We start from the raw sequence: 72,089 nt of genomic DNA, 5'->3' as shown, positions 1-72,089 counted from the left end.
GCATGGTGGCTCACACCTGTAATCCCAGCACTTTGGGAGGCTGAGGCAAGTGGATTGCCTGAGCTCAGGAGTTCAAGACCAGCCTGTGCAACAAGGTGAAACCCCATCTCTACTAAAATAGAAAAAAATTAGCTGGGTGTGGCAATGTGTGCCTGTATTTCCAGCTACTCGAGAGACTGAGGCAGGAGAATCACTTGAACCTGAGAGGCAGAGGTTGTAGTGAGCTGAGATCGTGTTACTGCACTACAGGCTGGGCGACAGAGGGAGACTCCATCTTAAAAAGGAAAAAAAAATGTGTGTATATATATATATACACACGTGTATATATATGTGTGTGTGTGTGTGTGTGTGTGTATAGTGAGAGAGAGAGAGAGAGAGAGAGAGAGAAAGGTTTCCCTACACCACCTAAAATGATCTTCCATGATGGCACATAATCTCTATATTGCAAAACACTACATTAGTTCTGTTTTGCTGGTATATCATTCTGTCCTTCTGATAGACTTCACTGCTATTCATCTTGTGGGTCCTAGGAAGGATGCCCTGACCTTAAGTTTAAGTTAGATCCTTCCTTCCTTGGGATCTTTGAGCATTTCGTGCTTTTCTTCATCTCAGCACTCAATACATAAAACTGCAATTGTTTACTTATTTTCTTTATCCCTAAACAAGCATTTATTGAACTCCTATATGTGCCAGCCTCTATGTGAGAATGTAGTGATAGAAAAGTAATTTTTTTTTCTTTGAGAAGCTCATAGACTAGTGTTGCTTCTGCTTTGGCAATGGGAACCCAGAGAAAGACTTCCAATCTAGTTAGGGACATGGACAGATTGGGGACTGTGTCAGGAAAGGATTTCAGGCAGAGGTAACTCTGAGCTGAGTTATAGAGAATAATAGGTTAGTAAACATCTATTTAACACGAAAGAAGGCAGTAAAGGAGAAGCAGAGCGACAAAAATGATGAGAAACATATAGAAAATAAACAACAAAATGGCAAACATAAATCCAATCACATCAATTGTTATATTAAATACTCCAATTAGAAGGCAGAGATTGTAAGACTAGATGAAAACATCCCAGGATCTGACCATTGGTGTCTACAAAAGAACCACTTTAGAGTCAAAACACAAGTAGGTTGAAAGTAAAAAAAATTAAAAAAGATATATTATCAAACAGTGTCCAAGCTGCAGTGTCTCTACTAACAGGCTGGAGTGGCTATAGAAACATTAGACAAAATAGACTTTAAAACAAAATGAATGTTACTAGAGACAAAGAGAGATATTTAATAGCGATAAAGGTTCAATTTATCAGGAAGCTATAAAAATGATAAACATACATGCAACTAACAACAGAGCTCTAAAACCAAAAGGATTAAAAGGTGCAACAGAAAACTTGACAGTAATAATTGAAGATTTCAGTACCTACTCACAATAACTAATAGAAAATATAATAGGCAAAAAATCAGGAAGGACATGGAAGAATTAAAATAACACTACCAACTAACTCAACTAACATGACTTAACTGACTTCTGTAGAACACTCCACCCAACAATAGTAAAATGTACACATTTGTTTGTTTTTTTTAAGAGACAGGTTTTCACTCTGTCACCCAGGTTAGAGTGCAGTGGCATAATGACAACTCACTGTAACCTTGGATGCCTGGGCTCAAGTGATCCTCCTGTTTCAGTCTCCCTGAGTAGCTAGGACTACAGCTGTATGCCATGATGCCTGGCTAATTTTTAATGTGTGTGTGTGTGTGTGTGTGTGTGTGTGTGTAGATATGGTCTTGCTGTGTTATCTTGCTGTGTTGTGTTGCTGGTCTTGGACTCCACGCCTCAAGAGATCCTCCTGCCTAGGCCTCCCAAAGGGCTGGGATTATAGTTATGTCAGTCTGCCCAGCCCCAAAATACACGTTCAAGTGTATATTAAATATTCTTTATGTGTTAGGCCATAAAACAAGTCTCAGTAAATTTAAATAAATTGAAATAATACAAAGTATGTTTTCTGACCATAGAAGAATTACATTAGAAATCAACAACAGAGGAAAACTTGAGAAACCAGTCCTTACTGGGGTTTGCAGCCCAAATTCACCCTCTCTGGGTAGTTCAACAACATTTTAAGCCAATAAATTAATTTTAAATGGGTATGAGTTGATAGAACTTTTAGAAGACTATTATAAGGAAATGCAAATTATTTCTGAAATAACTCACCTTTAACTCAGGCCTCAAAGAATTCCCACTGATAAAGTTCCAAGAAATATGAGCTGATGTTAATAGTCACAAAGCCATCCCCCAACACACACACACACACACACACAAAACAAGGCATCTTGAGTGAGAACCAGTAAGAAGAAATAACAGACTGTGAGATTAGATATTGAAGTTATCAGAGCCAGGATACACAGCAGTTGTTTCTATATTTAAATAAATAAATGAATTGAAAATGAGGAAAGCGTAAGAACAATAAATGTGACTAATTAGATATGAATAAAAAACAAAACAATTTCTATGAATGAACAATAATTGAAATTAAAAACTCAATAAATTTTAATAGCATATTATACACAACTGAAGAAAGAATCAATTTACTAGAAGATAGACTTACAGAAATTACTCAGGGTATACCAATTAGAGATAAAGAGATGGAAAAAAGGAAGCAAGATTAACTTGTATGGGGTTTAAATGAGAAACTGAACATGTCAGTTTGCAATTTCAGCTGGAGAGAGGAGAGAACAGGGTAGAGGTTGAAAAAATAATGTTTGAGAATTATCCTACATTGATGAAAGACACACATCTGCAAATGTGGAAGTTCTGGTGAATCTCAGGCAGGATAAAATAAAATAAAAAACACACCTAGGCAAAGCCTGATAGAATTACAGAATGCCAAAGACAGAAGATTATAAGAGCACAGAGAAAAAAGGTAATTTACAAAGAAACAGCAATACACCAACAGCTGATTTCTTAATAGCTACAATGGAACATAGAAAACAGTAGAATAATATCTTCAAAGTGCTATGAAAAAATAACTGATAATTTAAATATCTCTTAAGAATGAGGAGAAAAGAAAGGACTTTTTTGGATAGGCAAAAACTGAGAAAATTGACCACCAACTAACACTCAGTGAAGTAATCATGAAGATTGTATTTTAGGCAGAACAAAAATAATTCCAGATGGAAGGTTTGAGATGCAAGAAGAAATGATGATAAGGAAAGCAGTAAATATATGGGTAAATCAAAACAAACCTTAATAACATAGAACAGGAAAAATGATATCTTGTGGAGTTTTAAAGAATATAATTAAAGTACACAAGCATAATAGAATGTAAGATCAGAAGGGAGTGAAGGGAATAAAAACGTTCCAAGATCTTAGATTCTGAAATACTAAGTGCGCTAAATAAACATATTAGAATTTCTAGGATGAGCTAGAAATACAGGCCATAACTTCTCATGCAGTAGATAGACATATATGGGATGAAAAAAATATCAATTAAAAAGTAAAATAATGAAAAGGAGCAAAGGAAACATATAAGATACACATAGCACAGAATTTAATGATAGAGATAAACCCAAATATATCTGCAAGTGCTATGAAGACAAACATTATCATACTTATTTAAAAAAATCAATGAACATGATATTCATAATGACCTCAAACACAGGACATGAAAAAGACAAAAATGCACACAATTATATTCTTGGCAAATACTACACAGAAGAATTTGGCAAAACTGTTGCAATATTAGGTAAAAATTAGTTTAAGAAAACGCTTTTGCTAGAGATAAAAGAGATTCACTATGTAATGAAATAAGTTTCCATTCCCAGGAAGATATAACTAATTAACCTTGTATCTATCAAATTACATAGCCACAATGTATATGAGGCAAAGATTGACAGAACTGGAAAAATAAATAGATAATTCCGGTATCACAGGAGATTTTTAACACTTTTCTCTCAATAATTGATAGTGTAAATACCCAAATAATCAGTAAGGATAAGTAAGATTTGGAAAATACAATTATTAAGCTTGAGCTAAAGATACATCTAGGGCATTTTACCCAACAATTGCAGAAAACAGCAGTTTTTCATTCATATTCATACAAGGAGCATATGAAAACTGACATACATTAGGCCACAAAACAAAACAAACATTCAGATATTTGGTATCATAAAACTATGTTTGCTGACTTCAATGAGAATAGCCAAGAAATTGTTAACAACAATTTAACTAAAAACCTCATATGTTTGAAAAACAAACCTTCGATTCTATACAACTCATGCGTCCAAGAAGAAATATTTAGGAGAAAATGATATAAAAATATTTCATTTGAAAACATTATATGCATCAAAATGGTTACTTGGAAGTAAACTATAGACTGAAGTGTTTGTATTAGAAAAAGATAAAGGCCAAACAATTAGCTAAGACTCTGACTGAAGAAGTGAGAAAAAGAACAATAGAGTCAACTAGAGAAGGAAGAGCACAAAATAATAATGATATAAACAGAAATTGATGACATTAAAAATAAAAAATAGCAAACATCAACAAATCCAAAAGCTGGTTCTTTGAAAATTTTAACAAAATGGAGAAACCTGTGGAATGGGCGATCGAGAAAGTAAAAAGTGTTTAAAATAAATGTTAAAAATGTATTTAGGGATAAAATGTGTAGCTTACATTAAAAAGATAAAAAGAGGACATTATGAACAACTTATGCCAATGTATGTGAAAACGTATATTAAATAGATACATGTATTTAAAACAATCAATTGGTGGTGTACTGAAGGGAGGGTGAGAGCATCCCACCCCAGGGGGAGGAGACTTCCTTACTGACGTTGTTTAGAATGGCTAGAACATGCTGTTAATCAACAGCAGACACACCTTTTGTCAACTTTACTGAAGATTTTAAATTCTCTACAGGTAATACACCTCTTACTCCCTGCAACTGGGGAGGACTGATCTTATCTCCTCTCCACCTCCCACCTTAGCACTTTACGGCAAAGAAAATAAATGAATACCAGCTGTATACAACAATATGCACTCACTAGCTATGTTACTTCATCTGACTCATTTAATTTTAGAGGCTTCAGTTTTATCACATGCAATACAAAGGAGAATTGTAACCACCTGAGGATTTCAACAATTTAACCATCTGGGTCTCTTTCCTCTGCAAAATGGGAATAAGGGGCTCTGGCTTCCCTTCAGTGGTATCGGGTAAAGATTTAAAAACTGTCTTTCTAAATGCAAATAAGTTACAATAGCAAGAACCAAACAACAACAACAAAAAACCCCTGATTTGTAGCATTTGCAAATTTTCATGGTGTAAATACTTCCAAAAATGGTAGCCAGTTTTAAGCTACCGACATGAAGTCGCTTGCCTACAGCATTGGGATGAGGTGTGCACAATCAGCTTTCATGAGCTGGTCCGAGCCAACTCCAGTACATCACTGTCACCCTCTTTATGTAGTTATCAGGAACTAGCATGGCTGCCAGCAGCTGTCACCTCAAATGATGTCATAAGGATAGCAAAGTTTGACCCCTAAGTCAGACAAAATTAAGTTTGAAGTACAGCTCTACCTCTTACTAATTATAATCCTAGTTAAGTCATTTTGCTTTTTATGCTGTAGTTGCCTTACCAAGAAAATGAAAATAGTAATAGTACTTACAACCCAAAGTCCATTTCTTCAGTCATTCAACAATGTTACTTGAGCAAGATGATGTGACAGGCACAGTGCTAGGCATATTGGGAGGATTACATTGAAGTGCTTAGCTTCAATGTCAGGTGTCTTAACTTCTCTTTACTAAGAGATTTCTCCTATATTTAGTCTTTGGCTTATGCTGCAACCTTTCCATGTGTGATGTCATCTACTCCACTGCATGGTCTGAATCTGCTCACACTTGGGTAACTTCCTAATTATAATCTCCCAGGGCACTTCTCCTCTGAGCCCCAGATCCTCATATCCATCACTTACTGGCCACCTCCCTTGAGGCACACTCCACATGCCCCCAAATGAACTCATTATCCCTTTCCATCCACTCCATCTGCTCCTCCTCCTAGGTTTCTTCCTTTGCTCAGAGAATGAGGCCACCAATTCTCCAAGTGCCAGAAACTCTTCCTTAAAACCTTCCATGGTATAGTGTTTCCTTCCATATTAAAAGGAGCTCCTTCCACTGCTGTGCTCAGATGGGAATGCTAGACTGCATCCAACCACAATTTCAAGAACTTACCTTTATAGTTCTTGTCACAATCAATATTTTTTAATTAAATGAGTAAACTAATGGTGAGAATTTCATGCACCATAATGGGATTTGAGGGAAGCTATTTTGGGGTATAGAGAGAGCTATTGATCTCTCTGAAATCACATCACTCAGACAATAGTACATTTTATCATTCATAAACTGAGAGCTGGGGCTTAACAGACAATAGAATTGGCTGAAAATTGATTGATTGATTGTTTCATTATTTCACCCAACATGCACATTTTGAAATACCTGCTAATATGGTTTGGCTCTGTGTCCCCACCCAAATCTCATCTCAAATTGTAATCCCCCTTTGTTGAAGGAGGGAAGCGATTGGATTATGAAGTTGGGTCCTCCACTATCACAAGATAGTGAGTGAATTCTTATGAGATCTGTTTTATAAATGGTAGCTTTTTCCTGCACGTTCACACTCTTTCCTGCTGTCTTGTGAAGATGTGTCTGCTTTCCCTTTCTGCCATGATTGTAAGTTCCTTGAGGGCTCCCCAGCTATGTGGAATTGTGAGTCAATTAAATTTCTTTTCTTTGTAAATTATGCAGTCTTGGGCAGTTCTTTATAGGAGTGTGAGAATGGACTCACACATCCGCTCATGTGCCAGATGCTTTTCTGGGTTCTGAGGATATGGAGATGAACAGAATACAAATCCATGGATCTCATCAAGTGGAGGGGAAGACATGTGAAACGTAATGAAATGTGCACCCTGAGGAAGGGTTGTAGGAAGTGCTCTGTGCACAAAGAGGAGAGAGTGACAACTTCTGCCTCTGAGAATCAGGACAAATGGTACAGAGGTGGTAATATTTGTTTGGGAACTTTTATAATGTGGAAGAGTTTGCTAGTTGAAGACAAGAGTGAGGGTGAAGGAGAAAAAGGAAGTCCTAGGCAGAGGAAACAGCACATGTACAATAAGGAGGTGGGAAATGTTCTCTCATGACATATACAAGTGTGTGCATCAAGAATGAGGCCAGTGTGGTCCATGAGGACCAAGGGCTATGTATGTCCAGTTTAGGGGTTCTCAGGGTCAGCATGCATCAGAATCATGTGGACATCATCTAAAGAGGAGGACTCCTGGATCCACTTGGGCCTGAGGACTCACAATCACTGGGGTGGCACCTGAGTATCGCTATGCAGAAATTCTCCAGAGGTGATTCTAGTGCAGACTCAAGCCTGAAGGTTAGCAAAATTCAGTGCACTGTCCATGGTCATACAGAAAGTGGCAGGAATGAATGTCCCACTCAGGTCCCTGGGGTGATTATTAGGAATCCTGAGGTCCAGGGGCTATTGGTCTCAGCTGCCTTTGTGAGCACTGAAGCTGCCTGCTGGACTCCACAAACTGTCACAAATCCTGATTTTCTTTGAAAGGCAGCGATTTCTGTTGTCTGCCTCCAGGAAGGGCTGCAGCTGATTCCGGAGACTGGCATCCTCCCAGCCTCATTGAGTCCTTAGATAATGACAAATCCCTTTCATTTTCTCCCCATTATTTCATTGTAAATGAGAAAGTAATAAAGCAAGGCTGCGACTGGACTAATGAAATCAGCAATTTCTAATCCCATCGATCTAGGGAAAGAGAATTGTGGAGGGTGGAGAAAGAGGCTTTTGATTCAGAATAAGGCAAATGCATTTCTGTCACAAGGTGGGGGTTGAGGACTGAGAAGGAAACAGCTCTGGACCTGGGATCTGAACTCTGTGGCAGGAGAGGCACTGCATGCCTGGGGTGGAAGGCAACCCTACTCTACCGGGGGCAGAGATGGAGCACCAGATTAAAAGCACATTGTTTTCTTCTCAGGACAAAAGGCATGCCAAGAGAGGAGAGGCTGTTGAAGTGGAGAATCTTAGTCTTTGTTGCTGGGGGATGAACATTGCGGGGTGGATAATCAGCACCAAAGGTGGCAGAAATACACAAATAAATCCATAAATTTTTAAAAAGAGACCTGTAGGAAGCCAGCAGGTGTGATTTTCATGGGCTGACTAAGCAGCACTGGCCAGGTTGAGTTTAGAAATATCTTTTCTGTGGTTTTTCTGTGGAAGGTCATTTTTCTCAGTCATGTGGACTTGCCCAGTTCCTCCCAGCTGTGGTCTCCTGATTCACCTCCCTGGCCACTCCATTCTGAACTGCTTGCAATCCATTGAAGGTGCCAGAGAGCTCCATACCTGCTTGATTTTATTCACGCTACACTACCTGCCTGGGAGGCTCTTCCCCACCCTTTCCTCTGGAGGGTCTCAAAGTGTCAACTGTGTGCCCTTTACCTTAGAACAACTTAGGAATTTTGCTGAAAGTGCAGAACTCAGACCTTAGCACATTCCTGCTGAATCACTTTCTGGGGGCTGGAGCTCAAGGATCTGGATTTTGGCAAATATGATGGGTGATTCTTAGTAGTAATACTATGGTGTGAGAACTGCTGGCTGCCTTGTTCTTTCTGTGTGGGAACACCTATTCATCTTTCTCTTCACTGCTTTAGTGTGTAGAAATAAACAGGGCTCCCTGTTGCTTTAGGCTTAGAAATGGTCAAAAACATTTTTATTTGATTCAAGCTTGTTGTAAACTTCTGCAGAAAGAAGACAATGAATTGTAATGTCCACCTCGAAAACTAACAGATTTTATAGTGGTTGGAGAACAAACATCTAGAGAGAAAGAAAAAAAAGTTTATTTTAAACTGGGCAATTTTGACTTCAGCTGTGCCTGAAATGAGTAACAGTAAGTAGAATTTATGAACTATCATTGTATCTTACCTTAGCCATATTTTACGACTTTCCAAAGCAAGCTAAAGCATATCTTACAAACTTTGACAACCACACAAACATAAAAATTTACAACTTAGGTGAGTAAAGGCTGACTCTGTAATAAAATAATTTGACTGTAAAAGAATGCTTGCCTTTTAGTGGACATTAGTCATGTTGTCTGATTGGCAACCTTTTGATGTTTGGGCGGAAATTCTTGCTTTATGAGTTTCACATCTTCAACACAGAATGAGCAAATTTGATTTTGCAGCCTCCCTTGCAGCTCAAACCCAGACCATTTATACTTTTAACAAGTTCCACTGATCATTAGCCCCTGCACAAGATGGGATTTGAAAGTGAGAACTAGAAATCCGACTCTCCACTGGCCCATTTTGCTGCAAATGGTCATGGCAGAAGCACCAGCTTTGGGAGGGTCCCGGGTGCTCATCAAGTTTCTGGTTCAGAAGTTCCTTTTGCTGAGGGCCTTTGGTTCCTAGTGTTGAAGCTGGGCTACAGCTAAAAGGCAGTGAGAGTGGGAGCCGTGGTTTCCCTAGTGGCCATTCAGGATGTTCCTGAAAGCTTAAGTTCAAAACTGGTTCATCAGCTCTCCTTGCAAGTTTCTGAGCTACTCTTCTGTCTACCCCACTTTCTCTCGTATCATCCTTAGTACAATGATCAAAATCAGGAAATTCATATTGATACAATTCTATCACCCAAATCTATAGACATTTATCAAATTCTGATAAAAATCAAAATTGTCCTATAAAGCAAAAACAAACAAGCAAACAAATAAAAAAACCAAACAAACAAAAAACCAAAAACCAAAAGACAAAAATAAAAACCACAAAGCAAACAACCATTATTTTCTGTTTCAGGATCCAATCCAGGATTACATATGATATTTTATTGTCATAAATCTTTAGTCTCCTTCAATCCAAATAATTCCTCAGTATTTATTTTTCTATAACGGCCTTTACATTGGTTCAGAGTGCAAACAGGCATTTTATTTTGTAAAAGTTTCCTCAGTTTGGGTTTGTCTGTTATTTCCTCATGATTTAAGTCATATCATATATTTTTGGCTGGAATACCACAGAAGTGATACTATCTTCTTCTTAGTCTATTGTATTGGGAGGCACACGGTGTTGACCAGCCTCATTACTCCTGGTGTTTCTTTGATCACTTGATTAAGGTGGTGTCAGCCAGGTCCACTTTCTCTACTGTAAAGTTACCAATTCTCCTTTTGTAATTATTATGCATCCAAAATTCTTTCAGTAACTTATTTACTGCTTTATCAGTCAGAGTTGGCTTCTGTTGCTTGCAACTAAGAACTCTGACAGTGATATCTCTTTATAATAAAAGAGAAGGGAAAACTACAGAGGACATTTCTGCTTAGGATCGACATCAGAACATGGTTAAATCCTACTTGAGACCTTCATTTCAGCTCAGTGAATCAGTGTTTACGGCAGAAGCTTTGGTTGGTTATTTTCTTATTGGCATAGCCTAAAATATTTTATAGTGCCTCTGAATAACAGAGCACTTTTAATCCAGGTGATTTGCCTCAGGTTCCTATTAAATGAAAGCTGATTCTCTTCTTAGAGGAAGACTCACACTTCTGATGAATCTCATACTTTCTCAAGGAAGGAACTTATCTAATCCTATAACCACAAACATCACCTATTCTAAGAATCTTTCCTGACTGCTTCCTGGGGATAAACACCTTCTCTGAGGTCCTATTCTGCCCCGTGCAGATGTAACACCCAAAAGCCCTTGGACCTCTCTGAGTAGACTGCCACCTTTGAGGGCAGGAATTTACCTTTTCCATGTCGGCATGCTTAGCACTCAATGCAGAACGTCCCTAGAATAAGTGCTCTGTGGATTTTTGTTGAATCAAAGAATCTATGTAAGAAGATATGACTGTGGCAAGTTTGGTGTAGCCCATAGGGCACGTCCTTGCAAAATATTTAAAAGACTAGGTTTACTCAGCTCTGGTGGTTCCCCTCTCTTCATATTCCCTTGCACAGTGAATTCTGTGGCCCTTTGGAACTATTATGGGGATTTAAGCAAAAAAAAAAAAAAAAAAAAAAAATGGCATGACTGTGTCTGGGTTTGGACAACATTTCTTTGGCTACATTGGAGGATAAATGGGAAGGCCAAGACTATGGGCAGGTAGACTTGGCAAGTGATTCTGCAGTGGTCCAGGCATGAGATGCAGAAGGGTGGATAGAAGCAGGAAATAATTTATAATGTAATAAAAATGCTATGACTTATCAGTGGCCTACTCTGAGCCAGGCTGTTGCATATGCTGTTTTTGTTTTTCATCGTGGCCCTGAACATTGTGTTTGACAGCCCTATTTCCTTGTGAGGAAGGAAAAGCTGGTAGATTTGTCTAAAAACACAGCTATTGAGGGTAGAGCCGGTGATGAATTCAGAGACATCTGGCCCCAAAGCCCATGCACCTTCCTGTGGATCTCATACCTGAACCCAATGCTGATCTGATGGCCTCTGAAGACTGCCCCGCTCTTGATGTGGCAGTGACAGAAGAGACATAGCTTTGCCGTGCCAGTGCTGAGCCACCTGGAAGGACAAGTGTGATGTTGCAATTTCAATGTGTGGCTGCTGCTCAAGGTGAGGAGAGAAAGACACAAGGCCTGCGGTGTTGGTTACTGCATGGGACTGCAGCTCAGGCTGTGGATTTCTGCTTCCCATCTGCCCTGGTCTAGGGTAGGTTTTGCAAATGTAGCCCGTCGGAAGTAAAGCAGTTGCTGCAAATTCAGATGTCCCGGATGAGCTGGGAAAGAACCATAAGGGTCATCTGTAGAGCAGGGTTTAAAATAGACATTCTGTAAGGTTTCTGCTACTTGTAATTCCACGATTCTACAATTCTACAAATTATCTCCAAGTTTTTCTCCTTTCCCTTGGTGTTGCTTCTTTTTCCAATGTTAATTAATATTTCAGGAAACCTTGGTGTTTGAAGCTTAACCTTGTAATTTTGACTATTTGGGAGAGTCCCCGAACATTCATGTGATATGATAATTTGTAACTTTATTGAGGCAAAGTTTGAATTTCAAGGGCTGTAAGACCAACTAAAAGCAAGCACTCAGCTGGTGAGTGAGCCTCAGGCGGGCCCATCGCCACTCGCCGCAGCCGTGTGGCATCTACATGCTATCACGTAATAATTAAGAAGAGCTGCTACCATTCTCAGGTGTGAATTCCGGGCCAGACACGGTGTTACGCTCCACATGCATTGTCTCACTTACTCCTCACAAACACCTGGCAGAATGGTAAGTGTCTCATTTTGCAGAGAAATGAAAGCTTGCAGGAGCCAGGTAATTTTCCCATAGTGTTACAGCCATCAGGTGGCACAGCCTTCACCATTGTTTCTTTTCAGGCTTAGGAAGGTTCATGGTTGAGGCGACTTCCATTAGGATGTCATAGAATTCCTATATTAAATCAATATTGAGTGGGCACCTACCACGTGCCAGGCACTGTTCTATGGACAGCATTATTACAGCAGCGAACAAAAAAGGACAAACAACCCTATTCTCACAGATCTTTCATTCAAGTGGGTGGAGCGGGCAATAAGCTATGTAAACAATAGACATATTCTGTGTTGGATGGTGACTGGGGAGGAAAATACAGCAGGGAAGGGGTATGGTGGAGGGCAGGGCTGGTTGGGGTTGGTGGCTCAGTTTTAAATAAGGGGGACGTGCAGGGATCCCCACAGAGAGGGTGACACATATGTGGCTCAGAGGGCCACAAGGAGAGCACGTGAGGGCGAGTAGGCCAATTAATTCTACTCACCTCTGCCTCCTCTTGGAGGGTGTGGGAGGTCACTGGAAAGTTTGCAGCAGACAATACCTTGCTGTGACCTGTGTTTGGAAAGAATTACTGTGGCATGTGAAAAATTGATGAAAGTGGGGGAAAGACAGGAGGAAATGAGGAGTCCAGGTTGGAAGCTCTTGCAGGCATCCATGCGAGAGCTGATGGTGGCCTGGGCCAGTGGATGTACTTTGAAGGCAAAGCCAACAGAATTCCCTGTCTGATTGGATGTGGAGTGCAATGTTGAATTTATTTCAGTGACAGAATTTATTTAAATAGATTTTAAAACATCCTGCATGGTTTCCCAAAAGGGACACCGGAGGTCTAACTGGGATTCTTAAATATTTTGATGATATGTTATAGCATTTGGAGAAAAAAAACAAATTCTCACCACAAATGTGGGGACTAGCCAAGGTCTTGGCTTGCAATCCTCACAGATGTCTACAGTGTATGTGACTATTACCTGATTCTGGGCTTGGGTAGGGATGGAGATCAAGAAAATGCTGCTGGGGATCTAACAATCAGAAGCAGCAGCTCATCTTGGAAGAGGTGAGGAGCCAGAAACCAACTGGGAACAAGCTGTGGTAGTGACAGAAGTTTTCTGTGCTGGGTAAACCAGGAACCCGTTGTTCCAAGAAGGAGGTGCCTGTGGAAGGGGCGGGGGTGCGGTCTTGGCAGTACAGACCTGCAGATGTCTTTAAGTTTCAGAGTAGCAGATTTAAGAAGGGGAGTATGGCTCAGAACCATAAGGGCAGGACTGGGGAGCCCAGACTGTCTACTCTCTGTTCTGCTAACCAAGCTGGTGAGAAGGAAACTTCTCTGAATGGGTACTATGGTCAGTAATTTGCTTAGGCTGGCCAGCACACAGAGATTAGTGTCCACAGGAAGTGTGGTTCTTCTTGAGTGTCTGCAATAGCATTTCCAAGATGGACGATCACTTAGATTCATTTGGGGTCATTTGAGGAATGTGCCCTAGACTTAAGAGTTCAAAATCCTGATTTTGAACTACTCTTCTGCCACATTCTAGCTTTGTGACCTTGGACAAATCACATAACCTCTTCATACCTCTGCGTTTTAAAAAATTATACTTTAAGTTCTGGGGTACATGTGCAGAATGTGCAGGTTTGTTGCACAGGTATACACGTGCCATGGTGGTTTTCTGCACCTGTCAACCCACCATCTACATTAGATATTTCTCCTAATGCTGTCCCTTCCCTAGCCCCCCAACCCACAACAGGCCCTGGTATGTGATGTTTCCCTCCTTGTGTCCATGTGTTCTCATTGTTCAACTCCCACTTATGAATGAGAACATGTGGTGTTTGGTTTTCTGTTCTTATGTTAGTTTGCCCAGAATGATGGTTTCCAGCTTCATCCATGTCCCTGCAAAGGACATGAACTCATCCTTTTTCATGGCTGTATAATATTCCGTGCACACCTCTGCTTTTTTATCTCTACAATAGGGTAGTAGAATATATCGCTGATCACCTATATTGTATGCCCCATTTCTGTAGGGGGATTACCCTTGTGAACCCATGATTTGTTTTGACCAGTGAAATGTGTCCAAAAGTGACATCTGACACTTCTAGGGGAAAGCTTTAAAGAGTCAGTGCATGGCTTGCCATGTTTCTCTTTCCTAGTCTCTGTGCCTGTGGAAGAATGGATCTAGACAGAGTCTCCATCAGCCTGTGTCCCTGAGGAATTATGATGTGCAGAAGTCCCTGCAGTATGAGTGAGAAATAAACTGTTTCACTTTAAACCTTTAAATATTTCTGGGTTGTTTGTTACCACAGCATAACCTAGCCTATCCTGACTGATACAATGGAAATGATAATCTCATCATATATATAGCATAGGATTGTTCTGAGAATTGAATAATTATTCCCTTGTTCTGGAACTATTTTCTTCACCACTCTAGGCTCTTGTTCACTCTTAAGGTATCAGCCATCCTGAGAAAGGTTTTTCTGGCCCTCAATGAGTTAGTTCCCTCTGCTGTTAGAGCTTCCTTTGTATTCTTCATCTCACCTATAACCCCTTCTTGTATAATCTGTGACATCACTCTTCTTTGACCTCTAAGAAGGTGAGCCCTTGCCTGTTTTGTTCATATTGACCCCCATGACCTTGTACAGAACCTGGCCCAAAAACCTGGCATGGGGACAGCAGCCTCCTTTTTCTCTTGTCACCACCACAGCTTCCTTTATATTTCCTCTACCCCCACAGGGGCTCCATATTTGGAAATATTTCTGTCTACCAAACAAACTGCATTTATTATAAAGCAGTACATTTGACCGTTCGTTATTACTCAAAGTCACATGTAGCTGCCGATAAGAGCTTCTGATCAGCAGGAGATAATCACCATGGCCACATCAATGATTATAATTCCAGCCCCAAGCAAAGCAAACAGATGTTTGCATTTGTACAGCTTTACAGGGCCTTTAGCTAACAGTTGCTTCAACCAAAAGGACATTTAATGTTTATGTAACTAGAAGTCCCCAGGGAGGCATTTTCGGGGTTGGTTAGGAAGCTCCACCACGTCTTTGAGGATTTTGGCAGCTTCTGTCTTTCCCTGCTGCCATCTTTGATTTCTCTCATGCCTGTTGCCTCCTGGTATTTCCAGGATGTCTGCAGCTGCTCCAGGAAGCCTGAGTGCATTGTCAGGGTGAAGGGGCAGAGCCAGGAATCTCTCATCTCCTGTCTGTTGCTTTCACCAGGAAATCAAAAGCTTTCCCAGAAACCCCTCCTCAGACTTTGCTATAGGTTTCTTTAGGCAAAACTGGATTCTGAGGCCACCCCTAGCTGTATGGGATTCTCAGGAAGTGGCTGGAAAAGGGCCTGGGAGTCCTCCTGAGCCATCCCCTCGGCCTGACTTATGGCATCCTGGACAAAGCACGGGCCCATGGGCAAGGAACAAAGTCAGGAGAGTGGTTTCTGGGTGGCAATGAATAGCGTCTGCAGCACCTGCTGCGGGAATGAGGCCTTGTTATGTCTTCCTTATTCATTTAGTCAAACCCACTCAGTTACCAGGGAAGGAGAGCAATGCCCAAGGATGAGGAAATCTTCAAGGGCTCATCTTGATTGAGGGGCAGATAGAGGTTAGGTTATCAGTCCTCAAGATCTCTTCATTCTTTTAAAGAAATAATTGAAAGAAGCTCATCATTCTGGCAAGTTGCTCAGCACAAGCAGAGAGGCTAACCCTGCGGGCCATGTGGGGAGAAGAGCACAAGGTAGGTAGTCTGAGTTCCGGTCCCGCTTCTGCTTCTATCTAGCTGTGCGTTGTTGGGCAACTATGTAATGCACTTTAGGCTTGAATTTGTTTCATTAGCCATGTTATTTAATTTGATTTTACAGATGAGGAAATTGAGAGCTGGAGATGTAAAGTGACATCCCAGGGTCACACGGCTAGTGAGTGGTGGGGCAAAGACTTGAACGCAGACCTTCTGACTTCCTGTTTGGTCCTGACCTTGATAGATGTGTCTGGGAGAGCCTCAAGTACTCCCTGAGTAAGGGGTCAGGGCTTGACATCCTCCCCACTGTTTAGGACATAATTCACTGTGTTAGGAGGAGTTGTTGATCAGTTTCATTTGTTTAAAAATGGACTTACAAAACTTGGCTCTCAACTTGTGTTTATAAAGTGGCTCTTTGGTGAATAGATCTAGATGTTATTAATTATTGCAAAATGCTGTGCTTATGTATCATGGCACCACCCACCGCTGCAGGGATGGAATGGTAGGAACAGAGTCTTTTTGATCTTTAGTGACAACAAAGAATGTCAATCCTGTGGCAATACGTCCTTCACCCATCTAGACATCTCTCTCCTGGGGAGATTTCTTTTGTTAAATATAGATTCCAGGACTGCATCCCTTGGAAAGCCCAGACAGGGCCTAGAAAATTGTACCTTTACAGAGTTTTTTATTGGAAATTCTGATAATCAGCCTAATATTTCAATCACTGTGTAGACAGAATGCAATTTCTCAAAGCAGCCCTTGAACACCTTTGAATTGTTGTTTATGTGCTTTGCTGTCAGACAAAATGTGTGTTAGTACCAGGTGGAAGGATGTAACACAGTGATGACCAGATGGTTCAAACTTCTGAACTTCTCAGAAGCATCATTAACCACGGAGGTGATTTACTTTTGCCTTAAATATATGTAATTAAAAATATAGATAGAATTCCTCCTTAAGAGAACTAAAGGTAAACTTTGAGTATCATTATCATTCCATTCAAATCGAGAATGCTATCAAAACAACTTTTAAATAAATGCTGACCTGAACTCATGAAATGTTATCAGTGATCATCTTGGATCATTGTTAAAGAGGTAAGAGGTATTGGGCAGTGCCTGAGACATTTTTTGGTTATTTACAATTAGGCAGGCATTGGCGGGGGGTGGGGTACAAGTATCTGGAGGGTAGAGATCAGGGATGCTGCTACATATCCTACAAAGGACAGGACATTCCTTTAAGTTTGGCATATGGGGGTGTGTGTGTGTGTGTGTGTGTGTGTGTGTGTGTGTGATGCTGGTCATGCCATCTATGGCTCTAGGACAATCTTGTGGGAATTTATGTGTGAAACTTTCTGCTCTCTTTGGGCTCTGTCTGGAAAGAATTTTGGTCTCTGTCTGGAAAGACTTGTGGTCTCTACTTCTCCTTCATTCCTATGTGGCCATTAGAAGCACTAGGTGTATAGTCATCTGTCTCTTTTTTGGGTTCCTAGAGCTGTCGAGACCCCCTGCGACTGTTGTAATTGTACAGGTGTGGCCTGTGGACTGCTCTTTCCCAAGGTGAATGACTAGCTCTGTTTACCACTCTTCTTTCTTACTTGGTTAAGAGACCTCACTCTTACCTCCTCTTCTCTGGCCTGTGTCATAGCACCTGCTTGCAGTCTCTTCTCAATCAGAGGTTACTAGAAAACACTTTCTTCTGTTTTTGAAAGGCTTAGGAAAAAACCCACAAATTGGAAAATTTCAACCAAACATAGGAGGTGTTGAAGGCATAGGCACCTATAAGTGCACATTGCAGAAGTTGATGGCAGAGGCTTGCATGGAAGTCAGGCATCTTGGGTTAGAGCTCACTGTTCACCATCAATTTGCTGAGTGGCCTTGGGTGACTTACTTCCCCTCTCTGGTCCTAACTTTACCCTGGATGGCTGAGAAGAGTTCTCAGGTCCCCTCCTGTTCTGACATTGAAAACTCTGAAGTTGGCACAAGTTTCTCTCCTACAAAGACCCACAGAAAGACCAGAAAGGATACATCCTGTGAGCCACAGCCCGCACTAGTGTTTTCTTCCTAAGTATTAAGAGGAATGTTCAAGCTTCTCATTCTGGCAGAATCCTATGCCCACGCCGATGGATGTCAATTCTGGCATTTATTAGAATGCCGGTAAATCTTGAAAACAATAAATATCTCATTGCTTTGCAGATGATGTGTCTTTAAGTGCTACTTCAAAATGCCCGTCTTTGCTGTGCTTGATTTATAACACAGACTCATTTTAATCTTGCAATCTTTCATTTTTTGTAAGCACTTTCTTGGACCCTAATCAGATTTCTATAAATTCCCTAGAGCAACTGGCAATGAGGCCAAAGAGATATCCCAGGGATGGTGCCACCCCACATCCCGACAGGTGTGACATCTGATTTTCTGACCTGTGATTTTTCAGTATATTGCAGATAAAAAGATATAGACTTTAATATCAGACAGGCCTAGATCAATGTTCCACATAGCATCTCTGTCATGGGCTAGCTGGATCATCTTAGATAAACTAACTTAACCTCTCTGAGCCTTAGTCCCCTCACCGGTGCAATGGGGAATGATGGTTTCTTTGCAGATCTAAGGTAAAGAGGAAATGAATTGACAGATGTAAAGCATCTATTCTGATGCCTGGAATAGAGGCAATGCCCAGGAAGTGGTGAACTAGGAAACTGATGATTACTCTGAAGAAAGAATTCAGAGCTCCTTCTCAGAAAGCCCTGAAGGCTAATGTCAGGGGTTGTAAATCAACACCTCTTCTGTTTTAATACTGAATTAACAACCAGGCAGGAGGAAAAATGGAACATTTAAATATTTAAACCAAACATTTAATTTTTAAACATGAACATTCTTTTTATAACTTCTACTGCTCTTCAAGGCCTGTGGAAAATTCCTTGAGCCTCTGCTGTCAGCCCTCCTTCATGGTTCATGCTAAAGAACGTTGCTAACCTTGGATGTCTCCGAACTTGACAGGGGATAATACATTTGTTTTATTCAGAAGAAGTCACATTTGTGTCCTAATAAAGAGATTACTAACAAGTTTATTTAAAGAAAGGAGAATAAATATCTGTATAATAATAACAAAATTAAGTCTGATGAAACTGAAGAAAATTATATTTCATGTGACGCTCTTGATTCCTGCTTTCTGCTGGAAACTGTTCTTAGCTTTTAGGTTATTAATTTTAAATTGCATAAAAAACCCTGGAAGGTTTCATTTATCGTCATCTTTCTGTCCATAAGCAAACTGAGTTTAGATGAGACTATAAAGCAACACAGGGTCGTGTGTTTTGGATGACGGACATGGATGCTTGGCCCAGCATTAATATGCTTTTCTTCTTGCAAGAACCTCTGATTTTTGCTTGGAGATCCAGTCTCCTTTCCCTCCTTGTTGTTGTTTGTGGAACGAAATGCCAGTACTGTTTTTGTGTGTTCTAAATCCTATGACCTAGAACAGTGGCCGCAGTGAGTGGTTCGGGGACAAACATGTGATTGCATCAGAGCCAAGAGGTGCATAAGATGTTGCTGGGAGGTTGGAAGAGGGCATTGAGGCTGCTCTTGGTCATCTTACCACCAAGGAGGGTCTGCTGAGGAGGAAGCTGGTAGGAGTTGGAAGAAAGAAATGGCTAGTCTGGTTGAATCACTGAGATCATCACTTCCCTTTAAGAAAAGGAATTCCTTTCCTCTCCTCTTCATGACTTGGTTTTTTTTTTTTTTTTTTTTTTTTTTTTTTTTGGTATTACTTTCACCTAATTAATTAATTAAATAATCTTCTCTGGAGCACCAATTATATTTTGAGTGCCCTGTAAGAGCCATGTATATCTAATCTGCTGCAGGTCTCACTAATCTCTGACTACAAAACACCAAGGTACTTTCTGTTTATAACCAAATTACTGCATGAGCTCATCCTTCCGCATCTGGCTGATGTCTAAGCCAAGTATCCACTGGATGTTGCCTGTTTTTGGGGGCACAGTGCTCCCCTGGCCTTGATAAAGGAGGTCACATCTCTATTCCCTCGTATACCTCCTCCAAGTGTGGCACACACAGTTCCATTGCAGTTGCAGGCAATGTCCTTGGAGTCTAGAGGCCTCAACCCCATCTCATGGTCTCTTATGCAGTTGCTGTCTCCCCATTTGGCTCTGGCTTGCCCTGTAAGATGGCGGAAAGCATCCCCTAATCCTCCAGCCAACCTCTTCTCAGGACCTCCAGGGATCTCTGAGTCTCTGGGCCAGCCCAATGACTCCTGGGCCTCTGAGAGGCCTGAAGGTTTTTTCTGGAAGAACAATGGGTGGGGCACCTACCTAAACTTGCAAATCTATGAAGATCCTTCCAGAACAAGGGGAGGAGTTTGTCCTATAGACAACTCCCCAGCCTAGAAGGCAGAAATCACTTTGAAATTTTAAAATGGCCATCTTGATAGCTTCAAAACAAAATCCAGAAGAAAAGCCAAACCAAACCAAACAGCAACAGACATAACTGCAATAACGACCGGACAGCAATTCCAGTCCAGTTCCCACGGGCACCTTTGGATGGACACACGCAGGGCTTTAGGGATGGGACTTCCTTTGCTCACAATTCCTTCCCTCTTACAGTCTGTCCCTCAATGCAGACTTCCACAGCCAAGCACAGAGCTGCTTTCTGTGAGAATGTGATTTTTTTAAATAGTGGGCAATACTCCATTTCCTGTTTTCAATCTTAGTTTATTGCAGAAAACCTTTCATCTTTGCATCCGCCAGTGAGTTTTGGCATCTCTCTCCTGGGCTTTAGCATATTGGACCTTAGTTTTCTGCCTGGCTTTTCTCGTCTACTCATCCCTGAGTGTCTTGAGGCAGGGACCCACCTTGCTGGTCTCGGGGGTCCTCCTCGGGGCTGAACAGGATGTTCTGCCATATTAGCTATTCTGGGTTTAGAAGGAAGAGTCCTGGGTTTCTGTTCCAGCCCTTCAGTGTTTGAGCTGTGTGGCTATGGGCAAATCACTCACCTCTGGGAACTCTTATTTCCTCAGCTGTAAAACTAGGATAACATCACTTAGTAGAATGCGAAATAGTTACTATTGTTCATACTTCTCTACATTTGTAGTCTTTGAAAAGTGACTTTGCAATTTTTTCCTTCAATGTTGGTGTGTGTGTCCCTACCCCTAGAGTGGGATCAGGCTTTTCAACTTGCTTTTGTTGATGGAAGTGACAGTGTGCCAGTTTGGAGCCTGAAACTCAAGAAGCCTTGCAAGTTTCTTCTCTAGCCATCTTGGACCCTTGCTTCCCGCATGAGATTAAGCCCATGCCATGCTGCTGGAGGGTGAGAGTCCACATGGAGCAGAGGTGAGCTATCCCCAGTGGAGCTGCCTTTGGCCAGCTAGCCCCCAGCTGACTTTGCAGACCACATATTAATGAGTGAATCCAATAAGAACAGAAGGCCTCTCAGCTAAGCCCAGTCTAAACTGCTAACCTGCAGAACCATGAGCTAAATAAATCATGGTTTTAAGCCATTAAGCTTTGGAATGGTTTGTTATGCAGCAAAAACAAACGAATATATTCACTCACTTCTCAGATGATTGTGTGCACTAAGTGAGATAATGTGTGTGAGTGCTTGGTAAACTTTGTAAACTTCACTGTCTCTCTTGCCTCACTCTCAAAGACCCCCCCTTACGTCAGTGGAATCATAGCCCCTCCTTCCTTAATGCTGGAGACAGAGGGAGACCTGGCCACAGAAGCAGAATGACGTCATCACCTATTCCCTCTGATGCTTGGACTCAACTTCTCCATCTAATGAAATTTCAGACCTTCTGCCAACCACAGACTAGTAGTTTCTCAACCCTTAATATTTGCCTTGTTGGACTGATTTCCTTAGTAGAATGAAAAAACTTCCAAAAAGACAGCCCAGAGAGTTTTGTTCAAGTTTCCAAGTTCCAACTAGCCAGTTGTGGACCCTTGGACTAGCTCTCCAAGGCTCAGTTTCCTCATATGCAGAAACGGGTCCAAGCTTCTTACCAATCCCTCACAGAAGTGTCCTGGGAATCATGTGATAATCATATATGTGAAAGCACTTTTTAACTAGAAAGCCCTATAAAAATTCACAGTATTAATTGTTCATTCTACAAACATTTACTGAGTGCTGCTGTCTCCAGGCACTGTCCTAGAAGCTTGGAGTACATCTGAGAATGTAGCAGACAGCGACCCCTGGCCTTATGTGCTCACACTATCATTATTTGGGCTTTCCCAGCCCTGCTGTGACCTTAGGTCTCAATGTGACTTTCACCGGGATTTACCTTTGTCTTAGCATGGGTTTCTTAGGAAGACAGCCTGAGGCAAAACACATGTGCTAAGGTTTTATTGGTGAGTAAGATCTCAGAGAAGAAAGACTGGAGGTAAAAGGGAAACTGAGGCAGGGATAGAAGGAAAACACATATAAGGTGAGGCACTGAGCTGCCCACAGCTTCACAAGAAACCCAGCCATTTGCTGGGTCATGCAGGACATCTTTGAGAGGGTCACATAGAAACATTGCATCTTGGAAGAGTCCATTCAGAGAAGAAAGGGAATAAAATTCTTGCTTTTTCCTGTTTCCCATCTCTAAATGGTCACAGGTCACCCAGTAGGAGTTAATTCTCCGGCACTGCTGAGTTTTGTTACCTGATCCTCTGGAAAGCAAGGCCCATCACAGCAGTGGTAATGGTGATTGGGTGTGAGCCAAGCATTCCCAGCCAGCCTGCAGCCTAATGGACATAGCTGGGTGAGCTGGAGAGTACGAAAGGGGCTGTCAGATGACTTGCACCTTAGTGTTGACAAAGCCCTGCATATGAGGCAAGAGGCTGGTGGTACGAGGCATGAGGCGGGGCACTATTGGGTCAAGCCACATGACATGGGGGGCCATGGTGGCAGAGGGTCTGGCTGGTTAAGCCAGGGGAGGGGTTGACAACAGGACTGCTGCTGTTATCACAGCACACAGCCTCTCTCTATGGAAATAGAGGAGCACACAGCCTCTCTCTATGGAAATCTTCTCCCCTTTGATACCAAGAATATACGGGTGCCAGGTGACCTTCCTTGAGGCAAAGCATGGCTGAGCCAATTGGGGAAGGGGCATGAAGAGGATCTGGTAAGCCGTTAAGGACTCTTTTGAACAGAAAGCAAAGTTTGGTGTAGCAGGAGGAATGGCTGCAAGCTAGAAGTCCTGGGTCCTACTCTTCTATTAGCTTGCTTTGTAACCTTGCACACATTCCTGAACTCTGTGCCCCGATTTCCCATGTGTGAAATGAGAGTGGTGTCCAGGCAGAGCCCTTTGCAGCTCTTCTGTGCTGGAGCCCTAGGGCTTTATGCAGATGAAAAATCATCCTTTCTTAGCTCCTGCCTGTGTCCCTTGTTCTGCGTGTACAGGGATTAAAGCAGACCAAAGGAGAGGCAGGCTCACTAGGAGGGAGTCACAGAGGGTAATGAATAGCCAAGGTCACGGACAACTTCACTCCTTCCGGCATTGTTACAGTCCAAGTTAAATATAGCCATCCAAGACTTCCACCCAACCCTGACCAACTGCAACTATGTGACACATCCTGCGGTGGAAGAAACAGCCGCCAATCACCAGCAATCATGAGCAGTGACTCTGTGAAGAAAGCTGAGGGCAAAATTTCACTGGTGTCAACATTCTCAGCCAGCATCTGTAATGACTCAGAAATGCCCGGAGCCCTGCTGACTGTATGTTGGAATGAGACTATTATTTATCAGACTACTGGGTCCTTTACCTTTTGAACTTTCTGATGGGTCAAGTCTGCTAAAACATGACTCCAGAAGCATTTTGAGCAAGTAATTATTTTTTCCAAAAGAGCTAATATCATTGATTAATAACTATTCTGTATTCACTCTGTGTCGGGCACATATTTTTATGTGCATCTCTCCTTTCACCTTCACAGCAACTATACAAAGTGGGTCTTGATTTGTCCTCACTGTAGAGATGAGGAGCCTGAGATTCATAAAGGTTAAATAATGTGCCCAGGGTCACCCAGCAACAAAGTGAAGAACTCAGGATACAGAATCCAAGCTTCTAACCATCTTCTCATCACCAACACTCTAAATATGGAACTACTGATCATAGGATAATCAGTAGGGTGATCATAGAGCTTGTCATCCAAACCAGTACACTCTTGGGAATAAAAGGGGAAGCTATTATTACCCCAGTGTAACAGGAGTAAACCAGAACTGCCCCTGGTAAGCAGGGACATCTGGTCACCCTAGAACCTAGGTAGAGGGAGTCAAGTAAAAGCTGGAGTCAGTCTTGGTGATCTTATTCCTCCTTCTTATACCCCATTTGGGATTAGTGTCAGGCATTCAAGACCTATCTCTTACTGAAACCATTGTAACTGACATAAATGTGAAGATCATCGTAAACTGTAAAGCACTACAGATTCAGTTAATACATGCAAATTCCCATAGATTAAAATTGGTTATTTGTTTGGCATGGTGACAGCACTTTACTGTGTTATTTCATCTTTGCAACAGCCCTGAGGCCACACCTTATTAAATTCGGCCGATAAAGAAACTGGGGCCAAGCCAAGTTAAAGTGGACCGAGGGGGAGAACAGCATGGTTTGAGACAGATGGTTTTCTCTGCAAACATCTAGTGTATGTTGTCTGCACACCTTGCTTATTAGAGGGGACAGTTGTGCTTAAGCAGGATCCCTGGAAGAGAGATGGTGGTTCTACCTCCTCACCGCATCCTGGATCTCAGTTGCATAGAGTGCTACATCCCTGACATGTCAGTGGTGCAGACATTAAATGATAAGCCTTCCTACTGATGTGCTGGTGATCATTCCGTGTCTTACCTGGGAAACCTCATGCTGGGACTCTGAAGGTCACCTGTGAGGGTTTTGAATGCTGTAATATAGCAGGGAGACTTTAGGGAAAGGGTGGGGAGCTACTGCAGTGTCCTTCAAACATTCCACATGTGGGAGGCAGCACTGGCACTAGGTTTTAGAAAAAGTGAGAGGCTCTGAGTTGGGGGAGCTGGCTGCTCTAATGTTAGAGCTGGTTCCAGCTCTAATGGGCTCTGTGGTCTTGCAATCATGTTCCTTCCCTGGGCCTCAGGAACATGAAGCCCTACCTTCACGCAGCATTTGGGCAAGAGCTATAAATATGTTCATAGCCTTTGACTCCAGAATTCCTTTTCTGATAATTCACCCCAAAGAGCTAATTCGAAGTGCAGAAGTGGTTTCCTGCAGAGAGAGGAGGAGGAGGTCAACAGTGTCAAGGAGTGCAGAGGGCCCAGAGATCTGGGTGAAAGGGTCCTGTTGCAGCAGAAACAAAATGGGCCCAGGGGCTGGACTGACATGGTTTTGACTTTCACTCTGTCCTTGATAATACCCGTGAGACGATGGGCAGGTTGCTTCACCTCCGTGGGACTATTTTCTATACATATAAAAAGGAGATAATAATGCCTTTTTCCTAGGGTTGTTGAAAGTGGGATTATTGATTGATTAATACCGATCTTCACCAAGTATTTGAGGTATTTTATTAAAATTTATATAATAAAACAGAGAAAACAAAAAGTAGTGAGATAAGGTTGAATGAAAAAAAGATGTAAATACGCAAGCCTAGGGATTCCAAAGAGTCATGAGATTTGGGTCATGACATGGGTCGTTCTCTGTCTGTTATTCAGTGTGAATGAGGAAGCATCATCCATGGCATGAGTCCTTTCATCCTTAATTCTGAGGGGCACATAACACATAAGAAGGTCCCGGTATAGAACTGGTGTCCACTGATACGTTTTCTTCCCTTCCCCCTACCTGGCTTATAAATATCTTGTGACCACTGGCTCATTTGTAGTAGACTAGGTTTTTGTGGCTTACAGCTAGAGAGGACACACAGTGAGACAGGGAGCCTTGGGAGGGTCCCCGTGGTCTGTTTTTGGCCTGTTTTCTTAGCTGAGCCAATGAGGGTGCCCCACAGAGAAGCCAGCCTCACCTCCCACCAAGATGAAGATTAGGATGTGGGGCTGTATTTGTTTTTGCATGTTGCAGTTCCCATTGACAGAGCCCTCACTCTGTGTCAGGCACTAAACTGAACAAGCATCCTTGCTCACCTTTCTTACACCAACCCTTTGAAAGAGACAATTTTATCACTCTCATTATGTAAGTAGAAAATGGAGGCTCAAAGAGCTTAAATAACACACTAAGGTTTCGCTGACCTGGACTTCTTGTCCAGGATTCTCCGGTCTGTGGACCTTATACTTAACATTTCAGTTGCACTGTCTGCCTCCTTTATGTGTTAATTTGATGAAGGTGGGAAAGTGAGTTTTATGGACAGCATCTCTTTTGAGTTTCTAACCTACCCTCTAGAGAGAAAAGAACCACGTGTGCATAACACATTTTACCAGTGACCTAAGAGTAATCTCTCCATTCATACTACAAATGATTATTGTCATCTTTATTCAACCTGTGAGAATATAGCAGCAAATAAAACAGATCAAATTCCTGCTCTTTAAGAAACCTGGATTGTGTTGAACACACTTACGGATTACAGGAAAAGACATTCTTGTCCATTGCTACTTAGGAAACATCCATAGCTCTTGCTTTCTTTGCACCACTACCTCCATTCTCACTCTGGCTGTGGGAATAATATGAGTTATCTCCTGTTGAGCACCTACTGTGTCTCAGGATATCTAGTAGGGGCTTTCATGCTATCTCGCTTAAAATACCACAATGATCCTGCAAGAAAGATAAACCTTTCTTGACCTTTTTAAAGGGAAAACTAAGGCACAGAGAGGTTGGGTACTTGCCTCAGGTCACACAGAGGTGACTGGAGAGCTTTGGCTGGAATTTATAGATCTGGCTCAATCTAAGGACCATGCCTTCTCTGTTATACCATGGTACCTTCATCCAGACTGGTCTGAGCACTGCTGAAGTTGGGTAAGTACCTTTCTTCTTGGGACTTCAATCTTCCCTTCTATGAAATAGTGGAACTTGACAATGATTTACCAGGTGCTTCTAAGTTAGCTGTTCTCTGATGGTGAGTCTTTGAGAAGGACAAAGATGGGAGCTCCAAGAGATGCCTGAAGCTTCAGAAAAGGGTTGTCTGGTTAGAGAAGTGGAAAAACCTGGTTCTTTTAAAGCCAACCTGGGCCACCTACTCCCAGAAAGTGGAGGAAGTTATAACCCTCACCACGAAGAGGCCTAAGGTCCACAGAATGCATGAGGTTTTCACCTTTCTGTTCAGATCATCCCACATTTGGAGTTCAGTCAGCTACCTGAAACAACAGGTAGAGAGGGAACAGCCATCACCCAGGTAACCACAAAGCCAGCTTTATTGGAACTGACTCGTGGATCCTATTAAAATTACTCAACTTTTGGGTTTGTTGTGACCTACTATGAACCATGCATCTAATTAAAACTAATTAGGGAGGTGACTGCATGTTTGAAGAACTAAACATGGAAAGTAGCAAAATCAAGCTGCTTCCACCTCTTCAGCAGCCTTGAAAATGCCTTGGAGAATGAGAGGGGAGAGGGAAAATTTTCCATCCATGTGCAGCTTCAGGGCATTTGCATAAAAATGTTTTTATTGATTTTATCAAATCTGTTTTGTTTTCCTTGAGGTACTAAAATAGTACTCCAAAAAAGGGCTCCAATTTCGACATGAGTCAGGTCTGGAACTGAATCCTGTCTCTGTCATCACCAGCTGTGTGTGACAATAGTAGTTAAGGTGACACTAGCTGCTATGTAGCAGGTTGATTGCAAAGATGATCCCAATTCTCAGCCTCTCTCAATGTGATCTGGCTGCTTCTCCAGTGAAGAGAATGGACTACTATTTCTTCACTCCATGAATTCGGTTGGCCTTGTGACGTGGTCTGGTGAATAAAATGTGGCAGGAGTGACACTGGTCAATTCCAAACCTAGCCATCAAGAGGCCATGAGTGCTCTTGCCACTGCCATGAGAACCAACCTGAGTTAACCTGCTGGAGTATGAGAGACCACATGTAGTGAAGTAACCCTCAGCCAAGCCGTTCTAGACCAGCTATCCCTCTGCCAACCTAGCAGTTGACCTCAGATGAATGAGCCCAGCTGAAGTCAAATAATGCCAAGCCAGGATAAGCAAAACTGCCCATATGACCCATTGATTTCTGAGCTATAATCAATGGTGGTTGTTTTAAGCCACAGTCCTAGTCATTCCAGGCTTCTTTAACAAGAAACTATAGACTGGTGGCTTAAACAATAGGGATTATTATTTTCTTATAGTTTTAGAAGCTAGAAGTTTTAGAAGTCCAAGATCAGGATGTCAGCAGTGTTAAGTTCTGGTGACAGCTCTCTTCCTGGTTTGCTTCCTTCTTGCTGTATCCTCAGGTGGTGGAGAACAGAAACAGAAAGCAAACTCTGGTGTCCCTTCCCATAAGGGCATTAATCTCATAATGAGGACTCTACTCTCATAACCTAATTATCTCCCAAAGACCTCACCTCCAAATAGCACTATATTGGGGATTAGGGTTTCAACATATAAACTGAAGGGAGGGACATAAACATTTCATTTGTAGAAGCCATTAAGTCTAGAAGTTGTTTTCATAGAAATAGCTAACTGATAATATACTATTGTAAATAAACTTCCAAATCATAGTGGTTTAACACAGTGAACACTTAACATTTTTCTCACGTGACATTCAATTAGTAGAACTCCCTGCAGCATGTAGATAGTCAGAAGCTGAAGCTGGGGGATTTCATTGTTTCCCTGAGCACTCAGAGAAGAAGATGGCAGGGTACAAAGAGTGGATGACTGATGAGCGTTTCATTGGGTAGCACCTGCGTGTGCTCTGCCCACATCTTTTATTGCCTAAGTCACGTTACAATCATATTACCTAAGTTTTACAATGCAGGTATATAATAGCATTGTTTCCATTTTATAGATAAGGATACTGAGGCAAAGAGAGCTTAAAATGATTAACTGAAGGTCCACAGCCACCTGCTGGAACATTAATTGGCCTTGTTCCAAAGTTTTGCATCATTATGCCTCTCTAAACATATCTTGGCTGGGTTTTAGACCTCACCCAGTGTATCTCAAAGAAAGAAAGGAGAAAAGTACATATTCCTGTCTTCTCCTATAAACAGGTAAGGAGCAGTTGTCTGAATTCTGTTCATAGGACCTGAGAACTTTGAATCTGTAATGCTTTCTACAGATTAATAATTAACACGTGTAGAAATTAACATGTCTACAAGTAATGTGTAGGAAGATGTTAGTTTATTAATCACTGCTCATTCTTAATGAAGTTATTAAGGTGAACTAAGTGACCATCTGAGCTTCTGATAAGGTATAATGCTAGACTCCAACGTGAGACTTCTTAGAGCCACAGTTTCCAATTTCATCAGGTGCAATTCAATTTTCTTCCCTTGGGCAGAAAAAATAATACTGGAGCCCACAGCTGGCTTGGCATGGAGCTGGAATTTACCCCTAGGTCTGCCTGGCTCTAAGCCTTTGGTCTTCTAACTCTATTGCACTGGACTTTTGTCAGCCTGCACCTTGAGAAATGACTGCCCCGGGGCATCAAAGTCATCTTGGTTTGCTTTCTTAACACTGTCTTCCTGAGAAATGGATGGGTGGTGGGAAAGGCATTTCAGAAAAGTTGCCATTGGTTTGCAGAATAATGTTGGCAATGACTTGTAAAATGATCTAGCAGTTGAAGGAATCTGGGTCACCTTAGTAATAGAGAAGGGGCTAGGTGATTTGCTGCAAGGTTCTTATAATTCCCAAATGTTTAATGAATTCAAGTATCTAGCCAGGGAAGGGCAAACAGCCAGTTCTGTTTCTCTCTTACCCTTGTTTCTTAGATTGCTTCTTCCTGAACGTTCCACCAGAAGACAATCACTTCTACCACAGTTAGTTGTTGCTGGAGGTGAGAGTGGGTGGAATAAACTAGAAAGTTTCTCTACACATGTTGTCCTAAATTTAGTCGCATCTGTAGCTCTTATTCCTCATTAAGGGCTCTCCAACAACATTCCTGAGAGGGAGGAAGGTTGCAGGGACTCATTGTTCCATTTTGCAGTTATCTGTAACTGCAAAAATCTGTATCTGAGAAAGCAGTGCTCAGGCTTCAGGTGGCTTTATAATCTTTCCTTCAAACAGGAATACCTTTAAAAGTGAAAAGGAGTATTGTTACGGATTATGTTAGGACAAGTATAAACTAGGACTGTCCTGGACAAGGCAGGAATTAGGATCACCCTATTCACTATGGGTTTACATGGGGCTGTAACTGTAATACCCTCTTGAGAAACAAGGGCATACCTCATTTAAAATCAGCTCTGCTGGGATGGGTTGGAAAATACTCTGGATTTGGAGTCAGACCGAATGCCTACTTAGGTACTTGGCAAGTCACTTATCACCAGTGAGTTTTGCTTTCTTTATCTATAAAATGGTCTATGTATTTATCCCCACATTAAAATATATTCTCAAGATTAAGTGACAGGAGCTGAGAAAAGATTGTGTAAGTGTAGTTTCTCTCCAAATATTGTGTCCCACCCTGAAGCCCTCTTCCACAAGTTTTATTGCTCTTTTTACTTTTCTAAATTCCTTTGGCATTTTCCATAATGATATGGTTTGGCCATGTCCCTACCCAAATTTCCTCTTGAATTATAACTCTCAAAATTCCCACATGCCATGGGAAGGACCCAGTTGGAGGTAATTAAATCACAGGGGCAAGTCTTTCTCATGCTAGTGAATAAGTCTCGTGAGATCTGATGGTTTTATAAAGAGGAGTTCCCCTGCACAAGCTCTCTTTGCCTGTCACCATCCATGTAAGATGTGACTTGCTCCTTCTTGCCTTCTGTCATGATTGTGAGGCCTCCCCAGCCATGTGGAACTGTAATTCCATTAAACCTCTTTTTCTTCCCAGTCTTGAGTATTTCTTTATCAGTAGCGTGAAAATGAACTAATATAGTAAATTGGTACCAGGAATGCAGTGCTAACGGAAAGATACACAAACATGTGGAAGCTATTTTGGAAATGGGTAACAGGTAGAGATTGGAACAGTTTGGAGGGCTCAGAAGAAGACAGGGAAATGTGGGAAAGTTTGGAACTTTCTAGATACTTGTTGAATGGCTTTGACCAAAATGCTGATAATGATATGGACAATGAAATCCAGGCTGAGGTGGTCTCAGATGCAGATGAGAAACTTGTTGGGAACTGGAGCAAAGGTGACTCCTGTTACGTTTTAGCAAAGAGACTGGTAACATTTTGCCCCTGCCCTAGCAATTTGTGGAACTTTGAACTTGAGAGAGATGATTTAGGGTATCTGATGGACGAAATTTCTAAATGGCAAAGCATTCAAGAGGTGACTGTTAAAGGCATTCAGTTTTATAAGGGAAACAGAGCATACAAGTTCAGCAAATGTGCAGCCTGGCAATGCAATAGAGAAGAAAATCCCATTTTCTGAGAAGAAATTCAAGCCAGCTGCAGAAATTTACATAAGTGAGGAGGAGCTGAATGTTAATCACCAAGACAATAGGAAAAATGTCTCCAGGGCATGTCAGAGACCTTTGTGGAAGCCCCTTCCATCTCAGGCCTGGAGGCCTAGGAGGAAAAAATGGTTTTGTGGGCCAAGTCCAGGGTCCTTCTGCTGTGTGCAGTCAAGGGATTTGGCATACTGTGTCTCAGTCACTCCAGCCATGGCTGAAAAGGGCCAATGTAGAGCTCAGGCTGTGGCTTCAAAGGGTGCAAGACCCAAGCCCTGGCAGCTTCCACATGGTGTTGAGCCTGTGAGCCCACAAAATCAAGAGTTGAGGTTTGGAAACCTCTGCCTAGGATTTCAGAGGATGTATGGAAATGCCTGGATGCTCAGGCAGAAGTTTGTTGTAAGGGTGGGTCCCTCTTGGAGAACCTCTGCTAGGGTACTGCAAAAGGGAAATGTGGGGTCAGAGCCCCCACACAGAGTTCCTACTGGGGCACTGCCTAGTGAAGCTATGAGAAGAGGGCCACCGTCTTCCAAACCCCCAAATAGTAGATCCACCAGCAGCTTGCACTGTGCGCCTGGAAAAGCCATAGACACACAATGCCAGCCTGTGAAAGCAGCCAGGAGGTAGGCTGTACCCTGCAAAGCCACAGGCACAGAGCTGCCCAAGACCATGGGAACCCACCTCTTGCATCAGTGTGACCTGGATGTGAGACATGGAGTCAAAGGAGATCATTTTGGAGCTTTAAGATTTGACTGCCTGGCTAGATTTCAGACTTGAATGGACCCTCTAGGTCCTTTGTTTTAGTCAATTTATCTCATTTGGAAAGGCTGTATTTACTCAATACCTGTACCCTCATTGTATCTAAAAAGTAGCTAGCATGCTTTTGATTTTACAGGCTTGTAGGTGGAAGGGACTTGTCTTGTCTTAGATGAGACTTTGTACTGTGGACTTTTAAGTTAATGCTGAAATGAGTTAAGACTTTTGGGGACTGTTGGGAAGGCATGATTGGTTTTGAAATGTGAAGACATGAGATTTGGAGGGACCAGGGACAGAATCATATGGTTTGGCTGTGTCCCCACCCAAATCTCATCTTAAATGGTAATTCCAACAATTCCCATGTGTCGTGGGAGGGACCTGGTGGGAGGTAATTGAATTATAAGGATGGGTCTTTCCCATGCTGTTCTCATGATAGTGAACAAGTCTCATGAGATCTGATGTTTTTATAGAGAGGAGTTCCCCTGGACAAGCTCTCTTTGCCTGCTACCATCCATGTAAGATGTGACATGTTCCTACTTGCCTTCTGCCATGACTGTGAGGCCTCCCCAGCCATGTGGAACTATAAGTCCATTAAACCTCTTTTCTTTCCAGTCTCAGGTATGTCTTTATCAGCAGTGTGAAAATGGACTAATATACATCTGGAACACAGAGTCAAGGACTTGAATACACACTGTCTCATACCCATCTCTGCTTAACTTTCATAGTTTTGGCTTTAATAATAACCTTGCACATGTGATAATTCTCCTCTAAAATGTATATAGCATTTTAAGCCCTATTATTCTAATTAATACTCCCTGATACTTAACAGCTCTGTGGCTTTCAAGAAGTTACTTAATCTCTCTGTGCCTCAGTTTCCTTATGAGGGGGATAACCATAGTACCTACCTCATTGGGTTTTTGTGGAAATTAAACAAATCAATGCAGGTAATTCTTCACAGTTAGCATAGCCCCTATCATGTGGTTCTACCTCTACCAACCCTAGATCTGGTGGTTGCTGTTAAAGTAGATTTCTCGTCCAGAAGATGTGTATCTCATGGCTTCCAGAATCCCTCTGCAAGGTACCAGGTATCTCTTTAGGTTTCCAATTTGAGAAGGACCATTGCATGCCATGTCTCCGCACTATCTAAGCCCTGAGTTATTGTCTTCCATTCACCCAGGGGAGAAGGTCATTTTGTACCTGGTAATATGCCACTAGCACCAACTGGCAAAGTCTTTTCCGGAGCTGCCAGTTTTGAGAAGCATCACATTTTCAAATCAGGAAAGCTGAGTTAATGAAGAATGTGACATTGGAGGGCCAAGTGGGACCTCTCAGGGATGATCTGGTCACCAGTAGTTGGGGGTGTGTATAATTATTTGGGCACCGAGTCTCAGCAGAGGCAACCCATTTGGCTGGTTAATTACCCTTGAAACAGTAGGGAGGTCAGAGGATGGCGTGGTTGACAAAGTCCATTGAGCCTTCTGGATAGAGGCCAATTCCAATCCACTCTGACCTCCTATTTCTCCTCTGGAGGTGGCCGTGGTTGCTTAGGGTGTGGGTACCCTGCATCCAGAGCAGGCACCCCGATTCCTCAGAGGTGGCTGGTTCAGGGAGTCAGAAGCCCAGGTGCTAAGCCTTCCTTTTCCATTACCTTCATGTGTGACCTTGAGAAAAGCCAGTTCTGTCTCTGTGCCCCAGTCGTCTTCTTTGAAAACGAAAAGTTCATCTAAGATGATGCTGGGAAGGGCCTTCCTGTGCCAACACTCTTTGACTATTAATTTGGAGAAGCAGAAGCAGCACATTATCAATCATAGGTTTAGGAATTATCTCTTAAAAATCTGCCAAGAAATCAAATTGACCATATGTTAAACATGACTGAAGCCAGGTGATGGGTAAAAGGGGGTTAATCATGCTATTTGCTTTACTTTTATATGTGTTTGAAATTTACTATGATAAAGTTTTAATAATCTGCTGAAATCTTTTAAATTTAATGACAAGAAAGATCGGATCTAATTCATTTATGTACCAGAATTTCTGATGCATCAGCTATGGTATTATGTGGTATAATTCAAGGAACATCTGCTCAATAAAAAACTATCTCTACTATTCACTTTCATATAGCCTGGGAGGCTCCCAACATCTACTTCTTTAAGAAGGGGTGTAGTATTGTGGGAAAAGTATTGATCTTTCTTTTTTTTTCAAGATAAACTTGAATACTGAGCTTTAGTTTTTTTGTTTTGTTTGTTTTTGGTTTTTAATTTTTAAAATCTGTAAAATGGGCCAGGTGTGGCGGCTCATGCTTGCAATACCAGCACTTTGGGAGGCCGTGGTGGGCGGATCACCTGAGGTCAGGAGTTCAAGACCAGCCTGGCCAACATGGCAAAACCCTATCTTTACTAAAAATTCAAAAAACAAGTTAGCCAGGCATGGTGGTGGGTGCCTGTAATCCCAGCTACTCAGGAGGCTGAGGCAAGAGAATTGCTTGAACCCGGAAGATGGAGGTTGCAGTGAGCCAAGATCATGCTATTGCACTCCAACCCAGGTGACAGAATGAGACTGTCTCAAAAAAAAAAAAAAAAAAATCTGTAAAATGATAATTGTAGTGATCTAGTGGGTTTTGGTGAGGATAAGGGATAGTATACAAAAAAAAAAAAAAAAAAAAAGAAAATGGTAGCACTCATTATCACATCTTGGAAATTCATAATGTGGATTCTTTAAATTACAAACCATTCAGAGAAAGGCCCAGCCTTGTAGCTGAACTTGAATGCAATTAACAAGCTGTAAAGCAGTAACTCTTAGTGGAGATTCATGTCCCTGATTTCTGGGGGTGGAAGGCAAAGGGAGTCAGACACGGGGCTGGAAATAGAGGCAGGAGATGGGTGCAGGGATGTGAGGAGCTGCTAAGACGTTTCCCCACATGGCTGCACTGCCCCATATACCCTCACTACAAACATCTATTTCCACATTGAACCTGGGTGCCTCTGTTCCTTTCAGGAGCTTTAAAGCAGTATTATATTGTTAAAAGAGCATGGATTTTGGTATTGAAGAGATTTGGGTTCAAATCCCAGAGCTGTCACTTCTTAGTTCTGTGAGCTTGATCAAAGTCACTTCACCCCTTTGAGACTCATTTCTAAAATATGGGAGATAATGTATTATTGAGTGCATTAAATGAGAAAATGTCATATTATCTGATTCATGGTAGGTGCTCAGTAAATGTCTGTACCCTTCTCCTTATGTATTACAGGCAGCTCTGATGGTTCAAGCGCTCTCCCTTTGGCCTCATGTAGCTTGTACCCATTAAACCATAATACTTCTGTCTAAATGCGTTCAGAACGTATGCCATTCTTCTTACCCACGATATCTCTTTAGAAATTTGAAAACAATGCTTACATTTTGCTAACCTATTTCTTCCAACATCCCCTCACTTTGAGTCTTCACTTTTCAAGGTAAAATCTCATCAAATTTAATCCAATTCCCATGTGTCTAACTGTGGTAGATTATAAAACTGAGCACAAACTCTTCCGCTCTCTGTATCTTCAAATTTACGTAACTTTTTAAGCTCCTCCCATCAAGAACTGGGAATTTTCTCTACCCTTAGAATCTGGAGCAGCCATGGGATGTGTTTGGCCAATGGGACAGCAGCAACCCTTAGACTTGAGAAACATCTACTCTCTTAGCACTCTTACTACGTACATGTGAACAATCCTGTGCTCACAATGGGCCCCAGGAAGCTAGGATGAGCTAGTGTAGCCAAACCCCTGGACATGATAGTCCAGCCAAGACCAGAAAAACCAGGACCCTGACCCAAACCACTGACCTACAGAAGAGTCAGCTAAGTAAGTAGTTGTTGACTTAAATCATTAAGTTTTGGGGTCATTTATTTTGCAGAAAATCTGATACCTCAGACTTCCAGAACATTCATTCTCCTCTGTTTAATTATATATATCCATTCTGCCCCCATTTTTTTTTTGGAATAACATTTTTGAACTATCCATTTCTTGAAACTTTCTAAATTACTGGGTGCTTGGCACAAGAGGCTTGTTCTGTCTGTTCTTGACTTCTTCCTACTAAATTCAAACCATATGGTATACAAGTACAGATGAATGTCCAAAAAGTCTTTAGAGCCTCTTTGGAAACTTAAAAAAATCCCACCCAAGAGTTTTGCAATGAAATCGTGCTTGGCCAAGGAGAAAGAAGCTTGAACAGCTTGAGTTCTGTTCAGTTCTTCCTGCAAGTGGTAAATGATTCTATACTTAGGAAAATTTCTTCTCTAGGTTTGAATTAACAAGGTGGCCTCTGCATGACATCCAATTCTAGAGGTCTGAATAGAATTTTGGAGCTCAAAGAAGCCTCAGATTTTTCTTTGGCTCAACATTATTTTTTAACACTTGGAGAAACTAAGGTTATGGCAGTAGGCTAAGGAAAGTAACACTGGAGTGGAGAACCCTAGGTTCCCTGCAAAGGCTAGTACTTACAGTGGTTATATTTGAGTTTCTATGGACATAGCCTTTGTGATCCAGGTATGTACGCAAAGGCCTGGGTATGAAGGCACGGAGGGAAGGAATATGGAGTTGTTGGCATCCTACTGACAATTCACACCACTGCTGGGCCCAACCATGAGCCCTTTGAGAGAAGGAAAGTAGTTCATTTCTCATTACATCTTCTAGCCTAGCATGGTGCTTTGCACAGTATAGACATTCAGAGTGTTGAATGAAGCCATGGGCTATAGGGCCAGCTCTCAGGGTTAGAACCTTGGACAAGTCTTAGCAATCCTTGGAACAGCAGTTCCTTTCCATTCTTTCTGCCGTAGGCCCTTTATAAGGCAGGTGCACACTTATTCCAAATACAGTTATCCCTTAAATGTAGAGATGCATAAGACCTAACTTTTGCCACGAAGGAGTGTCTACCAGGGAAGACAGATGCATAAACGGATGATTAAAAGGGACACTTGATAGAAGTGTTGCACCTGAATCTTTGCAAGAATCTTTCTCTTAGTGAAACTAGGAGTGGACAGTTGTTCAACCTCACTCTTTTCACTCTTTGCTATATGTAGCTGCTCTCATTCTGTCACTGGGATATCAGTGAGGTCTGGGATTTTGGACCTGACAGAATCCTCCACAGGCTGGAAGCCATGAAAAGGAGAATGGAAGAACTCAAAGGCAATCATAAAAGCCATTATTGTTCTTTAATCCCCATTCCCATGCTGGGTTATAACATTATTCATGAATTTATTTAAATAAGCACTGGTTTTTGAGAAAAACAACTCTGAATTTGAACCCTTACTTTGGTACCCACCCACCATCTTAGTTTTCTGAGCCTTCATTCTGGACTCCGAAGGCACTATTGGTTGTCTTTTATCAGTTCTTTAAACATGTGGCCAATGAACCACTATCTATTTGTTTTAAAAATCCAGATTCCTGGGCAATATCCTAGAACTAATTAAAAAAACAACAATAGTGTTCCTCAGAATACATTGAAACTTAAGAACTACATCTCGTTGTGGTCATGGTTTTATTAGTTAAAGGAGATGGCTGGGTGTGGTGGCTCATGCCTATAATCCCAGCAGTTTGGGAGGCTGAAGCAGGCAGATTGCCTGAGGTTAGGAGTTTGAGACCAGCCTGGCCAACATGGTGAAACCCTGTGTCTACTAAATTATACAAAAATTAGCTAAAAATACAAAAATTAGCTAGGCATGGTGGTGGGTGCCTGTAATCCCAGCTACTCGGGAGGCTGAGGCAGGAGAATCGCTTGAACTTGGGAAGTGGAGGTTGCAGTGAGCTGAGACCATGCCACTGTACTCCAGCCTGGGGCCACTTGTACTCCAGCCTGGGTGACAGAGTGAGACTCTGTCTTAAAAACAGGAGAAAGGATAGTCAGGAAGGGTTAGGCAAGAGTATTTATAAAGTGGAAGGCATCAGGAAGAGGGGGAAAAGCTAAGGAAAGACCCACTGATAATATCATGTTAAACCGTGGTGGGGTAGAGATACATCACCAAGTTAGGAGCATGACAGGGACATGGAGATATTTCTGCTTTAGAAATAGCACAAGGACTGGAAGGATGTGTGGTGGAGAATGCTAATGCACATCCAACACTTAGGAGCTGCTCTACATTCCCAGCTTTCTGGGAAAGCAGGTTGGAACCATATTATGGAGTTCTGGTGAAACAGAGGGTGGGCAGAGAATTGTAAGCTATTTCTAAGTCTTTTCTTACTAAGATCTTTCATTTCTTTCTTCCCCTTCTGTGAAGAGCTTGGAGGCCACATGCTTCAAAGAGTACAGACAAAAGGTGGAAGAAGCTAGCCAGACTCACATCACATGGTGGCATAAATAAGAATACTTCTTTCTTGTACCAAGTCCCTGAGATTCTGGGATTTATCTATTACTGCAACACAGCCTCTCCTATCCTGACTATCTTAGGGAACAAGACTAGAGACAGAAAGACCAGTTAAGAAGCCAATGTACTCGAAATGCTAGTGCCAATAAGAACTTGCACTATGATAGAGACAGTGGAGAGTAGAAAGAAGAAACAAATTTCCAGAACTTTGTGGGAGTAGCATAGCCAGTTTCCTAATCTCTTGAGCAACTTGCTGGGATTAATAGAATAGCCCCTGACCTATGCCCTTGCTTCCACCTGTCTTATCTTTAACACAACAGTAAGAAATATTTGGTTAAAATGCAGGTCATATTATGCCATTCTTGTGTACAAAACTCATCCAGTGCTGACAGACTTTGAAGTAGAAGCTGAGAGAGTCCTATGAGGCCAACACGATCTATCCTCTTGTTTTCCTTTTGATGCAATCTCCCATCGCTGCCCCTCTCCCGCTGACTGCTCTTTGTTCCGCTGATCTCCATGTTGTTCTTGAACACGCTGGCATCCTCATGCCTCAGGGCCTTATGCACATCCTGTTCCCTCTACCCGAAGTGCTGCACCTTCAGGCATCTGTACAACTGGCTCCTTCACTTTCTTTAAGTCATTGTTCAAATGTATTTCCAGTGAGTCCTTTCCTGAGTGTTCTATTTAAAATTACATCCCACTTCCCTCCAACACTCCTGACTTATCTGAATTGCTTTACTTTTATCCATACTTTCAACACTTTCCAAAATATTATATATTTTACTTGATATTTTGCTTAATGTTTGTCTCCATTTACCGGAAGGCAAGGTCCAGCAGGACAAGAATTTTTGTCTTTTTTTTTTTTTTTTGTACATTGCTGTATTCCTAACACCTGCAATAGTGCCTGGCACATAGCAGGCACTCAATAACTACTTTTTGAAAAAATATTGAGTAAATGAATAAACTAAACCTGAAGAATATTAAGGGCATTTAAGCATGGGTAGGAGAACTACACTTTTAAAACAGCATGTGCAGTGGGTAGGACTGAGAGTAGGACTGGGAAAGCCTCAAAGAGATTCTGTTTGACAGTTTGTGCCATGAACACAACTTTTTTTCTTGGCCATTTTGAGCTAAGTAACCAAGAGATTGAATCTGTTAACTCCCTTAAAATTCATTTATCTTTTCCTTACCCTAGCAGTTGCAGAAAGAACTTCACTAGTTGGTGATGGTATTGAGGCCATCTCTCCAGGGTGCCCTGAAAGTGATACGGCAGAATGTACTTAAACTCATGTCTATAATGGTGCATAACATAAAGCAGGTGGTCAATTTACCTCCATTTCCTTCTCCACATTTTCTTCATCATTTCTTCCTCTCCATCCACCTTTTCTTTGTCCTTCCTCTTTGCTTATTTCAGCCACTCAACAGAGAATGGATTGACTACTACACTTACTCCCAGGTTAAGAATGGAGGCTGTGAAACAGGGAAGCAAGAAAGGAGGGAAAAAGAGAAGAAAAGGCAGGAGAGGTTTCGTGAGCATTGCTTATGGTTAACAACTGTTTGAGTATTATGTCACTGGGTTTAGCCAAGTGTTAGACCATCTAGTCATGGTTAAAAAGATTCTGATTCCAGGCTTTAGAAAGATGATTGTATATTCTCCAATCACTGTGACACTCAGCCTGCATGGGTTGTTGAGAAACACCACTGCAGCATTCATTGAATTATCTCAGTCCTGATGAATTCTGCCATCTCCATCCCAGATTCAATTTGGATGTTGCAAATGCAGAAAAGATGATGAATGTGGGGATGAATCTAATTTCATTAGCCGAAGCCTTTATATTCCACATTTCCAATAAATATCAAGGTAGGTATGATGAAAATGCATGTAGCTGGTGGCATTTTTCCAGCCTTGTGTTTCCAGTGTCTTACACAGAAACAACAACAGGAAGTTACTAGATTTAGCTCAAGAGCTTTGCATTTGAGTCCTGGCTCCATCAGTTACTGATTGGCTGACTTTGTGGAATGAGCCTTAGTGTTTTCATCTATAAAATGGGAGCTAGATCAGTCCTCAGAAGATCCAGTAAGAGAAAATGTACAAAGTGCATGGCACTTTGCTTCTGTTATAAGTACATTTTCGGTGCCACAAAGAAATAGCACTCAAGCATAATTTAATTTTCTCAGCAAAGCGATTTTTACTTCTATAGAAGGGTGTGACTGGTGAATGGAGTAATGGCGAGAGCACACCTGATCAAGGGAGAAGAGGTTTTTATTCCTGACACAGGTAGCCCCTACTGGCTAGCGTTGGACCGCACAGTCTAAGCTAATTCGGATTGGCTGTTTTAAAGAGAGCAGGGGTACAAGCCAGAGTTACTGGGTGAGTAGTTTGGTGGGAAGGACAGTTAGGAACAGGTAACTAAAGGTGATTAAAGTTTCGTTTTCCAGGAGTGGGGCTGGACTGTTCTGGGCTGTTGCATTTTTTTAAATCAGATTCCACTGTGGCTCTTTGGATCAGTCAGAATGGACTATGCCTCAGTGGCTTACAACAACCAAAGTTTATCTCACACTCATGCTTCGTGTTCGTGATGGTTTGGTTGTCTCTATTCAATGTCATCTTCAATCCAGAATCCAGACTGATGGGGCAGGTTCTCTCATAACATGGCTTGTCTCGTGGAAGAAAGAAAGGGGGCACAGTAAGCTACATAACGGCTCTCAAAGTTTCTTCCTGAAAATGACATATGCTACTTCTACCCACATTTCGTTAGCCAATAAGTCACAAGACCACTCCTGAGTTAATCAAGGTAGGTCTGTATAATTCTCCCATAGGGTGAAGAATTTACTAAAAATTTAGTAAAGACTAGCAAAATACAGTGTTGTTATTTTCCTCAAATTCAATCATTTGTGCCCCACCCTTACAATTTTACTGTACTTATGTGCCAGCTGACTTATCATTATTTGTAATTTTTCTTTAAAACACAGTATTATTACTTAAAGAAGTCACCGTAAAAGTAAAAACTGGGAATAACAAAACAATAGTATTTGATTCTCCCTGGAGTACATGTGATGTTTTGTTACATGCATAGAATGTGTAATGATCACATTAGGGTGTTTAGGGTATCCATTACCCTGAGCACTTATTATTTATGTTTCTTGGGAACATTTCAAGTCTTCTCTTTTAGCTTCTTTTGAAATATACAATACACTGTCGTTAACTATATTCACCCTACTCCTCTATTGAACATTACAGCTGATTTCTTCTACCTAACTTTACCTTTTTGCCCACTAGCCAACCTCTCTTCATTCCCCCCTCACCCTCACACCCTTTCCAGCCTTCTGCTAGCATTCTACTCTCTACCTCCCTGAAATCTACTTTTTATGCTCCCACATATAAGTGGGAACATGAAATATTTGTCTTTCTGTGCCTGGCTTATTTCACCTATCAAATATTACAGGTCAATAAAAAAATGACAAAAAGTCAAGTGTCATGTAACCAATTCTCATGAAACATAAGTGTGTATGGAAAAAAAACTACATTTTTTTAGATTTTGTTTTTAAAAGCTCTGAACCTAAGGCAAATTTTCTCTCTCTCTCTCTCTCTCTCTCTCTCTCTCTCAGTCTGTCTCTCTCTCAGAAAGGAAAATTGGCAAGTTTTAATAAGATGTTACTGCTACATGACATGAGACTGAGCCTTTATTCTCAAAGTAATCAAAGTGTTTGGAAAAACATGAAAAAATGAATGACTTTCATACTTTATAATTCAGATATTTAATGCCCTATCTGTGCATTCTAGCCAGGCGCGGTGGCTCAAGCCTGTAATCCCAGCACTTTGGGAGGCCGAGACGGGCGGATCACAAGGTCAGGAGATCGAGACCATCCTGGCTAACACGGTGAAACCCCATTTCTACTAAAAAAAAATACAAAAAACTAGCCGGGCGAGGTGGCGGGCGCCTGTAGTCCCAGCTACTCGGGAGGCTGAGGCAGGAGAATGGCGTAAACCTGGGAGGCGGAGCTTGCAGTGAGCTGAGATCCGGACACTGCACTCCAGCCTGGGTGACAGAGAGAGACTCCGTCTCAAAAAAAAAAAAAAAAAAAAAAAGAATGATTCTTCATGTAGCATTTAAAATCTAAAACCACGTGTGTCCACTTAGGACAAATCCCACAGAATTAGGAACACTCTACCATGGGCACAATGGAATGGCCTAGATCCTGACTTGTTCATGTTTATCTCACATAGTACCTGGCACGTGTATGTTCCATAAGTGTTTATTGAATGAAGCAATGACTATTTACCTGGTACAATTCTTGCGAATAAAAGATGCACAAAAATATATGTTTGTTAAATAAATAAATGAGAAGTCTCAGAATCCTTATAGTCCTTTCTGCTTCTGCCCAAAGTTCAGGCCCCCCTGATATCCCCTTTTACTTCTTCCTGCCTGGCCCAGCAGTTCCAGTGCTGAGATGGGCTGAGAGCGCCACTAGCTCTCAAGGCATTGAGCTGTTGCAGCCTGCCCTAAGGACAGTAATTGTTGATGTCTGGAGGTAACACCTCCATGACATCAAGCCAGGGGCACCCGGTTGATTTATGCAGCCTCCCTTCTCAAAGTTTCAGAATACATGGGTTGATAATCCTGTATTTTCAACCCTAAGCCTGTATCTTTTCACCCATTCCCCTGCCCCTAGTTAGATTGGTTTCTCATGTTGCTCAGGCCGGGGGAGAAGGCAGCAAGGCAGTGGGGTGAGAGTGCCAGGAGGATGCTGAGTGGTCGCTTGTCAGAAAGCCTCATGAGGGGCATTGCTGTCATGGATTTGACTCCAAGAGCTTCTACAGGTTCTTGAACAGGAATTTCCGAGCATAATATAAGAAACTTGCAATGATGGACGACATGAGCCAAACACAGACAAACACACACCTGTATATATCAAACCAAATACCCAAACACTCATTTACAAAGAGGGTCATTTCTTTTCAGTGAGAAATACGAATGTCCTCTGCCTGTAAGCTTGTGGCTTTTTACATTCTGGGATGTGCCCTCCTCATCTAAAAGCCCTTGCAGATTCTTCCCTAGATGGGCCCCATCAGCCGTACACAGGTGCAACGGAACTGAGAATGAAGAGTTCTTGGTTCTTGTTAATTCTTAGAATTCCATTGCTTTAAAGCCCACTTGCCCAAGCTCATATAGTTCAGGCCTCTCTGGTGACAAAACTGGTCTTATCCCCAGTAGATGGTATCTCTGTCTGGACCAGCTGAAGAGAGCCTTCTTTCCCATTTTCCATGCGGAAGTAAGATGCTCAAACATTGCTGACCAAAATCCCTTCAATCCATGTTTCCTCCCGGGCCTGATAGATACATTGTCTCTTTCAATTATGTATTTGGTTATTTTGCTTAACTCTTGGAGGATGTCTCCGCTGAAGCATTTTTGCTTTCAAGTACAAGAAGATCCAGCTCACACTGGGAATTTGTTGACATTTAGCTGAAAAGCAGGAAGGCAGGGCTTCTGTCCGAGAGGCTTGTTCCATAGCTAGTGATGCCAACAAGTCCCTGTTCTCAATCTATGTCTCTACTCTGCCTCTGATGGTCTTTACCTCATCCTGATGTTGACTTTTTTTGGTGGCCCCAAGCTGTCTGCCCCCACCTCCTAGGGCTCTCCCATTCTTCCTTATTTATATCCAGCAGAAAACCTGGACTGTCATTTTCCAGAATTCCAAGGAAAAGTTGTGTAGTCAAATTGGGCTGGATTATATCAAATGCCCATCTTATCATTCAGGGGAATGGAGTGTTCTGATTGGCTTAGTGAAACCTGCATCTTCCATACCTGGAGCTGGGGTCAGCTTCATAGGAGCTGTCATGAAAGGGTAGGGGGAAACTACTGAAGAGATGCTGAAGATGCTAAAAGTATTTCCTCATCTCTAAGTACCTGGTCAGGGTAGGGAGGGGAGGACTCACTGCCTTTTGTCTCCATTGTCCGTCCCCTTTTTTCCTTCCCCATCTGTCTGAAGTAAAGGACTGACAGCGAGGCCCAGGCCATACACTTTAAGGGACGTTGGCTGTAGTAACTACATCAATAGATTCATCTGTGCTTTGACTTAAAGTTGCCTTTGGCCAGTAGGGAGTTCAGGGAGGAAACACAGGGAAGGAGAGGAGTGGGGTTGGGGAATTTTCTCTCTTGGTACCCTCTCTGTCAGCAGCCCTTGCTTACCAAAGACCCCAGCTCCTGTTGGGGGGCATTCTCCATGCAGCTACTATCTGTGGATTCTGGTAACTTCTCCCTTCACCCCTTTGCTTCTTTGGATGTGAGGGTGATAACTGCTCTCTGTTTTTGCCAGCCCATGGGTTCTGCACTATTTCCTGTTGGTTTGCTTCCTGCACATGGTTCCAGGATTACACTGTCACACATCCAGCGTGCATGTGCCACTGTTTCTCGGCATGACTGATGCCCTCCTGATGTAGTCAGGGTTATTTTGTGGCAGGTTAAAAAATGTGCCATCCTTCGCCTACATTCTCTTTGTCTTGGGGTCTTGCTTTCTTATCAGTCTATCATCCTTTCATTGTGATCTTAACAACGCTGTAGACTACAACATTGCAGTCTTAACAACAGGGTACTTGACACAGCTAGAAGGCCACTACGTGTAGAGAATATGCTAGTCACCTTGCGATAATGACTGGAACATGTGCAGTTATTCACGGCTGACTTCTAATGGTCAGCTAAGGTCTGTGGAATGAGTGGGTTGACTGAGCTAGAGGATCACTGGCCAGATGGGCAGAGAAAACACACATTTTGATATTTTAAGCATTGAAACAGGGCTAAAGCTTATGCTGAGAGGAAAAGCTAGTCAGCTCCAGTCAAGGATGGAGCCTCCAGTTTCCAGCCTCAAGGGGCCTCCTGTTTTAACTGCAAAATGCACCATTTAAAAGAGCAAGACTTCCTGGCAGTTCCTTGTGGGGGTGGTAGGACTGGGGGAGGAAGGACAGGATGATGCCTGGGAAACTGTCAAACTCACTCAGCCTCCATCCCATGGAGCCCCATGGGCCCAAGCCCTAGCTCTGGGAGAGATGCCATTTCTCCCTTTGATGCTGGGTCCCTTGTCACCAGAGCTCATTATCTGCTCAGTGTGAGTCACCCATGTCCTGCTCAGCGGCCCCCACACCCTGGAGCTGGAGGAGGCTCTGTGAGCCTTCCCAGCGGGAGGACTGGGAACAGGAAAGCCCTAGGCCTAAGCCTCCTGGGATCCAGGAGGAATGTTGGCTTTCTTTTTTTCTGCTTTGTAGAGACGTGTGGAACAAGGGAAGGGAGAGGAAGGAGTGAGAGAGTGGGAGGAAGAGAAGCTGCCTGTCAGTCCCTGGGCTCCTGCCTCTGGAATGTTCGAGTTGCAGAGTGTCAGAGCAGCAAGGGACCTGGGAGATCACATGGCCCCTGATTCACAGAGGAGAAAATCTGGCCCTATTCAGACCCTGTCCACATTACATTAATTACAGCCACAACCTTACCCTCCACTCTACGCCTGTGTTAGAATCTTGCTGGGCTAATCTCCTGGGTCTGTCCAGACCCCCCAGCTTGTCACCCCTGTTCCTGTTCGTTCCCCACCTCGTCATGGTTGCCTCCTAACTGCATTCCCCACCCACTGTCCCCTCCAGCCCACACATCTCACTGCAGTCAAAGCACTCTAACATCAGATTCCTACTTGCCAACTGTTTTCTTGCTCTTATACCTGCCTAAGGTAAGTATTGGTCCTCATGTCTGAGCCTCTAGACTGGGATCTCCCAGAGGAAAAGCTTTGTTCCATTCATCTCTATTTCCCAGTAGCTGGCATGGGTTAAAGCAGTGGTTTTCAACTTGGGGCAATTGTGCACCCAGGAGACACTAAGCTGTGTCTGGAGACATCTTTGCTGCCAGAACGTTGGGGGCGATGCTGACATCTAGTGGGTAGAGGTCAGGGATGCTGCTAAACATCCTAGGATACCCAGGACTGCCCCTACAAAAAAGAGTTAGCACCATCTCCTTGGTGCTGTTCTTGTGATAGTGAGTGAGTGAGTTATCATGAGATCTGGTTGTTTAAAACTGTGTAGCATATCTCCCCACCTCTGTCTCTCCTCCTCCTGCTCCAGCCATGTGAAGTGCTAGCTTCCCCTTCACCTTCCACCATGATTGTACATGATTGACTCCTCCTTAGAAGCTGAGCTGATGCCCTCTTCATGTTTCTTGTATAGCCTGTGGAACCATGAGCCAATTAAACCCGTTTTCTTTGTGAATTACCCAGTCTCATGTATTTCTTTATAGCAACACAAGAACGGCCTAACACGCTGAGGTTTTCTCACTGTTTGAAGTCTCAGGAGTAAATTTAGAAAGATCCTTGAAGTTGGTTAGAAGATCTGTGGACAGATTTGTCTCTGCCACTCTTTGGGTGGCTTTGACCAAATCACTTGAACTTCATGTCATTTTCCTTATTGGTTAAGTGGAGATCATGTCAAAGTTGTGGTGAGGCATTCAGGAGATAAGGCATGTGAAACTCTTACAATCTCTACAGCTCTATTCCCAGGCGTGGGGTTGGCATGATGGGTTGATCTTTGTATTCAATAGTGATTCCTGGTTATGCTAAATGAAATAAGCCCGACATAAATGAATACACATTGAGGCCAGGTGCAGTGGCTCACACCTGCAATCTCAGCACTTTGGGAGGTCAAGGCAGGCAGATCACTTGAGGCTAGGAGTTCGAGACCAGCCTGGTCAACATGGTGAAACTCTGTCGCTACTTAAAATACAAAAATTAGCTGAGCACGGTGGTACACACATGTAGTCCCAGCTACTCAGGAGGCTGAGGCAGGGTAATTGTTTGAACTCGAGAGACAGAGGTTGTAGTGAGCCCAGGTCGTGCCACTGTACTCCAGCCTGGGCCACAGAGCAATATTCCATCTTGGAAAAAAAAAAAAAAAAAAGGATTTAAAAGAATACACATTGGATACATACGATTCCACTTATATAAGGCTCCTAGAGTAGTTGATCTAGTTTGGATATTTGTCCCCACCCAAATCTCATGTTGAATTGTAATCTCTAATGCTGGAGGTAGAGCCTGGTGGGGGGTGTTTGGGCCATGGGGACTGCTCCCTCATGGCTTGGTGCTCTTTGTAATAGTGAGTTCTCGTGATATCTGATTATTTAAAAGTGTTTGGCAGCTCCCCCTCCCCACTCTCTCTCAGTCTTGCTTTTGCCACATGATGTGCCTATTCCCCATTTGCCTTTTGCCATGATTAAAATCTCCCTGAGGCTTCACCAGAAGCCAAGCAAATGCCAGCACCATGCTTCCTGTAAAGTCTGCAGAACCGTAAGCCAATGAAACCTCTTTTCTTTATAAATTACGGAATCTCGGATATGCCTTTATAGCAATGAAAGAACAACCGAATACAATAGTCAAATTCATAGTGACAGAAAATAGAATTGTGGTTACCAGGTGATGGAGGTAGGGGAAATGGGAAATGAGTGTTTAAAGGGAACAGAACTTCAGTCTGAGAAGATGCAAATGCTATGGAAATGTGTGCTGATGATAGTTGCAAAACATTGTGAAAGTACTTGATGCCACCAAATTGTATACTTAGAAATGGTTAAAATAGTTAAATTTTATGTTACATACACATTACTACAATAAAAACTAAATTAAAAAACTGAATTTTGGTTTTTCAAAAGGATTTGTGTATTTGGTCTTATAAAATAGACTTGTTAATTCAACTTTTCATTTTAAAAATTAGGGTGTAAAAACGAAGAAACCAAATGACTGGTCTAAGGACATACATGCTAGGTGGGACCATAATGAGAACAGTACCCTGGTTATGAATTCCAGCTTGCTGCTTTTCCCCTTGTCCCATGTGGAACCTCCTTAGAGAGTGGGGGCCTATCTCCAGAGAAGCTGCCTGTGAAGGTGCTGGGACACCCTTTCCACTAAACAGGAACCAAGAACAAAGAAGAGAAATACGAAGACCCGAAACCAAGTCAATATGGGCATCAATGTACTTGCTGCACTAGTAAGATTCATTTGTTTTGTTTCATGTGGCTGCACCTGCCCAAGGATGTTTGGATCAGATGAGTGACAGCTGGATGGGGCACAGCAGTCCCAAAACAGCATGTCTGCCCACTGTGGTGTTGCTTTGGGTGTGGCACCCAAGTGTTTGTAGAGCGAATGCACAAATAAACAAGCACATTGAATGGAAAGAGCTGGAGTCACACCTAGCATTGACTCTCAGGGTTGCTGCTTAATATCTGAGTCCTGGGTTCAAGTCACTTACCCTTCGTGAGACTCAGTTTTTTCATTTATAAAATGGGGATAAAAATGTGCTTACCTCACAGGTTCATTGCAAGGAGGAAGTACAGAATGAGACCATTTTACAATAGCTTATTTATTGATATGCAATTAGCAATAACAAGTATTAAGCACGGGTTCTGTACTCAAGGCTCTTCTCTGTTCAACATGGAGCCAAAGATCCAGGTCTCTGAGGAGCATCCAGGCTAATCAGGGAGCTGCACTCACTATTCAGAGCTGACAACATTTGAGGATGATAAAAGGCCACATTTGCCCACGACTGTCCAAGGTGGTGCAGAAAACACAGGACTGGGTTCTGATTCTGTCTTTGGCTTTTTGATTTCTTAATCGTCAAGGGGGCATGATGTTCCTTTCTTCCCTCAGCCTGGCCCTCAGAATCGCTGGGCTTTTCACAGGAGATAAAATCTATAAGAGGGTTTTGTGAAGGGTAAAGCACCGTGAGGTATAAGTTGTCTTCATGTCAGGTGCTGGGTGAGGGGGTCAGGCCACCCTCAGTGTCTTTTGTGCCTCTGTTTTCTCATGTTTGCGATGGTAGATGGGGGTCCATTTCCTGAGTGGCTGAGGACCCGGGTGAGACTGTTCCTCATGAGTGATGTCCCTGGAATAGCAGTGTTTCCGAACTTCTCAAGGGAAAAGCTCTGGCTGCTTGCAAGACAAGTCTATAATTATAGTTTTTGATTTAGAAGGTAAAATAACGCAAGCTTAAAGCGGCTGGTGATATGGGTTGGCGCACCTTAGTTTCTTTCCCAGAAAGTCCTCAGCTAGGTGCAACACACCTTTGATGAATGTACAGTAGTTTTTTTCTTTACCTGATTTCGAAGACCTCATTAATGCATTCAGAATATTAATTAATTCTATTTTCAGCTGCGGAGCATGAACCTGAAGCTGAAACTTTTCTGGCTGTTTCCCACCGCAAGCGACTTTCTTTATCAGCCGTCCTCAGCTTGGGTGCTATTAACACAGCAAGGCAATGACAACAGGAGGAAAAAGGACTCACTGGGGTCGAGGGCCTACTATGCATGTGGTGCTCTATTAATGCTTTTTAGACTCTCAGACACCCCAGAGAGTTGCTTTTAATATCACTGATTCAAGTCGGGTAACCAGAACTCAGGGCAGTGAGGTGACTTGACTAAGATCATGTGGACAGTGACGGATTGGCCTGAGAGCCAGGTTCTGCTGGACACAAGGCCTGTGCCCTTTCCATGGCATCACACAGCCTCTGCAGCTGGCATGCGTGGATGGGTGGGGGAGGGAGTGGAGAGGACATGTACCATGGGATGATCTAAATGAATGGCTAGCAACAGAGACAAAGTAGAAAAGCACCCCAGACAGTCTGGGTTCAGCTGCTTAAAATAGGCAAAGAAATTCTTTGGCTAATGCATAATCACCACAGGGATTAATGCAGTTCTGCTCCTTGGGGTGAATTTATACTTCATGAGCCCTATTAGATGAAATTTCTAAAATGTATAATAGCACAAGGCTCATTAGGGACTTCCATAAAAGCCTGGTATGGAGAGAAGAAAAGGAGCTTGGTGTCATGACACTGGCCCAGAATAACCCGGGAAAAGCTGCCTTTGGAAGCAGGTGAAGAAGTTGGCTTTGGACCGGAAAGGCTATGCCCCCAGCTCTTTCTTCCAGCGGAGGCTCCATTCCTCCTGGGTCTTTTTAGCATTGAAGGGAAGCAGCAGGGGCAGAGAGCAAGGAGTTTGGGTTCTCATCAAATCGCAGAATAGAGGATCTAGGAGGGACTTGAGGATCATCTTGCCCGCCCTTCTCTGCCACTCACTGATGGATAAGTGGAGAAACTGAGGCCCCGGGGAGGCAAAAGCTCACTGTCGAGTGCCCTCTTACTTCCCCTTTCTGGATACAACTGAGCACCCTTCAGTTTTGTCAAATCATCCCTTGCTCCCACCTGCTCCTCTCAATCAGTGCTGATCCTCAGGTGTGACTCGCTCAAGGAAGGTACCACTCATTCATTTGTTCATTCACCTGTTCCTTCACTTATTCAGGATATGCGTACTTACCACCTTATTACCAAGCATCGTGTTCAGCTTTGAAAAACGTAGTTGAACATAACACTCATCTGCCCTGAGAGAACTCAGTTTAGTGTGCAAAGCAAAGTTACACACAATGATTTCTAAGTTTTCTTTTGTCCCTTTCTATTCAGTGAGTCTCTGCTGCTGCATAATTAAAGTATCTCCTAATTAGTTGCCTTCTCTAGTCTGTCTCTGTCTGTCACTTCAGGAAACATGAGCTGTCAGATTAATCTTCTAGAAAACAGCTCTGATTCACTCAAAATCCTCAGTGGTTTCCCATTGCCTATGACAAAATCCAAACTCCTGCACCCTTTTGGATCTCAAATCCATCACATCCTGGACAACATGGAATTCTCGATTGGCCCTAGAGCATGCCCCATGTCGTGGGTTCTTCTTGGTCGATGAGCTTTTGCCTCTCCAGACCACAGTTTATCCACCTGGCAGGCTTCTTTCCCTGTCTGCTCATGCAACTTGGACCCACATTTTTTAAACTTTAATGTTGGGATCAGGGGTACATGCGCAGGATTGTTATATAGGTAAACTCATGTCCTGGGGATTTGGTGTACAGATTATTTTATCACCCAGGTATTAAGCCTTGTATCCATGAGTTATTTTTCCTGATCCTCTTCCCCCTTCCCACCCTCTACCCTCTGGTAGGCCCCAGTATGTGTTGTTCCCCTCTACGTGTCTATGTGTTCTTATTTCTTATCATTTCGCTCCCATTTATGAGTGAGAACATGCGGCATTTGGTTTTCTGTTCCTGTGTTAGTTTGCTAAGGATAATAGTCTCTAGCTCTATTCATGTTCCTACAAAAGACATGATCTCATTCTTTTTTATGGCTGCAGAGTATTCCATGATGTATATGTATCACATTTCCTTTATCCAGTGGCATTTAGGTTGATTCCATGTCTTAGCTATTGTGGATAGTGCTGCCAAGAACATATGTGTGCATGTGTCTTTGTAATAGAATTTATATTCCTCTGGGTATTTACCCGGTGATGGGATTGCCAGGTTGAATGGTAGTCCTGTTTTTAGTTCTTGGAGGAACCACCACACTATCTTCTCCTCCATGAAGACTCTTCTGAACATTTTCAAGAGGGGAGATCCCTCACAGCTCTGAACTCTTCTTTGAAATCTGCTCAATTTTGGGTGTTATAATCCTAGAATCTTTAGCTCATACTTAAACCCTATATACCTTAGTTTCCTCATCTGTAAGATGGGAAACTAATAATGCCCTTGCCACCTGTGAGGACTGACTATAGGTGTGCCAGCTATAGCAGCTCATCTGACTCAGCAAGCGTTAGTTACTGGAGTAATTATTCCTGCTGTTGCTACGGAGCTTTCTGATTAGCGTCACATCCATTTATTGCTACACTCCGCGGCACCCGTAGGCTGCTCCTTCCATGTAAGTGAGACCTGGTATCTGGCTGTTAGATGATACCAGTGTCATTTAAGATGCTCATCCATTCATTGAAGAAAAGTACACTGCTTGATGACTGTGATATCCCGGGTGCTGAGGACCCAGAGGGGAAGGAGACACAGGCTTGCCTTCCAGCAGCTCACAGTCTGGTGACAAGATACACATGCAGCACAAAATAGGATGCACTGGGATGGGATTAGGGAAGGGACAGGATGGTGAGGGCCCTGGGAGCTCGAGTCTGGGGACTCATTCTGCTTGGGAATAACGACAGTTACAACCAACCTAATGAGAAGGTAAATGGTGGCTTTTTGTTTACCTAAATTGTGGCCAAACCTCCAGGGTTGAGAACTAATGGTATTAAGTGGCTGCAGACCCTAGAGAATGATGATGGATAATTTATGAATTTACTAAGGTGTGGCCCCCAAATCAGTCCAAAAGCCCTAACTCATCACTTCCCTCAAGGGTAGGACAGAGTCACCGGGAAGTTGATCGGTAGGGGGAGGAAGGTGAGGACTCTCTTTAGGGAGAATGTCATGTGCTGGGGATTCCTGTGTCCTCCCCATGGGGCAGGCAGGCAGGCTTTCCCCCACATTATGTCTGGTGAGGGAGGAAGGATTTCCTGAGCATCCTGTGGAGAGCCCCGTCTCTGGCACTTGGAGGTAGGCGTAGTGCCTGGGAATAGAATGAGGGACATGTGGAGGATGCAGCGCATGGGAGCCAGCTATGGGCCCAGGCATGTCCTAGGATGGTCCCCTAGAAGCCAGGGGATGAGGACATCAGAAAGTATGAGCCAGAAGCGGCATCACCCAAGCTATGGGGCTGCAGTCAGGGGTCCCCATTGTATGCATTTCCAAGCGGCTCACAAAAGAGCTCCATGAGGGAAGGGGTGAGCATTTAGACACCTGTCCCACCCATAACATGTCTATGCTGGATGGCAACTAGAGTCAAAGAGGACATTTTATGCCCCTTATCTCCCCTCCCAGTAGTCTCCCTCCCTCTTCCCATCCAGGCCTGGATGATCCAGCAGCCTCCAGGGTAGAGGAGTAAGAGAGGAGAGATAGTGGCAGAGCTGGCACTGCTCTTTCCACAGAAATGGTGTCTCAGCCGAGGACAGGTGGATATTTGGGAAGAGATGTTTTAAATAGGATGAGGCTTTCAGGCTTTGATGTTAGACTGGACAGGACATTTTAAAAGCTACAACATGAAATGATTTGTTAGTACCTAAGGACTGTCTGACAGTCAGAGTCCTTTCCTCCCCCAAAACCGAGGAGTGAGTCAACCCCACAGGGACAAAAGGCAGAGGTGGTAAGAACAAAGCTGCCTTCTACATATGCCCTGCTGAGGTTGGCTCTCTTGGCCACAGTTACACCCTCCTAGCGGGCACCTCTGATGCCACCCGCCAGGCTGGACATTCATGTGCAGCAGTTCACTTGATCTTCACACAAGCTTGCAAGAACAGTCTGACAATCCAAATCTTCACATAATGGAGGAGGACAAAAGCCCAGAAAGGTTAAGTAACTTGCCCAAAGAGACACAGCAAGGAAGTGGTGAAGCTGAGTCTTGAAGACAGGAATGACTCCCATGCTCTGTTGTACACACGGTGAGAACGCAGAGGAGCAGACAGCACCCAGGGAAAAGCCACCCCTTCCCCCAGGCTCAAAAGAGAACTTTGTTTTGACACAGGACATCAGAATGATTCCAAAGTGTTGAGCCAGAGATCAGTCCATAAACTCTTGGAGCAAATGGAGAAAAGAAAGGGGTCCACTCTGAGTGGGCACCCAGGCACCCCCCTGCGATGGGCTACAACTGTGCAGCCTTCAGTTGCTGTGAGCTTGCAGGGTCTTGATCTCGTGTCCAGGAGGAATGCCGCAGTTACCACTGATGGGGAAATTGATGGTAACTGGAACCTGCTCTACACAGCAGCTTTCTCAGCCGGCAGCACCTTGTTCAGAGCTGAGGACAAAGCAAGACTGGGGGGAGGTTGCTACAAGTTGCTGGTATCTCTGGGAAAGGGAAGGGCTCATGACTGGGCCATGAATCAGAGGTAGTCACTTCTGGGGCAGCATCAGCCACAGGGAAGCAAATACAGAGATGTCAGGGGAGAACTCGGTGGGTGGGGGCAGGGTCCCTCCTGCAGCAATTGCCTTGGAGACTTGTTCCATCTCCAGGGCTGGGACCAGGGCGGAGCCAGCATTTGAGGTTTGAGGGGCCCCCTCACATAGGCCCAGCTCCCTGTTTATTTACCATTCCTCTGGGAGGTCAAATTGTACCATTCCGTTTTGGCAGAAGAGAAAAGGGGACCTCAGGAAGGGTAAAAAGCACACCCAAGGTGACACAGGTATTGAGAAACACAGCCCAGATTTGCATTCTGGTCTGTCTGACTCCAAAGCTGGTGCCCTACCATTCAGGGGGAGGCAAGAGGGTCTTGTGGCTAACTCAAACTGCTCCACTGTCAGTGACTTTAAAGGCAGGGCTGCTTCAGCAAAATAGTGACTCAGAAGATGGGAGAGAGATGGGCGGGCCCCGTAAACCAGCCTGACTCCTGGGTGCTCTGCCCTCCTCCTTTTGTCTTCTAACCTGGGAGGTTACGGGGCAATGAAGAGGCCAAGCTGCAATGGGAGGGTCTCTGACTGACCTTTATTCACCTGTAAAGTGAGAATGATAATCCCCTCTCCCTTAAGATTAAATCAGATGTGGAAGCAGAAGTGAGCCATGCCTTAGAATGGTGGAGTGAGATGGATGCGGAGATTTGGATGTGTTTGGAAGGAGGGTGGGGGCCCTTGGCCTTGAGGTCGGCAGGGTCTCTGCTCAGAGGAGAGACAGCAGCACCTTCTCCCCTGGAGTCCTTTCCTCTTCAATGCAGTGAGCTTGGCTTGGCGGGGGTTTGGGGAGAGCAATTTCCAGGGATTTTCTAGCACTTCACTGAAGTGCTTTTAGGCAAAGCAGCAGCTGTTCACACTGATACAGTAAGCACTGGAGAACCCAAGTGTCAAAGCCCAAGAGAGCAGAGACAGAAGAAAAAGTGCTGGAGAAAGATGCAGCTGAGCAATTCAGTCATTTCAGAGTCACTGAGTCAAGCACTGCAGTGTGAGGTGGCTGGAACGTGAGGCTTCATGGGGCACAGGCAGGCAGGGTGGGGTGCAGGAGAATTTTCCTGACTTGGGGAACTGAAGCTGTCAACACACATGTGTTGTGAACTAAGCCCTGGAGGATAGGAGATGGAAAAGATGTGAGTTGAGTGTAGCCCTTGAAGAGCCCTTAGATGAGTTAGGGAGTCAGAGAAATGAACAGAAAATTACAATATAGAGTAATAAGGAGGGGAACACAGGGAGTGCGGGTGCTCAGGGGAAATACAATTAAAATAGAAGAATGCAAATAGTCCTCAGCCCGGGCTGCATATTAAAATCACCTGGAGAGATTTAAAAAGATACTGTTGTCCAGGTCCCGTCCCAGACCAATTAATTCAGTATCTCTGGTGGTGGGACCTGAGTGTCGGTATTTTTTTTTTTTAAAAGCTCCCCACAAGATTTTGTTTTGCAGCAAAGATTGAGAGGACAATATTGGGCTGAGGGATGTGGGAATGATTCTTAGAAAAGGCAGAGCTTCAGCTGGTCTTTGGCAGAGGGGAGGAGGAAGATGAGGCTATCTATGTGAAGGGCTTTCTTGGATGAAGGGTCACAGGAGTGCAGGACACACCAGAGGAAAGGCGGGCAGCTCTGCGTGACCAAGGGCAGACTCTGGCATGAGGCGTGGTCAGAGGAAGGGGTAAGTGAGAGCTGGAGACTGCATCAGGAACAGCCTCCTGTGTTCAACCAGAGTTGAAGGCTTTCTGAAAGCAATGGGTTTCAGATGCATTTTATTTTTAATTTTTGAGATGGAGTCTTGCTTTGTTGCCCAGGCTGGAGTGCAGTGGCCCCATCTTGGCTCACTGCAACCTACACCTCTCAGATTTAAGCCATCCTCCCACCTCAGCCTCCCTGGTAGCTGGTACTACAGGTGCATACCCTCATGGCCAGGTTATTTTTTTGTTTTGTTTTTAATTTTTTTGTTTTTAGAGAGACAGGGTTTCACTCTGTTGCCCAGGCTGGCCTTGAATTCTCAGGCTCAAGTGATCTGTCCGCATCAGCCTCCCAAAGCGATGGGATTACAGGCATGAGCCATCGTGCCCAGGCTTGCATTTTAAGCTAGGGATGACATCATTAGGCTTGTGATGTTTTTTTCAACTTCTATTATGGATTCAGAGGTACATCTGCAGGTTTGTTACATGAGTATACTGTGTGATGCTGAAGTTTGGGGTGCAATTGAACCTGTCATCCAGAAAATGAGCATAGTACTCAACAGGTAGATTTTCAGCCCTTGCCCTCTCTCTGCCTTTCTGCTTTTGGAGGCTGCATTGTCTGTAGTTCCCATCTTTATGCCCATATGTACTTATTGTTTAGTTCCCATTTAGAATATGGGGTATTTTTGTTTTCTTTTTCTACATTAGTTTGCTTAGGATAATGGCCTTCAGCTGCATCCATGTTGCTGCAAAGAACATGATTTCATTCTTTTTATGGTTGCATACTACTCCACAGTGTATATGTACCACATTTTCTTTATACAATCCATTGTTGATGGGCACCTAGGTTGGTTCCATGTCTTTGCTGTTGTGAATAGTGCTGTGAGGAACATACGGGTGTATGTGTGTTTTTGGAAGAATGGTTTATTTTCCTTTTGGTAGATACCTAGTAATGAAATTACTGGGTCAAATGGTAATTCCATTCTTAGTTCTTTAAGAAATCCCCAAACTGCTTTCCATAGTGGCTGAACTAATTTTCACTTCCATCAACAGTGTAATAAGTGTTCTCTTTTCTTCACAGCCCTGCCAACATGCTGCTTTTTGACTTTAATAATAGCCAGTCTGACTGGTGTGAGATGGCATCTCATTGTGGTTTTGATTTGCATTTCTCTAACGATCAGTGGTAATGAGCGTGTTTTCCATATGCTTTTTGGCCGCATGTATGCATCAACTGCATCTCTGATCCACATGGTCTTCCCTCTGTCACTGGAGCTGAAGGTGAAGCCCTGTCTTAGGCTTGTGGCAGAGAGAAATAACAATATTATGCAACAGCCCTTGAATGGCTTCTGTTTAGAAGTGGCACATGTCACCTCCACTCATACACCATTGGCCAAAAAAAAAGTCACGTGGCCAAGCCTGGCATTAATGTGACAGGAAGTGTAATTTTATCTCAGAGAAGTGCAGCAAATATTTGGAACAAAGAAGCAATCTACTAGGAGGTGCAGGAGAGAGAGGGAAGACTCTACATGGACCACAAGCTTTGTGAGCTCAGTGGCTGATGGTGCCATACCTCTCTATTGGACTCGGCTTCCGCAAGGGCTAAGACAGTTTCTCTTTGCATCCATGGTACTATGAACAGCAGAAGCTCTCCATGTTGCACAGGGCAGCTCTGCTTCAGCCTGCAGTGGTCGGAAAGCTCTGCCTCATGGGTCTCCCATCTTGCCCCAGGACCAGCAGGCTAGCTGGTACATGCCCCTCTCATGGCAAATGGTAAAACTACAAGAAGGCAAGCAGCAACATGTGAGGCCTCCTGGGGCTTAGGCTCAAGACAGTAGTTTTGTCACGTTTGCAATTGACCACATCAAGTTATATGGTGAAGCTCAAAGTCAAGAGGCAGGGAGTACACTTTTCCCACAATGAGGCCATGCAAGATGAGGCCCTGTGTGTCATGCTGATGGTGAAAACTAGGGCCAAAGATTCAGCATCCTCCAAGTTCTAATATATCTTCCAGACAATAGGTCTTCAAATGTGGAAACAGGGTTCTATCTACGCTTAGCTTCTTTGCTCCGTTCAGTCATTTCTTATCACAAAGGTAGCTTGGAGCTCTGGGTGAGGAAATGAAAGTTCCAGGAGAGTAAAATAGATCTCTTACTTCCCACAGGGTTATAGGAAGAGCCAAGTGAGAAGATTGTTATATAAGTATTTGGCAAATTATGTTGGCCGATGCCCATGTTATAGTTTCTATGGCATGGAATATAGTATTTTATCATGTATTTTGTTAGTATCATATCATGGAATATAGTATTCATGTATTTTATCAGTATCACATCAGAGTACCCTCTGGTCATATAATCCTACATGTTCACACATTTCTGGACCTAATATCCAGATGTGACCTCATCTGCGTGGCATTACCCCTCTTGTTATGAATACAATATGCCCAGAAATTATATTACATTATACACACTCACGTCCCACTTCCTGCAGTGTGGTGCTGCCGGGCAATGCAGACATGCTGGAGGAAATGAGCAGGATGAACAAGAGGCCAGGCAGTGCCACCAAAAGTGAGAGGAGGAAAGAACCAGGGGAATAGTAAAGGACTGGGTTGTACAGAGCCACAGGCCTAAAATGAAAATCAAAGCCCAGTCTTGCCCAGATGCAGATAGAGGCATCGTCTTAAATAGGAATGGCACTGAACACTTTAGAGACTGAGGTACTATGCTTTGCAAATTTCAATGTGTTTCACATATGTGGCTTACTGATTAGTAAATTATAAGGAATTATAGTCAGAAAGGATCAGAACATTTTCAATGGAAGGTGGGCAAGTTTGGGACCCAGGCCAGAAGTATGAGGGATGCTTTACAGGGTACCTCTGTCTTGGGCCAGGGGTTATACTGAAGCCCTCCTAAAGTCCCTCTTGACTGGAGTTCAATGATTATGTTGGCTTCCGGCACATCATCTAGAAGCCCCATCATGTTCTCCAAAGGCAGAACTGTGTTATTAGTCAAAAACCGTGATATTAGGAAACTTGGGCTATAGTCCCAACTCTGCCCATCATTTTCTGTGTGATACTGAGCAAATAGTTTAATCTCTCAGATTCATCTTTATGACCTCTAGCCTTAAGGGACTATGACAGACTTGGAGGGGTGCCATGCAGATCCTCCTTCAAGGCAAGACTGGCTGCTGAGGGCCAGCGTGTGGTCAGAAGTTGGCCAGATTACAGTAAGAAGACAGCCTTCAGCTGTCAGCTCATTCAGAATCAGCTTCATTCTAAGTCACATCCTCCAGCGGGGGCAGTGATTGAGGCATGATGTGAAGTCCTGGTCACTTGGGCCTGACTTTGGACAACTCTAATGGGCAGCTTGTTCCAGAGCTCTGTGCTGGCTTGGCGGAGGCTTTGTCAAGATCGTCTTGCAGTTCACTTTCTCCTTTTGCCTAGTCTTGCTTCCTCCCTTTCCTTTCACAGTGCAAATTCCCACTAAATATCTTACACCCCAATCTCCATCTCAGCACTTGCTTCTGCAGTACTGAATCTGTAACAGTGGTTCAAGAGAACAGGAGCTAAGATGGGGTTTTGGAGCTGGGTCATTCACTTCCCAGCTGACTGTGTGAACCCCATTGCTGGCAGTGGCAGAGCGCAGACAGTATATCTACTTCCCATCCCTGTTGTCACAAACAGCAGCTTAAAACAACACAACCTTGCTATCTCACTGTTTCTGTAGGTCATAAGTTCAGTGTGGGTCTCTGGACCTTGGGCTAAACCAAGGCGTCAGCAGGTTGTCTTCCTTTCTAGAGCTTTTAGGGAGAATCTGTTTCCTTTTCAAACAGGTTGTTGGCAAAATTCAGTTCCTTGTGGTTGTAGGACCAAGGTTTCCCTTTCCCTATAGGTTGTAAACTGAGGGCTGTTCTTGGCTTATAGAAGCCCTCAAATTTTTATTTTGCCCGTAACCCTCTTCCCCCACCTTCAAGGCCAGCAGCAGCAGTTGGAGTCCTTCTCACACATGAAAATCTCTCCAGCCTCTTCTTCCACCTCTGCATGCCTCTGGCTCTCTTGCCTTCGTTTTCCACATGTAAGGACTCATGCAATTCAATTGGTTACTGGGAAAACCCAGGACGGTCTCTGCATCTCAAGGTCCTAACCTTAATTACAGATGGTGGGGTTATCAGTGATGGGAACAGACACCATGTAGCATTTATGTTGAGCTCCGAAGGGAGAATCATAGTGCAGCCTGGAAATGGGAAGAAAGGCCAGGCCATCCCCAGCAGGGAATGCTTCACTTTATGAAAACGATGCCTGTTGTGCTTCTGGGCCCTGTGAGAGATAAAACATCTCCCCATGAGACATAAAGCTGCCAGATAACCAGAACTGGGTATCACGAGCCGGGTCCTAGGTGACTAACTGAGTTATAGCATTAGGCACACCCAGCTTTACTCTGCAGTGAGCTAGAATTGGCCCATCTGGGACTGAGCCTGACTAGAGGCAGAAGGACAGGTAAGAAACATGAGTGGGTCACGCAGAAACCCACAGCCCTGTCGTGCCATCAGCAATCCCCCACTCAGCCCACGCCTCTGACTGTTTGGGACAGTGCCCTATAACCAGTTGAAGGAAAGAGAAAAAGCCTGAGATTAGTTTTGGTATCAGTTGTGACTTCTTAGATCACCTCCTTAGATGTGACTGCAAACTGGAATTGATGGCCTCACTCAGGGGTGGCCTTGAAAGACAGTGGTGAGAGAAAATTACTCCAATGGGCTGAAGCTCAAGTAGAGCTGCTGGTCATCCACACTGCATGGGAGGAGAAGTGGCCTGAGGCTATCTATGTATTAGTCTCTTTTCATGCTGCTGATAAAAACATACCTGAGACTGCTGATTTATAAAGAAAAAGAGGTTTGATGAATTCACAGTTCCCCATGGCTGGGAGGCCTCACAATCATGGCAGAAGGTGAAAGGCACATCTTACATGGTGGCAGACAAGAGAGAATGAGCCAAGCAAAAGGGGAAACCCCTTATAAAACCATCAGATCTCGTGAGACTTATTCACAACCATGAGAACAGTGTGGGGGCACCCGCCCCCATGATTCAATGATCTCCCACCTGGTCCCTCCCACAACACATGGGAATTACTGGAGCTATAATTCCAGATAAGATTTGGGTGGGGAACAGCCAAACCATATCAGATTAGATGTATAGAGATTTATGGGCAATGGCAAATGGCCTGGGTGGAGGTCTGGAAGGACAGTAATTAGAAAACCAGAGAAACAGAGTCTCACAGGGAGACAAGTGGGTGGGTAGAGGGAGTGGGTTTAATCTTTGAAGATCTCTGTCTTACAGTCTAATGCCCATCGGAGAGCACACACCATCAAACAAGGAGACGCAATGATCTCCCCACTTGACACTGGCCTGTCTCTGTCATTGTCACCCCAGCCTGGGAGGATGGCGATATGAACAAAGTGGCTGTAGTGCCTGAGAAGGATGCCCCACATGGAGAAGTGGACCTGAGAGGTGCAAGGAGGGGACTGGGGCAGACATGGAAATGACCCCAGATCCTCCTTCGAGAGAGGAGGATTCGATGCCCAGCTGGGGCCATGAGGTCAGCAGGCAGCCTCCAGCCGACAGCCCCTACAGGATCTGTCTCAGCTGCAGAGAGCTGCCTCACTCAAGGTCCTGCCCTTCCTGGGGGAGCCCGCATCTGTGGCTGCATGAGGCAGGGGTATAACAGTCCGACCAGTTTGGCTTGATGCAGCATGTTTTGGGTGAGCCATACTCTAGAACTCCCTCCATGATTGGCAAGAATTTGACCAGCTGGCATCACAGCTTGGCTCCTCCTTCTGCCCGATCCTGCTTCCTCTGTCTCCTGTCTCAAGTGATGATTCTTGTTATGTAGCCTACACCACAAACCCTGCTTCTTGAGAAACCGATATATGAGATGCATGAATAGACAGATGTGGCTATAGGCAGATAGACATAGAACCGAAGTGATAAAAGGTAAAGGAGAAAATAGTTCTTCAATACCATAAACTTTCCCCTTTTCCAGGGTACTTGCTAACCGCGGGTCTAATCCTCTGCAAGCATCTGAGCCTGTGGCTAGAGTCACCCAACTCACTTGGCTCTGGGCCCAAACATGCTAAAAAATGACTTCCTCTGACTCCAGGGAAGTGGGAGCTTCTTTTGTGAGCATCCATGAAGAGGTCAGGCAGCTTTTCTTTTTCCAGGCCCCGTCTTCCAGAGGGTGTCATCCACTGTACTCTGAGGACCTCCAGGGCAGCAGGGAAGCCACTGAATCCATTTAATAGATGAGTAAACTCTAGTTTCTTGTGCAGAGGCTTCAGGGACTTTTACATTTGGGAACCTTCCTGAGGGCTGTCTGGTCAGGTCATTCATGAGCACCACTGCTGGGCGGCCGCTGTTTAAACCTCTTCCCTTTGGAAAGATCTTCATTCTGGCATGAGTAAGTTGGTCATAGAACAGCTGGAACATAGAGGAATAAATATGAACAGCGAGTTTACCAGATCTGGGCTGACCCACAGCCCTTTCACTTACTGTATAACTTTGGTCAGTTGCTTGACTTCTTTGACCTTCAATTTTTTCTTTTCTGCAGTGGGGTTGCTAATAGCCCCCGCTCTGCAGAGTGACTGTGAGGGCCGGATTCAATATTGACTGCATGGCCCTGTGCTGGGAGTTTGGGTTACAGTCCTATCCAGACAAACTGGGTGTCCTGCACACGGCTCCTTTTCTACCTATTGCTTTAGCTTCAGTGGTGGTGGACAGTTCTGGGCTCTCAGACTTACCTTGTTTTGACAGCCTGGAAACTCAGGACATTAACACCCCAGGTGAGGGTTCTGCCACCAATGGTACAAAAAATACTGGTGGGTTAAAACTCCCACCCCACCCCTCTCCTACAGAGGACAGCTCTGGAAAGCATGTGACACATCGAATGGAGCTCCTGTTCGCCACAGCCACAACCTTGAAATGCATCTTGATATTGGCTTTTCCTTTGTACTTATCTCATTTGCCCTGATCCACACTCCTCTTTTCCAGAATCGTCTCCTAAGCAAACTACCTGCACCTGTGTCTTTGCCTCAGGCTGTTTTTTTCTCAGCCATGTTACGATGGCCCCAGGAAACACCCAGACACTGCCCTCGAGGAGCTCATGGCATGATGGTGGGGTCAGATGAGTATAGTTGTAAACCCAATACAGTGAGGCACAGCCAGTGATGGGCAAAGAAAAGATGGCTTTGGGCAAGTAAAGGAGAGGTGCCTGGACCTATCTTAGGGTGTTATGGAAGACTTCCTGGAGGAAGTGATGTTTAAGTTGAGACCTGGAAATTGGGAAGATTCTGGCCAAGCAAAGGGCATGTGTGTAGGTGTAAGGTGATAGCAAAGGGTAGAAGGATTAAAGGCTATCCAAACAGAGGGCAGAGGGTACTCCAAGGAAGCCTGGAGACAGGGTGGCACTGACAGGGACTTGCAAAGAGTTACATGAGCCTGGACTCTACAGTGAGAGGGTACAAGTGGATCTGCTTGGGGACACAGCTGCAGAGGCTGGCAGTGGCTCCCACACTTGGCTTTTTTTGGGTCACTGCATCCTGAACACCATAGGACACTACTGAAGGGGTTATTACTATGGATTCGAGCTCTGTTAAAGATATGTGAATTTCAGGTGACTAACACAGGACCTGCACAGACATCGCCTTAATAATATAAAATTTATTTATCATTCATTCACCTTGAGGTCCTTTCCCCTGTTCCCTTTGCCTATAGTCCCTCATCCTCCCCTACAATTTTGCCTTCACTCTCAATCTATTTTTTTCTGCTGTGTGGGAATATCCAACTGCTTCTAAGTTCTTAGTACACACACAAAAATCATCTCACCCAAAGAGAGAGTCTGTAGATTCTGCCACCTGGTCCCAGCCTCCTTCAAAGGCAGGTAGGCATTGGTGGAGAAAAGGAAGGTCTGTCTGCCAACAGGTGGATGACATTTTATGGGGATAATAAGACAACTTTTGTCAAGCAGCTATGGTGGGTCCTAACAATGTTTGGGTGTGAACATTTGAGTGAGGCCCTGGGCATATGAGAAAATCCCCAGGGGGAGTTTCTTTCTTAACATGCGTGATGCACTTCCAAGGCTGGAGCCAGGAAGAATAATAGCACTGAGAAGAGATCCACTGGCTTCCCTAGACTGCCAAGAGGCTAATGAAAAAAATAAGGATGAAGAACCCTGCCTTAGCCACCTTTGGGTCCGTAGTCCTGGCTCAGTGTCTGCCTTGGAGTGGGAATGTCATTTACAATTAACTGGCCGGAAAGGGAAGGGGTGCATGTATTGATGACCTACCATGGCCAAGGTCTTTTGTTACTATGAGAATAATGATAATGTGAATATTGTTATCCCCATTGAACAGATAAGAATATTGAGGGCCAAAGTGAAACGTTGAATAAAGTGGCCAAAGATAAACTGGAGAATCACCAGATTTTCCAGTTGCCAAGAAAAGATTTGTATCCAAGCTGGTCTGATAATCCCCTTCTCAATATACCTTCCTCTCTTCTCTGGAAGGGTCAAATTAAGTCAAGGCTTGACATTTCTCTATCCTGTCTTAAAAATAAATCAGGGCTGGGCATGGTGACTCATGCCTGTAATCCTAACACTTTGGGAGGCCCAGGCAGGTGGATCACTTGAGGCCAGGAGTTTGAGACCAGCTGGCCAACATGGTGAAACCTCATCTCTACTAAAAATACAAAAATTAGCTGGGCATGGTGGCACGCACCTGTAATCCCAGCTACTTGGGAGGCTGAGGCACAAAAATTGCTTGAACCCGGGAGGCAGAGGTTGCAGTGAGCTGAGATCATGTCACTGTACTCCAGTCTGGGTGACAGAGCAAGATTCTGTCTCTAAATCAATCAATCAGTCAATCAATCAATCAGACCCCTGTGCTCATTTTTAGGTTTCCTTCCCTCTCTTGTCTTTTCTCAACCTTGACCCCAAGCAGCAAACAAAGATGAAAAGCAGCCCTGGGAAGCTGGCACTGCACTGCACCCACAGATCCCAAGTGGCCCTAGATGCCCAAACTGAAATGATGCAATGACTTCTTGAGCTCTGCATCCTTCGAATAAGCTGCATCCTTTGAATCTCAACCAAGATAAAGCTTATTTTCAGAGAAGAGGAAGAGGAACCCTTTGTGGCCTATATAACCCTACAATGATCAAATACCCAAATAACCACTGCAATCACGTGACAGTTAAAAGTATGAGATCTAGAGTCAGCTTTCCTGACTTCAAATGCTTGTTACTCCTCTCAATAGCTGTGTGACCTTGGGCAAGTTTCTTAACTGCTCTGTGCCTCAGTTTGGTCATCTATTAAATGTGGATAATATGGTTCTTGCCTTCTAGAGTTGTGAGAATAAATTAAGGGCATAAAGCACTAAGAATAGAACCTGGAACAGGGTTAAACACTGAATATATATTAGCTTATTTTCTCCTCCTCCTCCACCTCCTCCTCCTCCTCTTCCTCTTTCTCATCATCACCATGCATCATCCTACAGCATACCTCTCTACTCCCTAGACAGAGGTATCTTATTGGAAAGGTACACTTGTTCCAAGCTCCCAGGACTCTCTGGGCTTCTGTTTACAGGCTCTTTTCACACTGAATTTCAGCGGTCTGCCTAGTTGTTTCCTCCTCTTCTGAAAAGTGTGCTCCTTGAGGACTGGAGATATTGTCTAAATTGGGGTTCTTATCTTGAATTGTTTGAATTCAGGGCTTTTGTTAACTTGGATGGGAAACTTACATCTTTATTTTAATAACCACTTGTATGTCAGTGGTTCTCAAATGCTCAGAATTACATCAAAACCTTCTTCAGACACACACTGGTGGGTCTCCACTAGGGTGAATAACCATCCTGGTTTGCCTAAGTCTAAGGTTTTACTGGGATGTGGGATTTTCAGTGCTAAAATTAGGAACATCCCAGGCTGATGAGGATGAGTTGGTCACCCTACCTCTAATCCCAGAGTCTCTGATTCAGTCTGAGGTGAGGTTCGAGAACTTGCATTTGGAATGGTTCCTAGATGATACTGATGTTGGGATCACAGTCTGAGGACTCTGCCCCACATTTTATACACTACTATTATAAATGGAGCACTACACTGCAATATTTTCTTTTTTTGAGACAGTGTCTCACTCTGTTGCCCAGGCTGGAGTGCAGTGGCTTGATCTCGGCTCATTGCAACCTCCGTTTCCCAGGCTGAAGGGATTCTCCTGCCTCAGCCTCCTCAGTGGCTGGGATTACAGTCACATGCCACTACTGCCTGGCTAATTTTTGTATTTCTAGTAGAGACGGGGTTTCACCACATTGCCCAGGCTGGTCTTGAACTCCTGACCTCAAATGATCCACCCGCCTTGGCCTCCCAAAGTGTTGGGATTACAGGTGTGAGCCACTGCTCCCAACTCACAGTGCGATATTATTAGTAGTACCTGTGACTTTACCACAACCAGAAATTGTATTTCTTTTCTTTTATTTTTTGAAACAGAGTTTTGCTCTGTTACCCAGGCTAGAATGCAGTAGCATGATCTTGGCTCACTGCACCTCCACTTCACGGGTTCAAGCCATTCTTGTGCCTCCACCGCTTGCGTAGCTGGGACTACAGGTGTGTGCCCCCACACCCAGTTAATTTTTATATTTTTAGTAGAGACAGGGTTTCGCCATGTTGCCCAGGCTGGTCTCGAACTCCTGGCCTCAAGTGATTGGCTTACCAGGGCCTCCCAAAGTGCTGGGATTATAGGTATGAGCCACTGCATCTGGCCAGAAATTGTACATGTTTTCTTATCATACTATAGTTGTTACAGAGAGCTTAAAATATTCACATTCATTATGTTGAAATTATAGTTGTTATGAGACAGCTTCCTCAATTCATTGTTTAATGAGTTAAAGATGCACATATATTACTATACTACTACTTCCATTTTTAATATTTTGATAGCTACATTTTAACGAAATTGATTTCCTCTATAAGCTTCAATTTATTTTTTAAAAATATTGTTCTGAGAAAGGGTCTGTAGAATTCCACAGATTGCCAAAGAGGTTGATGGAACAAAAAGATTAGGAATCTTTGCTCAGGGCCAACTCTGTGCTCTGGCACCAGGCATAGGGACTAACATGCAGTGGGAACTCAATAAAAGTTTGATGAGTGACTGAGACATCTTCTGGGACGGCTGTCTCTTCATTAATACACAAAATATTTATGGAGCACTTAATAAGTGTTAGGCGTATAACCGTGAATAAGCAGGCCCACTTCCTGCTCCTCAAGCATTTATAATCCGCCCAGGGACATCCATAGAGAAGCAACCAGATGACATGAAGCCCAGAGGCCACACAGTGCTAATTTCTTTTTTTTTTTTTTTTTTTGAGACAGAGTCTCGCTCTGTCGCCCGGGCTGGAGTGCAGTGGCCAGATGTCAGCTCACTGCAAGCTCTGCCTCCCAGGTTTATGCCATTCTCCTGCCTCAGCCTCCCGAGTAGCTGGGACTACAGGCGCCCGCCACCTCTCCCGGCTAGTTTTTTTGTATTCTTTAGTAGAGACGGGGTTTCACCGTGTTAGCCAGGATGGTCTCGATCTCCTGACCTCGTGATCCGCCCGTCTCAGCCTCCCAAAGTGCTGGGATTACAGTCTTGAGCCACCGCGCCCGGCCACAGTGCCAATTTCTTATCTAAAGTTTTCGTAATTTCAAATGCCTTCCTCACTCCACTTCCACATCCTCATTCTGCCCTCCACGCTCTGCCAGCACAATCTTTCTAAGACACACACGGAGTCCTTTCACATCTAACCCTAATGCCATCTGGTGGCTCTCCCAGTCCAGGGGAGAAATCATATACTTAATGGCAGGGCTCACCTGGCCTCCCTGTCTGCCTCCTACTCCCACCCTCACCCCATCTGGAGCTTCTGGTGGTCAAGACATCAAGCTATTCCTACCTCCAAGCCTTTTCTTAGGCAGTGCCCTCTGCCAGGAGTGGCCTCCCAATTTCTTACTCTATCTTACCAGACTAACCCCTACCTATCTTTCAAGACTCAGGGCAAGTTACCCTTTTCTCCTTACCTACTGATTCTACTAATCCCAGCTACTCAAGTGGCTACCCTTTTGCTTTTCTCATGCTTCCTCCCACCACAGTGGAACTGACCCCTCATGGGGTCACGACCTGTCATGGTATTCCTTCTGGGCCTCCTCCTTCTTCTGACACAGCCCAGCCACCCTTCATGGCACAGATTATCCTTCCTATCTCCCCTGTCACCAGGTGGGTCACCAGGGGGGTGATACTGAGTTGGAACTTGCAGCATATTGCCTGACACCCAAAGGGGCTTGCAAATATTATGATAATCATTATTAGTTATTTCTCTACTTTTTCCCCCACAGGAGGCAACAATTCTGGCAAGTAACTATCCTTGACAGTCATTTTGCCATGCCCTTTGCCCAGTCTAGAACCTTGGATGGCATCTACTTCTTTGCTTGTCAGAACCTTCTTCTCAAAGAGGCTTTGAGGGAGCTCTGTGATCAGCCAGCTTCCTTGCTAGTCACCTTGTTTTTCCCACTTTTCTGCTCCAGGAAAGCGAGCCTGCCTCTTCTGTCTCCCAGGGGCCAACCAGACTAACTCTGTGTCTTCATTCATGGTTGAAATGCTATCCTCTCTCCTTCCTGACTAGTCAGAAAGAATCCTCTCCCATTAAGGTGAGCTCTTCCGGATGATTTAGTGACTTGATGATTGTTTTAGTCCATCTGTGCTGCTATAAAGGAATACCTAAAACTGCCTAATTTATAAGTAAAAGAGGTTTCTTTGGGCTCATGATTCTGCAGCCTGTACAGGAAGTGTGGTGCCAACATCTACTTCTGGCGAGGGCTTTAGGAAGCTTACAATCATGGCAGAAGGTGAAGGATGAGCAGGCATGTCACATGGTGAGGGAGGCAGAAGGAGAGGGGAGCTACCAGTCTCTTTTAAACTGCATGTGAACTCATAGGTTACAACCAGGGCAGTACGAAGTATTCATGAGGAATCCACCCCCATGACCCAACACCTCCCATTAGACTCACCTCCAACATTGGAGGTGAACATTCAACATAAGATGTGAAGACAAAACATTCAAACCATGTCAAAGATTCCTTCAAAGACCCAAGTATTCACCATCTCCCTGCTTGCTGTTCCTGGTTGCTGGCATCATGCTCACATTAGGAGTAAGGTGGCTTGCAGAAGTTTCATGTGTCACATCCCAACAACAGATTATTTAGAGGAAGAAAAAATGTTCCTTGTGGCTCTCCCCTATGAAGGAAGAAAATTCTCCCAGAGACACTCCTAACAGGTCCTCTCATTTCTCAGTGGTCAGAATTAGGTCATAGGTTTATCCCTGGACCTATTATTGGCAAACATCAGGATGAGCAAGGAGGCTGGGGCCAGTCCTGGAAGGTCAATCAGTGGAGCAGCAGTGTCATCATCACCTGGGAGCTGATCAGAAATTCAGATTCTCAGACTCCAGCCAAGAACTATGGAATCAAAATTTCTGGGTGTGGCGTCCCACCCAAATCTGCAAGGCTATTAAGTGGGGATTCGGATGCTAATTTGAGAACCTGTTTGGATTGACCTCCTGGGATAAAAGGTTTGCTGTGGAGTTAGCTACAATGATGAATTCATCTGCCTTTATCACATGTCACTCTCCCTTAATACCAATCCACATGCAGCTTCCAGAACTTGCCATATTCCTCTGCCAACCTCACTTTACCCAAGTTGTGTCCCCTCCAATATGCAATATCTCTCCTTGACCATTGGACACATTTCTGTCCATCCTTTAAGATACAATGTATCAATGCTCCTGTGATGAGCCTCTCCTCTGTGCCAAACAGACCCCTTCCAACCTCGCCCTTTGGGCAGCCAGCATTACTTGCTAGATCTCTTTACAGATCTGTTTTTTCCTCTACTAATTTGATCTTAAAGAACATATCCTTCTTACCTTTGTGGCCTGAGCACAGAAAAAATGCTCCATACTTATTTGTGGAATGAAGAAGATGGCTTAATTTCTTCCTTTGGGCCTTGGAAAGGTTGGTGGGTAAATGTTTATCTTACGTCTTCCATATCTGATAAGGATTGTGGTGGGGAGACCACAGACTTGGGAATCAGACCAGCATGACTTTGAATCCGACTCTGTCTTAAAAGCTACGTAGCCTTGAATTAATTCAGCATATTTGAGCCTCAGTTTCCTTAGCTATAAAATGGGGCTGGTAATGTCTATCTTTATGACTGCTCTGTGGATAAATGAGAAAGTTGTAACAAAAGCCCTGGAGTGCAGAAAGCATTCGGCCAACAGTAGTTGATTGATTCCCTGCCTGCTCATGACTGAGGCTTGCCCCCTTCAGCCCTCTCCATCCAAGTGGTGATTTTGGTAATTGGATGCTGGAAAATATTATGTCATTTCTTGCATTTCTTAGCCCTCTCAGTTGACTGTGGGCATCTACCTCTACTTTAAAAGGTGAGTAGTATCTGAAAGAAATTGCTCAATGATTCTCTCTCTCGTGCGTGTGTGTGTGTGTGTGTGTGTGTGTGTGTCAGAGAAAAGAGAGAGAGAGACGTAAGAACACATACACACACAGAAAGAGGAAGGAAGAGAAACAGAGTATGACAATCTTCCTTTTGCGAGTCTAAACAATAGGGTCGAACGTTGTCAATTGTACACTGCTGTTGTGCTTTGCCAGGAAACACGTATGGTTTCTCCCGTGAGGGCGTCGGACTGGATGCTTCTCTGCCTGCAAGGTCCTTGCCTCTTGTAAGTGGGCAGTTGTGCACCATGCTTGAGAACTCATGATTCCAGAGGAGAGTTGGTAGCTGGCTTGGCACAGACCTGGAACTAATTGATCACTCACAGCCATTGAAAGGCTTGGTGAAGAATCACTCATCAGGAATCCCAGCTTCCAAAGTGTCCTCTCCTGGGAGTTCTGTATAAAAAGAGGTGTGGTGTGGGATGGTGGCAAGAGCCCCAGTTAAGGAGTCTGGAGACCCTTGAGCCTAGAGGTCCCCTCTGGTCACTCACTGTCCGTTTCTCAGCCCTCTGGGCTTCTGGCCCTTTGTAAGTACAAATGGGAACAGCCACGTGGCCATAGCCAACCCCATAAGGTAGTTATGATGGATAAAATGCACATATTTGGTGAAAACATTTTGAAATGCATATGCACCTGGAAAACAATAATAAAATGGTAACGATAGCAACAACAACGATCCTATTACTAGTTACGCCCAGGGCTAACATTTGGCTGAGTGTTATGACAAACTTTTAGTCAGTCAGCGTCTGAACTTTACTGCTTCCTACACCTTTTGAATTCCCCCTCTTTGCCTTCGACCTCAGAGATTTACGTGTTCGTGGACATGCGCTCCCGGTGCGGCACTGTTTATCTTCACCTACCCCCGTCTCAGTGTTTCCCAAAAATCATCCAGAAGATTTCCTTTCTCCTGATACTCAGGTGCTGGACTAAAAGGAGCTAGCTGGGAGAAAAAGGAAAGGCACGGGATGACATTTTTAGAGGCAGGATGGTTTTCAAGGGAGAGTATTTTCTCCATTTGCAGGTGAAGTAAGGCAAGTGAAAGGGTAAGCGGGGAAATGATTGAGGAGCGGGGAGGGGACCAGTCACTTTTGTCTCTGAGTTAAGAACATCTTCCTGACTTTTTCCTCTCTGCAGACATCTGTGCACCAGCAGAAAATGATCTGTTAAAAAAACATAAAAATTGCTTTTAGCTCCTAGTCAGAGCTATGCAATGTGCATCCTCAGTTGCTTGTGGGAAACTGGAGAGGCTTTCTGGAAATGAGCGTGGGGCTACTCAGTCTTAGGAAACTGGGGCCTTGGTACAGAAAGTTCTTAGACTATAGTAGAAAATGGATACATTCATTAATTCATTACACAGACCTTTATTGAGTTTCTATCCGAGCTTGAGATGTTCTGAACTTGAATTTTTCTCGTATGCCCTGGCACAGGGGCTGGCTCACCATGCAGGGACTGCAATGTTTTAAGCGCTCAGTAAATACTTCTTAG

Source organism: Macaca nemestrina, chromosome 8 (assembly GCF_043159975.1).
Source record: "Macaca nemestrina isolate mMacNem1 chromosome 8, mMacNem.hap1, whole genome shotgun sequence".
Classification (NCBI taxonomy): domain Eukaryota; kingdom Metazoa; phylum Chordata; class Mammalia; order Primates; family Cercopithecidae; genus Macaca; species Macaca nemestrina.
Note: the sequence above shows the minus strand (reverse complement) of the source record.